This window comes from Chanodichthys erythropterus, chromosome 20, assembly GCF_024489055.1.
Source record: "Chanodichthys erythropterus isolate Z2021 chromosome 20, ASM2448905v1, whole genome shotgun sequence".
NCBI lineage: Eukaryota > Metazoa > Chordata > Actinopteri > Cypriniformes > Xenocyprididae > Chanodichthys > Chanodichthys erythropterus.
The window spans coordinates 31,236,552-31,297,499 of record NC_090240.1 but is presented as its reverse complement, the minus strand read 5'-3'; the positions used below and the strand labels follow the sequence as shown (position 1 = coordinate 31,297,499).

At 36.5% G+C, this 60,948-nt stretch overlaps 3 protein-coding genes across 13 annotated transcripts; 2 read left to right on the top strand and 1 right to left on the bottom strand.

Moving 5' to 3' along the window:
- The first annotated feature begins 762 nt into the window (after positions 1–762).
- On the top strand, positions 763–5,633 carry nfe2 (nuclear factor, erythroid 2). The gene is made up of 4 exons (XM_067372453.1): positions 763–891; positions 2,490–2,568; positions 3,568–3,705; positions 4,240–5,633. The coding sequence occupies exons 2-4, from the start codon at positions 2,521–2,523 to the stop codon at positions 5,479–5,481; spliced, it is 1,428 nt and encodes a 475-aa protein (XP_067228554.1). The 5' UTR covers positions 763–891; positions 2,490–2,520; the 3' UTR covers positions 5,482–5,633.
- Positions 5,634–5,826: 193 nt separating this feature from the next.
- Positions 5,827–10,536, bottom strand: hnrnpa1b (heterogeneous nuclear ribonucleoprotein A1b). 8 transcript variants are annotated; one of them, XR_010892971.1, is made up of 13 exons: positions 10,371–10,531; positions 9,767–9,886; positions 9,450–9,596; positions 9,163–9,373; positions 8,984–9,076; positions 8,760–8,912; positions 8,589–8,666; positions 7,551–7,730; positions 7,314–7,466; positions 7,149–7,220; positions 6,750–6,959; positions 5,980–6,049; positions 5,827–5,905 (listed from the first exon to the last, which is right to left on the bottom strand). XR_010892971.1 is itself a non-coding variant. In XM_067372455.1 (11 exons), the coding sequence occupies exons 1-10, from the start codon at positions 10,380–10,382 to the stop codon at positions 7,159–7,161; spliced, it is 1,209 nt and encodes a 402-aa protein (XP_067228556.1). In that variant the 5' UTR covers positions 10,383–10,536; the 3' UTR covers positions 5,897–6,049; positions 7,149–7,158. The 8 variants fall into 8 exon arrangements, 5 of the variants coding, with proteins under 5 accessions (XP_067228556.1, XP_067228557.1, XP_067228555.1 ...); XR_010892972.1 differs by lacking the exon at positions 6,750–6,959 and having other exon boundaries at positions 10,371–10,536; XR_010892970.1 differs by having other exon boundaries at positions 5,864–6,049.
- A 269-nt stretch (positions 10,537–10,805) lies between these two features.
- On the top strand, positions 10,806–20,613 carry cbx5 (chromobox homolog 5 (HP1 alpha homolog, Drosophila)). 4 transcript variants are annotated; one of them, XM_067372462.1, is made up of 6 exons: positions 10,817–11,112; positions 12,229–12,298; positions 14,133–14,347; positions 15,231–15,462; positions 15,710–15,810; positions 19,821–20,613. In XM_067372462.1, exons 3-6 carry the CDS (start codon positions 14,208–14,210, stop codon positions 19,960–19,962), a joined length of 615 nt encoding a protein of 204 aa, XP_067228563.1. In that variant the 5' UTR covers positions 10,817–11,112; positions 12,229–12,298; positions 14,133–14,207; the 3' UTR covers positions 19,963–20,613. The 4 variants fall into 4 exon arrangements, with proteins under 4 accessions (XP_067228561.1, XP_067228563.1, XP_067228564.1 ...); XM_067372461.1 differs by having other exon boundaries at positions 10,818–11,112; positions 12,229–12,302; XM_067372460.1 differs by lacking the exon at positions 14,133–14,347 and having other exon boundaries at positions 10,806–11,112; positions 12,229–12,302.
- The last annotated feature ends 40,335 nt before the right edge of the window (positions 20,614–60,948 follow it).

Here is a 60,948-nt window from a genome sequence, read left to right as displayed (position 1 = left end):
ATTGTGCCTGAACAATCGTGCTGATTGTCCCATGTGTGTGATTTCGGAGGGACTTCAGCAAGGACTCGAATGGTCACTTGCAATGTAAGACACGCTCTTCCACCCTCCCGTCCCCCCGCTTTCACTGGCTGTTTGTGGTTGTGCAGCAGATACAGGAACAATGTGGCCTTTCTTACCTGTTGAAGGTGTACATTCCATCCCTACTAAAGCAAGTCAGAAAACAGCCACTCCTCTGCACAGCAATCCCAGATTTAACTCCAGGTGCGCCCGCTCGTAGCGTCTGCGTTCAAACCACATCCCTCACACTGGGTTTCCTTTACATGATCTCCTCAGGTCATTATTGCACCCCATGAAACACATGGTTCGTACTGAGGAAGTGATTTTGTGATAGATTTTAGGACATGTACACACCAAAACTGTGGATGAATCACTTATCCATAAACCACAATCTGAAAGGCCTGAGTCTATACTTAGTCTGGGAAGTCCACAGGATCAGGCATGAGCTTTATATATATATACATATATCCGTGGCTTATCCTTGTTTGGTCTTTATTTTTTTTGTGGGCAACATGATTTAAACACATGAAAGTGCAAGTTTTGCATTTAGGAGGACAAAAAGTGTGGGTGCTTTACAGGAAACCTGCTTGCATCGCCCATAGACCCATCCCATTTGTGTGAGTGACAGCCAAAAGTAGACAGGGTGAGTGGGAGAAAGAGTGAATGAGAGAGGACAGGTTGAGCGCATGCACACTTAGTTCAAAACTGAGAGCATGCAGCGAACTCTTTCACTCTGCAGTTTAACACAGGGGTCAGTGGTTTCTGCTCACAGGATAATATGATATTGTGAAGACTTTTTCATCTGAGCTCAGTGCTTGAGGAAATGCTAATAAGGTACAGTTTGTCATTTAATCTTTTTTGAGGGTTTGCTGGGAAGTTTTTTTCAGTAAATGTGGCAGATGGTGACAGATATTGTACAATTCTGATTCATTTTTTAAATCTTCAAGATTCTAAGTGTCATTTTTAGAGTTTTTGAGTCATAATTGTAGTCATAAAAACTCTCTAAAGACATTAAATGTAAAGAGTGTTAACTTTTTGTTGCTTCAAAAACTGAAAATAAGTCATGAACTTGATGATTTTATTGAAATGTAAAAAAAAAAATGTAATTTTGAAAAATTTAAATATTAACTTCTTTATTTTTCATTAGACGTAAACAACCACAGTCACTTTTTGATTGTCAAAAATGTTGCAATGCATAGAGTGTAGTTTAAAAAAATGAGAGAGAAAAATGTATTAAACGAAGGAAAATATTGTTGAACTTTTCATCTTTCTTGCTTACTGTTGGCTCTGTACACTGGCACAGCGGTTAGTACCACAGCTGATGTTGAAACTTGGCAGGCCGGTCCCGCAGCCTTATCCCCTCAAAATTTCAGAAACTAGTCAAAGGAAATAAGCTAGACACCGTGGTAAAGGCAGGATATATGTCTTTTACCCTCAGTATGACAAAAGGAAAGAAGTGTTTTGTTAAATATCTCACCACACACAAAATGACAAACCGTTAGATGTTATACAGCATTATTGTTGCCACGTCCTGTCAACCTTGTACCTGACATCTCAGTCAATATTTTTACAATTAGCTAGACTGAACAGCTTTCAAATTTGATTAAAATGGGTATTGCTTCTTACAAAAATAACCAGCATTTAAAATACATTTTTTCTGTTTTGTAAAATTGTTCATTTGAATCAGAAAGATAAGTTTTTCTTATCGGTAGAGTTAAATCTTGTGCAAATGGTAGCAGAATGACATAAGTTGCATTGTTTTATTGCACCAGAATATATGCCCGATTTAACAGGGTCCCTACATTAAAATTTCAAGCAGTTGTTGTGTATAAAAAGGCTTTAGTATAGCACCAATAAAACAAAACACCAGTTAATGAGGCATACATTTTAATCTGTTTTACACAATCATATAAAAAGGATAAAACACAATGGTAACCGGAATGACTGCTAATGCATATTATGTATCACTAAACATCAGCTCATTTATTATCAACATGAAGGAGTGTACTGAGAAAGTCTTCCTGACATTCTGATGTCTGTGGTTAGGCCCCTGCCTTCGTTTACTGGAGAATAGGCTGGCTCCCGAAAGATTGTCTTATCAAGGGTTGACATTACTGTTCGAAAAGCCAGCTGATAGGACAAATCCAGCCCAACGAAACTGCATTTCCAGTGACACAACATGACATTTGGAGCACATGGGAAGGGAAACAGTTTAAAAAAATATATATTCTTAAGGTTTATATTGTGAAGTTATGAAGTAACTTAAGTAGATGGAAATGTACTCAAGACTTGTTTTTAAAGATTGTTGGCATGTGGTCACAGCTGACCTATATTACCCGTTATGTGAACGCTAGCATTGTTTGTGTGTCTTTTATATCTTGCATGTTCGACAAATACAAAAAGTTGCAAAATGATTTCTTTTAATGTTTTAGACTGATTCACTGCATCAGGGGTCTGTCCTGAATGTGTTCAGCAGTCAACGGTGTACTTCCCCTGAGGATCAGCTGTGAAGTGAGTATCTATATGAGGAAAATGTTATAAATCAGCGAGAAAAATAAAACAAATTTTTTTTTTTTTGAATGAATGCTGTAAAATGTATTTATACACAGGCAAAAATGACTTTAATTTGTCCTTTCAGTAAAGAAAAATAATTCAAAACAAAACTCATGAGAATGTATATTTAATATTTATTTTACAAGCATATTTTGTCTTACTGCACTAGCAGATTTTTACTTTAAACTTAAAAATACAGACAAATAAAATGTAATTTTGAATAATGTAAAAAATATATTTTGATTAAAAATTAAAAGAAAAAACGAATTAAATGAAGTGAAATATTGTTAACCTTTCTCGTCTACTGTATATATATATATATATATATATATATATATATATATATATATATATATATATATATATATATATATATATATATATATATATATATATTAGAGATGCACAGATACTGAATTTCTCTACCAATACGGGGGTTCTGCCTTTTATACATTTTTTTTTTTAATTAATATTTTCATTATAATTAATAATTAATCATTATATTTTTTATTATTATATTTTGAAAGAAATGCAAATAATAATGTATTCTCTCCATTTCATCAACTTGTTTCAGAGTAACTGGTATCAGTTAACAAACACATTACTCAAGTTAATATTAACACACATTAACTAAATTCTGAAGATTACATTTTTATTTCTTAACTTCCTGAATATTATTAATTCATATTATTACTATTAATATTGAACATCAAACTGGTTTTCTTAGCATTTTCCCGCCCTCTTTTGATTGACAGGATATATGCGCCCTGCCGATACAGATAATTGGCTGATATATCGGTGCATCTCTAATATATATATATATACACACACACTGCAGTGTATTTTTAGATATTTTAAGTGGAAAAAACATATTTAAAGTTATTTAAAAGACAAAAATACATTTGCATGTGTAACAATCCCATTTCAAGTTTGTGGATTACTGCATTTCATTTTAAGGGATTGGCAAACTCTGGAAGACTGCATGGGGAGGTGTCGATGTCCACCAATGTCACTGGATTCCGGGCACATCGTTCCCCCCAGCATTTGGAGATGGACTTGGCCTGGCAGGAACTGATGGCCATCACAGAACTTCAGGTCGGTACACTGGAACGCCCTACCAGGTTCCTCTTTTACATGCACAAATGCCCAAACTGAAGAAAACATCTGATTATTTAGTGGTAGGTTAGTCAATCGTTTTAGAGTGCAAGCTGCCTTAATGAAACAGTGGCCTTATAACATTTTTCTAACGCTGAATCCTCTATAAACACACATTGAGCTTAGCTACGATCTGCAACAATGGGCCAATTGAGTGATGTGAGGATAAAGGCAGACAGAGAAAGAGGGTGACTGCTGTATATTGCCGACAGCCCCCTGCATAGCACAATGACCATCTGTTTCGACATGAAACCCGAGCGCTCCTAAGTAAGACCTGCATAAGCTACGGGTGGCACATTCACCCAGGTGGGCTGGTCCTGTAGAGAGCAGCTGACTGAATACAACCCTCCTCTGCAGCACAAATCAACTGAAATCAAACCTTGCTTTACTAGGTTTCCAGAGTGTTTTATTGTAAAAGAGTTTGATTTGAATCAACTGGAAGTTCTTCTTATTAAAACATTATTTTTGTCACAGGAGTTTGAGGTACCCAATGAGAATCCTTTTGAAGCAATCCCATACCTCTCCATGGAGCCCATGGTTTCTCAAGGGGGGTTCGGGATGAGTCAACCCCAGTCAGAATCCATTCCAGCTGCTTGTGATGCCCATCCTGCCAGTGTTTATGAAAATGCATACCCAGAAATGATGCCACCCTATCAGCGTTTAAACCCACACATGGATATGCACTATGGCCTCCATGGCAGCCATGGTTCCCCGAGAATGCTTGCAAATACGCAAGCTCTTCATCCACCTCTCATGAGTCTTTTGGAGCACATGAACATGGCAACGCGCAGTCATGGGATTGCGAAAGATGGCGTTATCAACCTTCATAGTGCAGGACAATTCAAACAAGTTTGCACAGATGATCTGGAGTCAGATTCCGGTTTGTCGCTTGGTTCAAGCCCACCGCTTGCTTCTCCTGAGAATGGGGTGCATGGAGTGCCTACATACGTACCTGCAGATAGTATGATGGGCTACGCTGAAAATGAAATCGAAGGTATTGGGGAACCGTATCGCATGCGGCCTAGTTTGCTCGGGTCTGCCGACTACCAGCAGTCTTACAGCTCGTACCCTGGAGCATCTTTTCCCACAGCTGTAAATATGCAAGCTATCAACCAGCAGACTTACCAACCAATGGCTTCAATGAAGCAACCGGTTTTACCCACAGCGCTGCATGATCTACAACTAAACAGCTCAGGTTTAACAAGACCAGGTTCATATCAGGGTACGTACACAAAGCCAAAATCAAACAGCATTCCTGTACCCCTGAGCAGAGATGAACGGCGAGCCCTCGCTCTAAAAATCCCGTTTTCCCTTGAAAAGATTGTGAACCTACCAGTGGATGACTTCAATGAGCTTTTGACCCAATTCACACTGAGCGACACTCAACTGGCACTCGTGAGGGACATTCGCAGACGAGGGAAGAACAAAGTTGCAGCTCAGAATTGCCGCAAAAGGAAGTTGGAGAATATTGTGCATTTAGAAAATGAGTTGGGACATCTTCGAGCCCAAAGAGAACATTTAACCAGAGAGAGACTGGAGTTTCAGCAAAACCTAACCATTATCAAATGTCGGCTCTCAGATCTTTACACCCAAGTGTTTTCACAGCTACGTGACGAGGAGGGACACCCTTATTCAGTTGATGAGTATTCACTACAACAAACTAATGACGGCAACATTTACTTGGTGCCACGGAATACAGCACTCGAGGGTGAATGAACTTCTAAGGTTTAAGTCACTCAGATGGAGAAAACTCAAATTTATGACCAATGAATTTCAATTACTTCAAATAATTTGTGATCAGTGGATAAACTCTTTGTAGAGATTACACAGTAATTTAGAGCAGAACACAACTACACAGTACATTCATGACTACAGTTTTTACTTTAGGCTTAGAAAACAAGCCGTTTTTGGGTCTAGACCAAACTCCAAGTATTTTGCTGAACACTTTTGTACATTACAGCATTGGTCTAAAACTTTGAAGAATCCGTGTTACATGTCCAAAATACAAATAAAACAAGCTTTCATTAAATGGATTCAACACAAAAGACAACCAGTCACATCTGTAGCATTAAAAGTTTTATTGGTAAAAAAGGTAAAAACCACAGGTATAAAAATAAATCTATTCAGCTGCCTCTTGGTCCTAGAAGAGAAAGGAAAAGTTTGAGACACTGCGAGACTGTAAACATGAAAATATTGCATTACAAAACAAACTACCTTTTTTAGTAGCACCAGTTTAGATGGACAAAAATGTGTTCATGTCAAGAGATGATTCACTCATCAGATCCTGAAAAAGCAAGAGTATCATGGTCAGCAAGTTAAATATAGAACATAGGGGGAAAACATATTGGGCATGCATTAAAAAGGTTTAAAATTTTAATAAAAAAATCTTTTCACCAAACTATGCTGACTGCAGTTACTTCCTCTGTAATATACACAACACTGAATGGGAAGTTCTTTAACTGTACAGCTTCAGCTAATAAAACTCTTACAGTTACCAGCGGTAGTGGAGAAGTCTGTTCTTACCTACAGGAGTTTTTAAAGCGCTGCCTGCTAGTCTTTGAGTGGCGCCCTGTACTCCCTGCTCTCTGCTTCTTCACAGGGCGATGATCTTGCTACTCCTCTCTCAGCTTGCTCCCATGGCTAGACTGATATGTAGCCAAATGTACACTACTCTAGGCATTTGCATTAAACAGCCTATGCCTCTTGAATCGTTTCAATTTACCATTTAACTTGAGAATGGATTAATTTTTTTTTTTTTTTTTTAAGAGCCAGGACAGTCTAAGATTTACTACTAAAAAGGCTCACAGAAACTCCCATTAAGTTCAAAAAGGTACTACACTAAAAAACCCCAGAAACCAAAAACGACTAATACAGCACATCTTTAAAAAAAACAAAAGTGATGTTTTATTTCACCTTGATTGGTTACATAAATCAAAACCATAAAAATCAAAACCATAACGACTGAAAGTAATTCTACATAAAACCTCATTGGAATGCTTTTTCCTCCATAGACAATATAAAATAAGTCTGCATGATGACAAATTCATGATGTCCCACACACGATAGCGCTACTGTACACTTCTTCTGGTGGCAGCTGTAAATCTGCCAGACCTGTTTGGCTGAGCAGATCTAGGGATGTAAACCTGCATCTGCCCTGTCACTTCTCCTGCTCTCCTCTCCTAAAGCACTCAGTCCTGTTGAACAATATGAACAACAAATGTTAAGCTGCACACTACCTGAGGGTTGTTTCTACACCAGATGTACAGCAAATGTTACAGTTTAATGAAGAGCATTCAGTCCAAGACTAACGTATAGGTACTGTTACCCTGTAAATAAAGTAATCTGAAAAAGTCTATTTCAAGTAGACAGAATTTGAAACAAACCTTTCTGAGTTTAAAACCGTCTGCCACTAGAGCCACCACCATATCCACCACTTGATCCACCTCCATAGCCACCTAGAACAGAAATCATGCAATTTAGTATACACTTTATATGACAAGACTTAAACCAAAAGGAACATGTGTAGAAGACCATTATGAAGAGCTCACCACCATATGGGCCACTGTTCCTTCCTCCTCCGCCACCACCACTTCCAAAGTTCCCTTTCATGGGACCATAGTTGGACTGCTGGTTGTTATAGTTGCCAAAGTCACTGTAGTTACCACTTCCACCACCACCGCCGCCGCCACCTCCAAAGTTGCCTACGAACATTTAAGTCACATACACAGTTACTACCAACAATTCAGGCACAAATAAGTTTCAAGTTAAGATTGATGTATACTCACCACCTCCAAAGTTTCCATTGCCATTGTTGTAATTGTCATTATAGCCACCACCGCTGTTTCCACCACCACCATAACCTCCGCCTTGGTTGCCATAACCATGTCCTCCACCACCGCCGCCACCATAGCCGCGATTTCCACCATAGTTTCCAGGACCGCCGCCACCACCTCCACCATAACCACCTGAAGAATGGTCACAGGAATATTTACTTAACATTAGGGTTAGGAATTAAATGGATTCCAATTCTGGAATCAGATACCAATTTAAATTCCTCTTATCGATTCCTTTGTGTGCATTTTAATGCGATTTCTCTCTTCATCTGTGTTGCTCACACATTCAAAGCACGTGCACACAATGTCTCATATAGCGTGCAAATACTGAATGGAGGTTTTTACGTCTTCCTGCACCGGCAAATACACAAAATGTCAAAATACCCTTGTCTAAAGTGAATGTACAAAGTTAACACATACTGGATCAGTGGGAGGACAGCATAATATATATAGCTGCCATCTGTTTAACGTTAAATCACAATAAAGATACAAAGAATTCACTCACTGATTGTGACTGAATAACTTCTGTAGCCATTTGTGATGTACAACATTTATAAAGTAACTTATAAAGTGCAGTATTTTTACATTTGACTACAGTTTCTGTACCTGAATATGAGACCCGCCTGAAAATCTTAACTGTTTATTTCATCTATATCCTTGTTCATTGTATTTGTGTGATTGCCAACTGGTTTGTTCTTGTTTAGTTAAAGTGTTTACTTGTCTTTAATACTGCAAAGTTAATTTGGCTAGTTTTTGCTGTGGCATGTGTCAAAACCAAGAGTATAGGCAAGAGTTCATTGTTCTTTAGCCTGTTGATTTGCATTAATGGTACTCCGTTGCAACAAAAGGTTTTGCAGAGACTAAAAATGTAAAATATCCAAGTTTACCTTATTAGAAACCAGGGATAGATAAAAATGGGTAAAAGTCAAATGATACCCAACTTAACATTTACAATCAGTTAAATCTTTAAACTACTAAAAGAAAACATACCATCTCCACCAAATCCATTGTTGTAGCAGTCACCTCCTCCATAACCACCACCTCCACCACCATTACCTCCTCTACCTCCTGCAACATGATTGTGAAAAAAGGTGTTAAGTCACTATAAAAAGCAAATATACAATTCAAAAAAACTCTTCAAATGTCCACTTTGGCATGTACCTCTTCCAAAGTATCCGTCACGGTTTCCACCGCCACCACCACCACCAAAGTCATTGTTGTAGCCACCGTTATTGCCATATCTGTTGAAGTTTCCACCTCCTCCTCCACCACCACCACCACCACGGCCTACAGATTCATTTAAAATAAAAAAATCTTTATCATTAATACAGCACAGTATATTAAGGGGGGGGGGGGGGTAGAAACAGACCCATGAACAAACTTACCTCTCATGTTCATGCCAGTGTTCTGCATTTCTTGTTTAGATAGAGCTTTCCTGACTTCACAGTTGTGCCCATTCACAGTGTGGTATTTTTGAACTAATGGGGAAACATACACCAGGGTTAATTTAAAACCCTACAACATTAAGATATTAAAAAGTCAACAACTGAATGATAGCACTTACTGACAATACGATCAACAGAATCATGGTCGTCAAACGTAACAAAGGCAAAGCCTCTTTTGTTTCCAGTCTTGTGGTCAACCATTATCTCAATGGCCTCAATCTTTCCAAACACATCGAAGTAGTCGCGAAGATGGTTCTCCTCAGTGTCATCCTTAATGCCACCCACAAAAATCTTCTTCACAGTTGTGTGAGCAAATGGCTTGTTGGAATCCTGAAACATACATGCAATTAGGCATTTGCATTCATGCACATCTTTATTGAAGCTTTTACATTACAAAAGTCCTCACCTCTCGAGACACGGCTCGTTTGGGCTCCACAAGCCTACCGTCGACCTTGTGGGGGCGTGCATCCATAGCGGCGTCGACTTCAGTCACGCTGGAATATGTGACAAACCCAAAGCCCCTGGAGCGTTTGGTGTTTGGATCTTTCATCACCTAAAAGCATCACATAAGCATAAGGGTCAAACACCTAGTGGTCATCACAGCATCCTTAAAAATCACAATACTCAATGTTAAGTTAGATTTATTAAAAAAAAAAAAAAAGAAAAAAAAAAAAAGATATACTTATTACATATAACTATATAGATATGGTGGAAGAAGCTTACCACACAATCCGTTAAGGTTCCCCATTGTTCAAAATGTGCCCGCAAACTATCATCTGTGGTTTCAAAGCTGAGCCCTCCAATGAAGAGCTTCCGCAGCTGCTCTGGCTCACGTGGCTGGCCCTGAAAACAATCCATAGTAGTTTAGTAACATTATAGCTTTGCATCGTGCGTTATCTGCAGCGGATATTAAACTAACACTTTATTCAAGCGCGAAGCTTCATTGGGGTAACAGACTATTAGAGGAAGGTGAACGAACATCTCCGCCATGTTGGTGCCGGACCATGCGGCCTATTTGTAATAGCATCTCTGTTCCAGCCAAACACTGGTAGCAATAAATAGATGCAAACATTTATAGATACGAGGATTGAGCAATTAAAACAAAGAAATTATTATTTTTCGGAACACGACCTTCGATGTAACCAATGCGGCCTAATGTGTGCATTATACAAGAGTTAAAATGGCGGCTCGAACACGCTATTTGCATGAACAAAGAGCCACGAATGAGGTCTGCGTTAAATGGAAAAACACTCAAACGACCAAAACAGCATTGCTTACAATATATTTTTATAACTCCTAAATAGCTGTATTATTGAAGCCAACTTACCTCCTTGGACATCCTACCGACTGTTTCTGTCCGTGCTGCGCCACACGCTTATCGGTGAGACACACACTGAGAAGTGGGGGAGATACCATAAATAGCGTGACTGAAAACAGGCCCCTCCTACTACAGACGATGATTGGTTTACTGTTCCCGCTAATGCTTTTGTTTTGCTCTTTGGCGATGTCTGATTGGCTGAGACTCAAGTCAATCTCGAGAGCAAGAGGTTTCGTCCGTTTGATCGCAAACTTTTCTAAAAATAATAATAATTATTAAAAAGGTACGTTTTTTAAATAATAAAAAACACGTTATTTCATATATATATATATATATATATATATATATATATATATATATATATATATATATATATATATATATATATATATGAGGGTTTAATATTTTACAATTAATAATTACACTCACATAGCTCACTTTATCCCCTTTTTAGACACTCGTGCCTCTCATCAAATATGTTTCCCCCCCTAAAATAATTTTAAAATGATCAGAAATTTTCAGCAAAACCTGTAGGTTTTAGTAGCCCTGCGACGCGTGCGCATCCCATTGTATGCGCGTGAGGCTGTTTTTGGCGCGAGAGCGTCTAGCACAGGCGCATGCTGATTGGCTGGACTCGCCACTGGACGGATGCATGCGCGAGAGGCAGCAAACTCCTGTGTGCAGGGAAAAAGCCGCCGCCGCCTCAGCTTCATTATCCAACACGAATAGGAAAACATCGAAAAATATCTCAGTAAGTATAAAATAATCACCCACATTAACATCAGAATATGTTATTGTATGTTCTCGTTGCACTGGAAAAGATCTGCACCGTCGCTGTTACGTTTAAACATGATAAGATCAGGTGAAATCTGTTCAGCTCGGCCCGCGCTGTTGCTAAGCAAAGGCTCGGTGTGTTAGCGCGCACGACGATAACATTCAAATAAATGCGTGAATGCTTTGCTTGTAGCGTTTAGACGCCAAGAAGAAGTGTGTATGCTAATTGAGCTAAATTATCCTGCTATCATGTGCGACGGAGCATCGTTTGAGCCTTGTTTTTTGTTTTTGCAGGTATTGGCTTCTTGAGCTAGCTTATAGTTCTTTGTAAACAAACATCACACTAGCAAACGCATGGAATTATTTCTCAAGCATGTTGTTTTATATCTTTGTTTTGTTGCTCTTGCAGAATGAGCTTATCGCGAGGCAAACCGTAGTAATCAATCGGAGATTTGTAGCTAAATGTTAGCAGTGCAGCTATCACTGCATTTAAATCCGATATTGTTTATGTTGTGTATTTTGAAACGCATGCATTGGAAGTTAGCATATGATATGAGATGTGAAAGCATGAAAACATGAGAGCTGTGTTGAGCTGCCCAGTGTTTCACATTGTTTAACCTTGCTCGCTGAAATCCTTCATGACATGAAGATAAGAACACATGGCTGGTTTATCGCAATTCTAGTGCAAGGTTGGTTAAATAAGCGTCTTGGTAAATGAATATGGGAACTACATCCCAATCCACCAATATAATTGCAGAATTTAATATAAAGTGTTCTGCATGCACTGTTGTTGCTTTAGCTTTGATAACAGTGTGTGCACCAATATATTTTTCGCCTTTTATTGATTAATAATTGTTTACTAAAATGTATTGTTTACATTGTTATTATGTATTTAATCCTTAAATGATTTTGAAGCTCCTCAAATCAAAGGCATTTGTTTGTATATTTCTATAGAGGTCTGTAAATTTGTTTTTATTAGATCAGTGGGTGTGTTTCACTTTAAAATCAAAGTTTTATAAAAAAAAAAAAAAAAATTGAAACACATTTTGGATATATTTAAATGTAGATGTTTCAATGAACTTTATTTGCTTAGGGGAGCTCTGAATGCTGTGATCAAGAATCATCTCTGCATTTTAAGAGGTCACGCCCTACAACAGAGGACTGTAGGTGAGTGCACAAAAACAAATACTGACTTTTGTCATTGCAGTTAAGGTAACTAAATTCTAACCTTAAATCTTAAAGGGGGGGTATTACACACAGTTTCTGCCAGTTTCTCGTGTTAATCTTGAGTACATATAGAGTAACAATGCATCCTTCATATATCCGAAAAGTCTTTAGTTTTGTCATATTTATAAAAGATACGCTAAACTGAGTCTTTCTGAAAAAAGCAGAGCAGCTTTACTCACCACCCGCGATCTGCAAATCCAGCGCCAAACTGGGACTTGTTTACAAAGTATTCGTCACCGAATTCCCAGGAACAAACAAACATACGTGCACAACTCCATAGCTGCCCTGGAAAAACAAACTTCATCCACTGTTCCCCTAATGCTGGGTTCTTTGGGAAGCTGAAAAAGGTAATCTTCCCCTAACACTCCTTTGGTGACGGGAGCTGCATCTCATTTCGGAGGCTGCGTCCTCCGGAGGTCACATTTGAAGGCTGAATACTTCATCAAGGATGTCATATTTAAGAAAAGTAACCATAATAAAATTGACTGATGTTCATTGGGAGGTGTAAAATACTGTAATTTCTTTTTTACGTTGCAATCTAATGGTTATTTTTCTCAAATGAGACCGCCTCGATGATGTATACAGCCTTCAAAGGGTGCAGCCCCTGAATTGGAACACAGCCATTGTTGAAAAATCTCTCGGCTTCAGAATCCTGAACGAAGAGCGTTGATGGGCGTGCTCGTGCTCTGGGTGATTTGTCTGTGCACGCTTATCAGGTAGAAGTGCCTATATAAGGTCTAAAGTGCCTATATATGCACTCTTTTGACGTCATATAGGGCACACAAGAAAAAAACTCTCCGAACCCTGTACTGAAACCGGAAGAGACATGAAATAGCATTCCTAATACGTCCCAGCCCTAATACAAAGTATGACAATGCTAATCTCAGGTACTGTTTATGTGCCTTATTTAATGTTAAAAGCATCTTATGTGAATTTGAATATCATTTTGTTTGCCGTAGATAGCCATACAGAAAGCAACAATGGATAATTTACCTTAGATCTTGTAAATAAATTAAAGTAAACAATAACTTTCAAACTGTCAACTCAGGGTGAGCAAACAAGTGTATTCTGTGATGAAGATAGTTTTAGTTACTCAGTATGTATTTTTAATAATGTTAAATAGGTGTAAAATATTTATGAATTGATGTACTTGTCGGTTTCATTGTGAGTGCAGTGTGCCTGCAGAAAGTGATCCGCCTAGACGCTACTCTGATTGGCTGTGAGTTTTATTAACTTACCATTGTTCTTTTCGATGCTATTTGTGGGAGTAGGTAGGAGTGTAGGTCCTTTCTTAACTAATTCCGGAATGACGCTTAAGTTTGAAATGCCCCAGGTAACTCCTTTATTGGTCAGATGCCATGGTGTCACGATATGTGATGTAGACTGATATCGTTGAAGAGAAATCCATGTGCTTATAGAGAGGCATGTAAACACCATTGTGAATGTTCGATTAAGTTGGTTCTTCGCCCAATAAAGGGTTAACTGAATTTGTCGTGTCTGGTGTGGATTGCTTGTTGCTGGAATCTTAATGCTTTGCATCTGGTTAGAACATGGTGTTACACTGCAAGACCTAATGCAGATATTTTGACATTGGATGTTTTTTCCCATATATTTACTTAATGGATTTACATTATTTCTTGACATTTTTATCAAAATTTGCAGTGGATATGCACCCAAACAGTCAAATATGAGCACTCTTTGCAGAGTTTTAGTCTTTGTAATCTTTTATGGTTTACTCATAATCTTTTTTTTTTTTTTTTTTTTCTTCAGTTGACCACTTTCCTCCCCAGACCAGGGAGCCACACAGGTCACATTAGCTTATAGGAAAAACATTTAGAATCAGCCATGGGAAAGAAGAACCAGAACCGTGAAGATGATGAGGCTGCTTCCTCAGATGAGGAAGAGTATGTAGTGGAGAAGGTCTTGGACAGGAGAGTTGTGAAAGGCCGTGTGGAATATTTCCTCAAGTGGAAAGGCTTTACAGAGTAAGTTTTCATTGCCCTTTAAAATAATCTAAAGGCCCAGATATACTTATGGCAAAGTACTTTTTCATTCTTCACTTAGGGGTTCGAAATACGTGACTTTTATACTGTCATTCAAGATCCATACAGGTAGTAAAGACATTGTTAAAATAATCAACGTGACTACAGTGGTTCAACCTTAATGTTGTGAAGTGACGAGAATATTTTTTATGTGCAATAAACAAAACAAAAATAACGACTTTATTCAATTTCTTCTCTTCCGTGTCAGTCTCTGTCACTGTTCATGTTGTAAACACAGTGACACAACGTCAGAACGCCAACTCATTATTAGCCAGCTCCTGCATCAGCATCACACATTCGTGGTGCTCATGTGAACAGCGTCAGAAACTGACACAGAAGAAAGAAATGGTTGAATAAAGTCATTATTTTTGTTGTTTTTGCACACAAAAAATATTCTTGAACAACTGGGGGGTCCAGAAAGCTCTTGGATTTCATCAAAAAGATCTTATTTTTTGTTCTGAAGATGAACAAAGGTCTTACAGGTTTGGAACAACATGAAGGAGAGTAATTATAGAATTTTCATTTTTGTGTGAACTAACCCTTTAAGGGTGTCTAATAGGGCAATAGCTGTTTTCACATCTCAAGAAGATGTGGGGTGTGTTACTGCAGGTAAAAGTCTTAAAGCGCATTAAATGAATGAAATGCATCAGCCTTTCTAAATTCTAAAAAAAAAAAAAAAACATTTAAGAAATCGGTTTGGAGAACACTTAATTCTTGGCAATTTTGTAATGGTGTGTGAACTTCCTGTTAGCATATTGACATATATCACATGACATGAGGAAATACAATGTTCTTAATTCATCCTTAATAGTACATTGTCTTGCAGCAAACACAACACATGGGAACCGGAAAAAAACCTGGACTGTCCAGAGCTTATCGCAGAGTTCATGAAGACCTATAAAAAGGGAAGCAGTGGAAGCACACCCAGCAGCAAGCCCTCCAGCACAGGCTCTTCTTCGGCCCGTCCCAAAGACAGTAGTGGCAGCAGCAGCACAAGCAAGAGGAAAAACTCAGAGGAAGAGAACGGGAGTGGCAGCAAACCCAAAAAGAAAAAGGAGGTACGGGCTTAACAAAAGTTTAAGAGCCCATACTCAAGCTTCATTTGCATGTAATTATCATGCAATATCCAACTTGATATTACAAATATATCCCCACAATTAATTCTAAAATATGTTTCTTAAATCATCCCTTGCTTTAAGTGATGTTGTGTTATGTGGTGGCCAGTGTATTTAATGAGGTGGTATAAAAATAAGACGTAGTTTGAGTAATTTTAGGGTTTATGATCATCGCCTTTGTTCTTCCTAGGATGAGATTCTTGTAGCAAGAGGGTTTGAGCGAGGCCTGGAGCCTGAGAAGATTATTGGAGCAACAGACTCTTGTGGAGACCTTATGTTCCTTATGAAGTGGTGAGCAATTTTACCCTATTATAGTTAAATGTTTTTTTTTTTTTTCTCTGTCAAAAATGGTCTTTGGTGATGGCGGACGAACATGGTCATCCACACACAGTTCAAAGTACCCTACTTATGTGAACTCTGAGCCCAGCACTGAATAATAAATTTAAAATAAATGCAAAAAACAGTTTGTATTATTAAGCTAATATTACAAACTGTTATATTAACTTAATAATATTAAAGGGATAATATTAACCTGTTTATTCATGAAATAAAAATAATCGATGTCAGGATATCATCAAACAAGGTGCTTAGAACTATTTTATATTTAAAAATCTGTAAATTTATATGTGAAAAGTCACTGAGTGACTCCTTTTGAAAAGTTTGTAATAAAATGAACAACAAAGTTTACATGGAAAAAGTCAAGCCAAGACATAATGCACAGATAATTTTACATACAGTATCAGATGCACTGTCAATTGCGCATTTAAATAGAGTTGTCAATCTAGAAACTTTGCAATGTGTTGTTAGCAGCATGAAAATATATATTGTATACAGAAAGCGAGCAAAGATCACTGCTATTTTAATCACTGAAGCGGTCAATTCTTTCAGTTCAACAGGAGGTACACAAAGCTGCATTCTTGCGAAAACTCCCGCTATAATCAATGGACTGTTTATGCTGTGCACTGCATCTCTTACTGAAATGTTCATACTTTGTCGGTTAAAATGAAAGGAACTTGCTCTGAATGAAATCTTTGGTGTTTCCAGTGGTGTTGAATAGGTTCTGACTAATCTGATTGGCCTTTGCTTTGACATGCTCAACAGATATGCCAATGATTAGTTACATCTCAACACTGCAAAAACACATTTTAAAGCAGCCGGCTATCAGCAGGTACTGCAGAACGGCAAATATTGTCCCATTAAATTATCAAACAAAACTTTGGCAGGACAAATTTTCATTTTGGCTGCCGCTAAATATTTTCAATGCAGGAAAAACCCTGTTAAAACATGAATTTAGAACTGCTAAGTATTCAGCATTTATATATGATTTAAATCTAATCACAAACCGTCTCAATAGACATGTTAATGACATGGCTGCATCTCACCTGACCAATTGTGATTGGATCACCAGAGATGGATGTTAGGACAATAGTGTCAATGGCCACATTTACACCTGGTATTATGTCTGATTTCATGCAAACTGCCCCGTTATTGTTTCTTTGTCTGAACTTTGCTCACATTTACATCCCTGCCTGGTGCGAGACTGAAGATCCATTATTCTTTTGTCTCAATTTTACACCTATTTACACCTGTAAATTTGCCAAGCCGAACCAAGATCAAATGGAAACACAACCTAGGGATGCACAGATCCAATACTCAGATCAGGTATCGGCTCCGATACCGGCATTTTTGCCGGAACGGGTATCGACTGGATGGGACCGATCCAAATCCAATATTGTGCGTGTACTATTCTGTGTTATTGTTAAGCCCTACAAAAGGCACAAAAGCATTAAAAAGCACCATAAAGCATTAAAAAGCACCATATTCATGCACCATATTCCAAGTGTTCTGAAGCCATTCCATAGTTTAATTTGAGGTACAGATAAATATTTAAGTCGTTAAATTAAAGTTCACACAAATGCCTCCCTCCGCAGCGACTGTCAAATCAGCATTCAAACTGCATGTTGCGTTCGGTTACGACAGTCAACACAATGAAACTCTCTCCAAGATGAATCAATGTTTCTATTATTATACTTCATCAAGATACCGGTAATACAATACGCATCAATATATCTTCACTTTGTGCTTTAAACTTTTAAGTGCAGAGCGCTGCCGCTGCGACTCCATGATGCTTCTAGCGCATCATTCTGCACAGGGGATGTGCATAAGCGCTTTGTCCGCTCTGTATGGGAGCTGTTCATATTATAATACTTTTGCGCAATGATAGATTAATAGCATTTTTTGTTCTGTCCTATATATCATGTGTTGCTGCCTCATTAAAAAAACCTCTGCTATAAATTAATTTTATTTTATTATATTTAATTAAAAATGTTTTTGTATATATTTAAATTTAAATGTGTTTAGTTTGTCATGTATGACTCAGACATTCATGAAAACATGTCATGAGTCATGGATGAAGCTGGACTCCAAGCTAGTGAAGCTATTGGTTTATTTACAGTTGTTGCACTGATGCACAATTATTTAATAAATAATTCACTACATTTGTGTCTGTTTATTTTGTTTTACGGAGTTAGGAAAGTAATGTTTAAGTTAAGTCTGTTGCCTTGCACAAAAGTATGATCCCAGTTTCTTCCACACAGTGAGGCATACAGTATATTAGGTAATTGAGCACTTTTTTTCTTATTATTACTTGAATATCTGATTGGTATCGGCTGATACTGAATCCCAAGTATCGCAATCGGAAGCAAAAAAGGCGGATCGGAGCATCCCTAAACATAACTGGAACTGTTCCTTGCTGATCTTAGAACAGTTCAGCCCGATGGTGGAAAAGTGGCTACTGAATCCAAAAACTTGTTCCTTTTATGATCTCTCTTCATAGATTAAGGCAGAAAATACAGTGTTCATTGCATGTAGCTTTTTGCATCATATATCATGCATTATAAACATGTTATCCTCTTGTCTACTGCCTAAATGTTCCATTGGTCAAATGTTACTAGCTATACACTAGCTTAATACAGTAAATGATAAATTAAAGTGCATAGTTATGTAATAAATGATGAAAATCTGCATTTTCGCATATTTCTGTGTTCACTGTTTTCACCAATTAGTAAATGACGATCTCTAACATTTCTAATATAAAGCTCTGGTCAAATATGATGCATGGCTTCTTAGGGTTGAATATATTTTCAGGGTTTCTGGGGGTCCTTAAAAAGTCTTAATTCAGTTTGATTGAATTTAAGGCCATAAAATGTCTTAAATATCTTAAGTGGTATAACAAAAGTCTTAAATTTGGGGACAGAGTGGAACCGCTATACGGCTTAATGTGATTATTAAACTTCAAAAGGGCTATCATTTAAATAAATGAGAGCTTCACATTTGAAGTAAAAATGTTCCTCAGGGTCAGTTTCAGAGGAGTTCATACCACACATTTATGCCAATCGAACTCTTATGATCCACTGTTGATGATATCTTTACTGTAAGGTGTTTATATTGTAATGTGTTGAAGATGGTTGTTGAAGGGCATATTTTATCTCAATCATTTTGAATGAGCAGCTGGCAGTAGTAAAGCATAGGCATTTCCCAGTGTGTATAATTGTTTATAATTAAAAATTCAGCATTATGCATAATTTTTTTTTAAAGGTTGTTATTGGTATTTTGGTTGCACAATAAACTAAATCTGGCTTTTAATTGAATCTAAACTCTTTAGCTTCTCTCTGGGCTGCCCTGTCACAAGAGGCAAAGACCAAGAACGTAATTTAACACATTCAATTCATAGATTTTACTAGTAACGGCACAATAATCTTTTTATTTCCTTTCTTTGAACACATTATTATTGTATCGGCAAATTCTAGAAATTTGTGTGTATCGATATTTTAAACTTGCAGTTACCCTGTTAAAGTTGAATGTGCCCCAGCCGGTTTAAGTAAAAGAACCTGAGTGACGTCATTTAAGATTGTATTGAGCATGTTTGCTCTATCGACTTATTCGACAGAATTTTATTTGCACAGTTTTAAAAACGCCTTAAATATGTGTTTTTTTGTTTTTTAATTCTGCAGAAACCCTGATTTTTATGTCAGTACAGTATGCAGTGAATGTAAACAAAATCATTGCTCTAGTATCTGGAGTTAAGCCAATCATGAGGTCTTTACTTCCAGACATCTTTATAAACAGGTGTTAAATTCTGGTTAAGCTCTCCTAAATGAATTTGATGCAAGCTTTGACTTACAAGTGTATTTAAAAATTTTATTGTGATTTTCAGTTTGGAGCTGATTCAGTGCAGGATGATGTATAACCTTGTGCAACTGTCCACTTAATGCAAAATTTTCACTGATGTCCCACCACAGGAAGGACTCTGATGAGGCAGACCTTGTGCTTGCAAAGGAAGCCAATCACAAGTGCCCACAGATCGTCATTGCCTTCTACGAGGAGCGTCTGACCTGGCATGAAGATGGCGATAAGAAGGAAAAGAGTGCCACAGCAGTTTAAATGGCATAAGGTGGAGGAAAGACAGAGTCCTCCAAACCTTGTGCCCTTTGTCGCACCGGTGACACTCTCATAGCCAACTTTTAACGGACCATTTAGAAAAAGAAACAGCCAGCGAGTAATGGAGGTTACTGCCCACCTTGACAACCTCTGTCCACCCTTCATGAAACAGCATCACTCACCAGACAAAAACCGAAAGGCCATGGCGAACTGTGGCTGCAGCAGAGAGCGGTGGAATGTGATCTCTTTTCTCTTACTCTCTCTCTGATCTTCCTTCTGTTTTGTCATTATTTGTGTATTTGTGCCCCTACAACTATGTTCTTATGATGTGTTGTGTGCTAGTGTAGATGTGAAACGATGAAAACCCGTACATGCCAACCTTTAAACTTTATTCTCAGTTGATTTTGTAGTATTGCTGACATGACTGAAAAAAAATCGGTTGAGGTTCAGCGTTTATCTGTAACGCTGGATAAAGGGTTTTTGCAATCAGGTAGAAAGAATTTTGCTGTATCAAATTTTTTACTGTAATAATGACCCATGTGGGGCAAAATCCTGTGATTTATTTTATATTCTTTTCTTAATTGTCAGTAAAGCCACATTACAGAACTTTACCTTATGATTACTTGCCCAGATTAAAATTAGGACTATTAGTTATTGGCATCTTTTTTTTTTTTTTTTTTACTTTCTCCATCTAACACCTGTATAAAAATTATATAACTCTTCTAGTGTCAAAATTGGCCCTTTTTAACCATTCTTAATCTTTAAACGTATCACTCTTGCTAGTAGGAGGGCAGACAATCGTCATCACGTGAGTGTGAAATGGGACATTTTTATCAGTTTCCACACACTTTTTTTCCTTTATTAATTTTGCTCTGCAAGTCTAACTGATATACTCCCTCTTGTGGCTGGTTTTGGTGAACACATTCCCTGTTTGACCTCATGAACTCAGCTGTCCTCATTCACGTGGTAGATTAAACATATATTGGGTTCTTATTACTTTTTTAACCTAGAGTTGACTCAATAAAATGGTGTTTATCAAGGTCACGTGACTACACTGGAGTTTTGTGCTCTGTAGTGCTTTTTTTTGTTCTTTTACAGAGCCACTGAACAAAGCTACTTACATTGACAGCCTTTGAGATCATTTACAACAGGAAAAGTGTTTTATTTTAAAAGTATGGACACAGTCCACTGGCAGTAGAATAGTGGGAAAGGTTGTTTGCGATGGAGTTGTTTGTAACGGGGGGAAAAGTTTTAAACATTTAAACAGGGTTGAACATGTAGTTACTTTTTTTGGTATGGTTTTTGTTGGATTGCCATTATCATTTCCACAGATGAATCAGTTTTAGCAGTTGTTTTTAAAATGTGCAACATTAGATGTCTTTTTCTATGTTATGTGCACAGCCTTTTTTTTTAATGTCATGTACCAAATTGTAGTAAATCTAGTTTTCAACACTAACAGTTGAACTTTTTTGGAAACCCTAAGCCCTGGCTTTTTGACTCAAGTCATACTAAATAAATTTCATTGTAGTACTGAGATTATGCAAGTTTCACTATATGCAATGTTTGTGGAAAAACCCAATTTAAACCATTTATTTTAACCAATGATATATGGAACATCCCATTTAGTTCAGTTGTCATTGCAGTGCAGTATTAAGTTTGACCTGAAAAGCAGTGCTGATGTTTACCAGCAGATGTCATAATGGAGCAACTCTTGCCTTTTTGTTTCTACTGATTAAAAAACAGTTTGCGTAGGGATTCTAAAGTAATAATAGCATGTTAAAATCCAGAAGAATAAGGATTATTGGGCATATTTGAATTTTAAATGCTTTTCATCCTAATTCAAAGTTAAATATTTGGCTTATAAATGCATTGTATTCATATATCATTCATTGTACTCAATCATATTCAAGTACAATTCTATATTTTGACCTAGTTTTGATGTGGTTTAATGACACTTTAATATCCTTTCAGTTTCATGCAACTTCCCGATGCAAAACATTACAACCCCCCCCCCCCCCCCCTTCAAATGCTCAATTTCAATTCAAAGATATTTTATCACAGTTATATCTTTCTGATGACGGTATGCTGTTGCACAGGCCTTAGCCCTGCCCTTCAGATTTTAGCCTCATTAAAGACTTCCAGTTCAGCCTCTTCCTTTTGTATCTCCAGACATTTGGACTATTGTGAATGTGACTTGTAGCTCCTTTGTGGCCTCAGCTCCACACAGTCCAGAGTTGAGGAGAGGTGGCGTCTGAGCCGGAACCCCTCCCTTTAATACCATTTTCTCGACTACCTCAGTGGCAGTGGAATTTTCCAAAGGGGAAAAGGGGAAGCGGTTCAGCTCTGAAATGGAATGCAGAGGTCACTAGTAAATTTTAAGCCCCGGGGAGCAGAAGTCTCCGTAGATAGCTGAGAGGCTGCATTTATGCTTTATGGAGCGCCGGAGAGCTGTCACACTCGCTCTGCTCCACCAGGACACAAGGAATGTAAGATCAGGAGAGGCGAAGTAACGAAATATAACAAAAATACACCTAAAAACCCGTTCACAACATATCTATATTTTCCACCACCGTACATTCTGTTTATTCCAAGCGTGTGCTGCAGTTTTGTCTGCTGATTTAAATGTTTGAGTGCTTTTACAGCAAGATGGATTCTGATTGGCTGTCAAAGTTTTTATCATTCATCAGTTGGAAAAAATCGTCCAGAAAGAAAGGGTTTCCAACGATATTGTTCCTCTGTGTCGTTATAGTTCACAGACTGATGACGCGTTTTAACGGTCATCAATAGCCTATCATAAATCCTGCAAAGTTTTTTATTTTTTAAAAAATGTATGTACATTTATAAGACTATATTTAGTATTATATTACATTTGGATTCAATTACAAAAAAATAGTTAACGCTGCTGTGAAGGTGTTTCTAATACAGTGGCTATGGGAGTGACGGTAAAAATGACATCTTTCTCTCTTCTGACTGCTGTTATCAATCTCTCTTTATTTTTCCCTCTTTTTGAAAGTTGTGAAAACACTATTATGGAGGTTTTCTTTTGTTATTTGCGCAAATGGAAACACAAAAAATATATTTAATGTCGTCTCTCATTCATTGCAATAAATATTTACCCAACGATGACGACTTCCCCTTCTGAGAAACACGGAAATGTGAAAAGAGTCTATTATAGTTGTGGTGTGAACTCATTCTATTTATTTATTTATTTATTTTTAATTTACAATGTTTTTAGTTATTTTAAATAAACTTTATCGTTATAGTACTGTGAATGAAAACACAATGCCATTGAAATAAATTAGCCTAGTACATTTTATGAGCGAGTTTAAATGGATAGTTTGCCAAACAAATTTTGAAATGGGAACAAAATACAGTTGAAATTAATTAGTACATTTTGTGAGTTTAAATGGATTGTTCGCCAAAAAAATTTTTTTAATTTAAAGTTTTCACAATGATGCCATTGAAGAACCATTTTGGGTTCCCCAAAGAACCTTTTAGTGATCAGTTCTTAAAAGAACTTAGTGTGAAGAACATAACAACCTTTTTGCACTATAAAGAACCTTTTCTGCAATGGAAAGGTTCCATGGATGTTAAAGGTTCCTTGTGGAACCATAGATGACATAAAGAGCCTATATTTTTAAGAGTGTCATCAAACCTGTATGACATACTTTCTTTTGTGAAACAGATATCTTGAAGAAAGAAAGTCATACAGGACATGAGGGTGAGTGAATGATGACAGAATATTCACTTTTGGAGAATTATCCCATTAAAGTCATAATCCCCATGGTGAAACCCACAATGTTGAACTATGTGCAGGAAGTTGGGGTTTGCCTTTCCTGAGCGACGTTTTTACCAATAAGCAAAGAGTGCATGCTTTGAATGTGGTTGCTGAAGCAAAAAAGCCTGCAAGCAGCGAATAGAGTCTGTACGCAAGATTTCTGGGATGCATGTGGTCCGATGGGTTTTTCTGCACATAAGCTCAAATAGATGGCTGTCAAGGGGACCACTGAACAGCTGTGGTCGAGGGCTGGAGTTTGGGAGGGGAAGACTGCAGCAGTGTGTTCGATCCACACTGCACCACCATCCAAACTGCCTAAGTGCACACACAAAGTGCATTTGAGCGCTGTAGCTTTCATTTGGATCAGAGAGCAGAGTCCTACAGGCCTCAGAAGTACGTTTTCAAATCCCTTTCCGAACTTAAAAAACCTAAACGCACACAAAAGCCCAATTACACCATGAGTCTGCTGAATTTTAGTGCGGTATAATGTGCGGCGTCATTAAGAACGCAAGGTCACGTCATTAGCAATGACCTTTCGAGGCGCTTATCACCCCTCTATTGGGTTGTTGTTCGAGCCGTGCATCGCGATGGCGCAGCAACACTCTTTGGCCCTCGGTTGCGTTTAAAGCACAGCAAAGCTTCGAGAAACAAAGCCCAACCTCTCCCCAGCAGCCCCCACTGTAGAGCAAGCAGTCTGGCGTTACGTCCAGTCCTCCTCCACCCCCATCTCTTCCCCTAGCTGGGGGAGTGAGAGAATTATGGCCGCCATAAAAGGCAGATAATGCATTGTTAACTAATTCTGTCTGCTCAGAGCTGATGTATCCACTGCTCTAAATCTCCATGCCTCCAATAAAATGCAAATGCTAATGCTCGCCCTCCACGAGCTGATATCATTTTTAACAGGCCGGAGGTAAAAGACGAGATAGGGTGGGGCAGGGGACGACATAGACAGTGTGAGGTTTGCTATCCGGCAGGAGGAAGAAGATACAGCGTGGCGAGAAAGCCTATTAGAGCTGCGTTTAATAGCAAAGCTCTCTATGAACGCCCGATTCTGGTGCTGGAGCTTTTGGAGGCAGGGAGCTGAATGAGCACAGAGTAAATGTCAGTGTGTATTGCTCTATGAACTGATTCATGGGCTTTTTTAAATTAGCTTTGAGCAAATCATTACATTACTTTGTATGTATTATTTACAGCGCACTGCACGACGAGTTTCGGTATTGAAATATTACATCCCTTAAGGACATTCTAATTATAAAAATCTGGGCATCTAAATCATAAATATTCATTTTAATACTTTCATTAAGATTTGTGGTACATTTGGCTATGATCTGCTAAATATATTTGCTTTATTTTATAATTCCATTACACACACAAATATATATATATAATAAATTTATATTTCTATATATATATATATATATATATATATATATATATATATATATATATATTTTTTTTTTTTTTTTAAATTAAATCATGTTTACAGTCGAGATTTTGTTCTATTATTAACAAAGATAGAAGATACTCGTTCCTGTGTTGCTCTGTAACCTACTGGGACATCTAAATATCGATTCAGATCTATACTTCAATTACAAAATGGCAGTTTTCTGTCATTTGTTAATGACGGCTGATTTGTGTCTCTTCCACACATGCCGTGTTCTGTAATTAGACTGTAAATTCATTTTCACTGGGGACGTTAAAGATGAGAGAGAAAGAATAAAAGAGATAATGTCAAGCCGTTATTAGCTTAAAATGTTTATTTCAAGCTTTTAAACTGCATGGAATTATTCTTACACCAGAATTAAACCAGCCCTGCAATTACACATTCACATTTATATATTTATTTATATGATTTATGTAATGTCCATCTGCAAATGTGTTTCGGCTGACCTCCTCTAGCATAAAAATTGACCACTCTGCTGATATAGCCTCATCATAGTAGGCCAAATTCACTTCGAAATGTAGGTTTCAATTGCTTTACGCTTAGTAGTATTGCCCCGGTTTTCTCTGATGACTGTTATTTAATGCTTATATAAGCCTAAACCGATCACAGTGCAGTTGGAACTAACGGCACAGTTAATCTCAGTAACAGTCTCCGTTCTGGTCTGAAATTACACACTTGTGTGTATTCATCGTGTTGGAGGGAAGCAATTAAACACCTTTGAGATGGCACACTGCTATCTGAATCGATTCTGAGCATGTAGATCAGTATAACTATACAAGTTATATCAAAATTCATTAACGTTTTGATTTAAAAAAGCTGAATTTTCAGCACCAGAAATCATTCTAATATGTTGATTTGCTGCTCAAGAGACATTTATTATTATTATCATCAGTGTTGGGGGTAACGCATTAAAAGTAACTTGAGTTACGTAATCGGATTACTTTTTCAAGTAACTAGTAAAGTAACACATTACTTTTTCAATTTAGATCAAAATATCTAAATAACTTTTTCACATTTTTTGACTGACAGCTCTCCTGTCCTCATGTTGAGAGAAATAAAGTGCAGAGGTGCTGTGTACCGGTTATTGTAGTTCTAGACTAAATGTGAACATGCATTTACTCATCTCGCTTGCACAAAAACATTCAATATTCCTAAAAATGAATAAAAACAGTGAAATATAATCTCAGAATTATAACGCAAACCTGTAATTATTAACTATAAATTATAAAGATATACTTTTAATCTCACTTTATTAACTAATGTCTTTGCTGCTGACCTTCAATGATCTAATTCAACCATACTAACAAGCAAAAATTACTTTAGATTATATTTAGAAATAAGAGTGTTGAACATCATTCTCCTGTATCCTACTCTTCTTTAATCCAGAACGGCAGTACGCTAAAAGATTTCTTTGAGCTGCGCCCTCTACTGTTCAGGCTTAATATGCATTTCCTTCAGCCTGACACCGTGTTGTCACAGTGTCTACACCGGACACGAGCGCCGCGACATGTCAAAAGACAACAGAACCCATTATAATCAGTGATACTGTCTACACTGGATATGGCACGGCACGACAACAAATTCCCGACAGTAAACAGATTCCCTGTTCTATTCCTGACATAGTCCAAGTGCTTTGCAACGGTCGGCGTTGCGGCGTGGCATGATGCAACAACGGTCGCGTTGGGTGTAGACACGGTGTGAGGCTTATTTATTTCACTTTTAGTGTGAAAGGGTCTTAACATTTGCCAAATATATATATATTTTTTGTTGTTATTAAAAAAATAAACAAGCAAGCCCAGCCCAGGTGAAAAAAAGTAATGTAAAAGTAATATGACGCATTACTTTTCATAAAAAGTAACTTACGCAATTAGTTACTTTTTAGGGAGTAACGCAATTGATTATCTATGTTGAACACAGTTGTGCTGCTACAGTAAAGACATTTATAATGTTAGAAAAGATTTATATTTCTAATAAAATCTGTAAATTGAACTTTCTATTCATTAAAGAATCCTCAAAGAGGTGTCACAGTTTTCACAAAAATATTAAGCAGCAAGACAAACTGTTTTCAACACTAATAATAATAAGAACCATTATTAATAATTGCACAGAAAAAAATAGCGTATTAGAATGATTTCCGAAGGATCATGTGACACTGAAGACTGGAGTAATGATGCTGAAAATTCAGCTTTGCCATCAGAGGAATAAATTCTAAGAATATTTCACAATAGTACCCTTCTTTCAAAAGCAAAAAAACTTGAATATATAGTGTATATTAATTTTTAGTGAGAGCCACATTCGTCAGTGCTTACTTCATTTGAGAGACAACTTTACTGAACAAAAGGTCAGCCAAAAGTGCCCACCTGCTGGCCTCTCCTACATCCCATCATGCCCCTGGGCTAGGAAGACCACGTTGTATTACTTGAGTTGTTTTTGGTCAGCATGTGTCCTGAAATTTATGATGGCGACATATCGGCGCCTATTTTGCTTTAAAAGTCTTCTTGAGTTTCCTGGCTTAGCTGGATGTGTGGAGAGTGCTAATCCACTCACATTCAGGACAGACACGTTCAGACGCTGGCCCACGGCCACTCATTTTAACTGACAGTGCGCTGTTCTGCACCGGCTGGAGTACAGGCGGCGTGACATGGTACAATGGAGCCTCTAGAGTTACTGCATCCCCGGAGGACCCTGTGTTATCTGGCGGCGTTTGAAAACAGAGGGCTCTGTGATCTAACAGCGAGCACGGCCCAGCCATGTGCAGGACAACCCAGCTGGGGCTGCGGGCACATCTGTCTGGTGGAAAAGCCGGCTCATCACATGCATCTCAATCGTAAAGTGTCAGAGAATGACTGATAGGAATTTCAAGAGAGAGCTGACCTTTGAGACAGGAGTTCCTCTATTGAATCTCTGTGAAATCCCCTGGCTTTCATGCAGGACAGGCATTCATGCACTGAAACTCAAAATAATTTCATAAACAACATTATCTGGTTTAACACATAAATCTGATGGAGGAATTTAGAGTTCAAAAAACGTAAAAATTATCCAATTTGGCCTTAGATTAGTCCAATTGAAATGGTATTCAATGAATATCACATGATATAATCTGGGAAGTGTACAGTATACACATCTACAGTATACACACTGTCGTTAAAAATTGAGGTCAGTAGCTTTTTTTATTCAGCAAAGGTGCACTAGATTGATCAAAAGTGATGGTAAAGATATTTATAGTGTTTAAACAAAAGATTTCTGTTTCAAATAAATGCTGTTCTTTTGAACTTTTTATTCATCAAAGACTCCTGAAAAAATGGGTCACGGTTTCCACAAAACTATTAAGCTGTTTTCAACTTTAAAAAGAAGTAATGTTTCTTGAGCAGCAAATCAGTATAATAGAATGATTTCTGAAGGATCATGTGACACTGAAGACTGGAGTAATGATGCTGAAAATTCAGGTTTGCATCACAGGAATAAATTATATATTAAGATATATTCAATTAGAAAACACTTATTTTAAATTGTAATATTATTTTACAATTTTACTGTATTTTTGATCAAATAAATGCAGTCTTGGTGAGCATAAGAGACTGCTTTTAAAAAAATTAATTGATGCTCATAACTATATTAAGAAATAAGGTGATGTAAACAATTGCTGATGATTGATGTAAATATATATATACTTAACATTATCATGTTTTATAACAATTTAAAAAAATATTTTAAATATTTTAAATCTTATATTTGTAAAAATAAATTAGGTAGATAAAAGGGCCATGCAAGTGTATGTACTCAACTGTATATAGTAGGCTATATATAAACACAATCTGAATTGTTTTAAAAATAGAAAAACCGTCATCAGACCTGCCTTTCCCATTTGTTCTGCAATACAACCAGAACGGCCTTGCAGAAATCCAGGAATTATGAGAGGATTGAGCAAATGGTCTCTCCACCAGACGACATCTCTGTCTGGCTCTTCCTCTCTCTCTCTCCTCAAATCACACTCTTACTCCCATGCTGTCTGTCTTGACAGCAAGAGCTTTTCCACAAAGGATTTATCTTCCACAAAGGTTTCTATTTGTTTGTTGGGAGCATTTCTGGTTCTTCGAAGTGTTATGAACCACTTCAACATGCTGTGTTTGATTAGCAATCCTTAGAAGACTGTGAGTAAAAACAGTGCATAAAAATTTGTGTTGCATGTTTCCACTCCTGACCTCTCAAACAGCTTGTCCGCACCTGGTTTCCTTTAGCCTTCTAGAGAGACTCACATCATATGGAGAGGGAACAGGGTCCAAATGTTTAACAAACACATGGAGAAAGAAGCATAGGCAGAATGGAATCTGTTCCTCTGATGATAATACTGTCTGTAACATTGACGTATAGCTTCTCACGGAAAGGAAAATGTCTTTGTTATAGAGCCATGTGTGTGAGAAAGAGCCATACTCAATAACAAAATGCATTTATATGTTCAGTGGGTTTGATTAAATTAGGTATTTTTGTATTTATTTTGTATGGACAATAAAAATGTTGGCTGCACAAACATTGAGTCTCATCATAAACAATTCAAAATGATCCCAAGAACCCCAAAAGATGCTTTTTAATGAGATGCCAAACTACGTGAAAATGCATGGCAGATGTGTTACCTTGGCAACATCAAGGTCACCAGAAGCTTGTCTTTCCTGTGCTGCCCAGTGGAGAGCAATGAAGGAGGCTGGAGGGGTGGCAGGAAACAACAGTGGCACTGCTGGGTTCACTTACTGCCCTGCTGGAGCCCCCGACGGCCGCGAGACTACTGCTTCTGAAACCTCCTGCTGTTGTGGGTTACTTCCTCATCATAAATCCAGGTAAGGAGGGACCCTTTGAGCGACATGGCATAGACCTATATATGATTTTGTTTTTGAGGGGGGAAAAATGCGTCAATAAAGCTATTGTCACAAGTTGTCACACGCGTTTTAAATATTATACATTTACAATACATAATAGGCCTACTTATCATAAGACATTAAAGGGTTAGTTCACCCAAAAATTAAAATAATGTAATTTATTACTCACCCTCATGTCGTTCCACACCTGTAAGACATTCATTCATCTTCGAAACACAAATTAAGATATTGTTTATTAAATCTGATGACTCAGTGAGGCCTGCATTCAAAACACTGACATTTCCTCTCTCAAAATCCATAAAGGGACTAAAAACATATTTAAAACAGTTAATGCGAGTTCAGTAGTTCTACTTTAATATTATAAAGCGACCAGAATATTTTTGTGTGCCAAAAAATAAATAAATAAATAAATAAATAACGACTTTTCAACAATATCTCGTTATGGCCGATTTCCAAACACTGCTTCGGAGCTTTACGAATCGAATCAATGACTCGGAGCGCCAAAGTCACGTGATTTCAGCAGTTTAGCCGTTTTGGGGATCCGAATCTCTGATTCGATTCATAAAGCTCCGAAGCAGTGTTTTGAAATCGGCCCATCACTATATTGTTGAAAAGTCGTTTTGTTTTTTTGGCGCACAAAAAGTATTCTCATCGCTTTATAATGTTAAGGTAGAATTACTGTACTCACATGAACTGTTTCAAATATGTTTTTAGTAACTACCTTTATGGATCTTGAGAGAGGAAGTGTCATTGCTTGAATGCAGGCCTCACTGAGCCATCGGATTTAATCAAAAATATCTTAATTTGTGTTCTGAAGTTGAATGAAGGTCTTATGGGTGTAGAACGACATGAGGGTGAGTATTAAATGACATTATTTTCATTTTTGGGTGAACTAACCCTTTAATGTTTTCATAAAATAAACTCACCTTGAAAAAAATATTGTATGCGCGCACATTTGACTCGTTCGATCGATTCTGTCTCATATATGAATCGTTTGAGTAAATTATTAAATGACTCGCTTGTCGCCATCTAATGGCGAAGTAACATAAAGACAGGAGCCACTGAACAATCCAGTAAACGAAAAAAGATTCTTTTAACGGTCAGATTCAAAGATTCAAACCACTGAAACGAATCTAAAACCCCACCGCTAGTTATATGTGACTCACTCAGCATGACGCTTTCATGAAGAATAATCCCGCTCATAATCTCCATGCTTGGCTTTATGTGAGTGTGTATCATTTTACATATTTCTTAAACGTGCTGTGTGGTGGGAAACGTTACTCAGAGCGCTATTATTAATTATATAAACATTAGATGACAAAATATCACACCAAGTGGAATATATTATGCTAAATTGTTGTTAATCATTCCCAAGGTGGGCTAATTTCTTGTCTAGTGGATATATGAAGTCAGATTAGCACAGGTGTCCAACAAGTTTTCAAACTTTTTGTTGACAAATGCCCTCTGGCTTACGATGATCCTTTTTCTCAAATATGAAGGCAGCTATATTTTTATAGGCTATATTTTACATGTAAGCATATAAAGACCCATGAACAACAGTAAGTACGAGTTAAAAAAAAAAAATCATGATTCGACACAAAAGATTCATAAGCTTCATGAAGCAGTGTTTTGAAATCGGCCATCACTATATAAGTCGTTATTTTGTTTTTTTGGCGCACCAAATATATTCTCGTCGCTTTATAATATTAATATTGAACCACTGTACTCACATGAACTGATTTAAATATGTTCTTAGTACATTAATGGATATTGAGAGAGGAAATGTCATTGCTGGCTATGCAGGCCTCACTGAGCCATCGGATTTCAACTAAAATATCTGAATTTGTGTTCCGAAGATGAACGAAGGTCTTACAGGTGTGTAACGACATGAGGGTGAGGAATAAATGACATCATTTTCATTTTTGGGTGAACTAACCCTCAAATGAAAGGAAAACACCTTTTGTCTGATTTCTTTTTTATTTCTGTAACATGTTGTCTATAGGCCTGCTTAAAGGGTTAGTTCACCCACATTTTCTGAAGAGACTCAATAGCTTTATATGATGAACAGATTTAATTTAAGCTTTTATTTTCATATAAACATTCATCAGTTACACATCTTTAATGGCAAATGGAAGCTCAACCATGTTTGCTTGACATACAAGAACCAATGAGGTTTGTCCTTGCACGTCAAAGCATGTAAAGTTGAGCTTCTGTTTATGTTCGTGATCAATGTCTATATGTGAATAAAAGCCTAAATTCAATCTGTTCATCATATAAAGCAATCGTGTCTCTTCAGAAAATTTGGATTAAACCGCTTAATTCGGATTAGTTTTGAAGCGCCGAAGTGGTAGTTGCGTAGCTGTCAATGGAGGGACAGAAAGCTCTCATATTTCATCAAAAATATCTTCATTTGTGTTCCAAAACGAAAGTCGTAGTAAGTAAATGATGACAGAATTTTTATTTTTGCGTGAATCATGATTAGTCATGATTCTTGTTATTTATGACCAGAACGAACATTAATAATGCTTTTCTTTCTTTCTTTCTTTCTTTCTTTCTTTCTTTCTTTCTTTCTTTCTTTCTTTCTTTCTTTCTTTCTTTCTTTCTTTCTTTCTTTCTGCTACAGAAACTTTCTTTAAAATAAATTCTATATTTTATATATGTGAAATTTAGTTTTGCCATGACTTTCATAAATGTTTGTGTGTATTAAGTGTCTAAAACTATATGGTCACTGTATGATTTTTCAGCCCCACCTGAAATGTCAGCCGTTGCTTCTCTGGTTCTTGGTGTGTCTACTGCCCTCTGGCCTTCTGAGCAGGACTTGCATTCAAGGTAATGTAGTCTTGACGATCAGATTAAAATTGTAGAAGAGTGGTTTCAACAAACTGTTAAAATGTTACGTGAAATACTAGTAAGATTTTTTTTCTCTGGCGGTGTGATTGGAGGGCTGACAAACGTCTGTTACTATATCAGAGTTGGCACCGGTGGGACAGAGGCCAAACGGCTCTCTATACAGAGTTATGAGCTTGTGAATGAAGACAGATTGGGTACTTAAGGGCATGTTCACTCCTGTAAATAGCCACAGTGGATGTAATGTGCCCCTATTTTCATTTGATGTTAGTAATTCTGGCATCTATTCAACGTTTATTCACAATAACTCAAGTATTTATTTGAATCTATAATGTAAGTAAAAAAATCATAGACTTATGCAATACAATTGCATAAAGTCCATTTATTACATTTATGAAAATGAATATTTATAAAAATGGAATTTCTAAAATTTAGAAATTAAATTAATCATGAGGTTATAACCTAATTTACTAATTAATAAAATAATAGTAATAAAAATTAAGGTAATTATTTGTCATTAAATAGGTTATTGAAACTTATGATCTTTTTTTAAATTTATTTTTTGTTCCATTTGTATAGTGCATCTTAGGTTTTGTTTCAGTTGAAAAAAATAATAATTTTTGAGCACAAAATGAGTAATTTTATATTCGTTACTGCTTATTGGGAAGATTGAGGATCGAATGTGATGAATGTAGATCTGATGATCCACCATCAAAAGTCAACCCAGTGGTTCACTGGCACCAGAGGGCGCTGTCAAGCTTATTTTTATAAACTCGTATCTTGTGTGTTTGCCTCAGTTTGAGGAATGAAAACATGACTGGGACCAGCTATATGTATGTGAGTATAATATAGATTGATTGTTTGTAATAGTGTCAACAGCCTTTGGTGTATTAAAATTATTTAACAGACATTCATTAAGTCTCCCTTACAAATACGACAATGGTAACCATAGTTTCCAACAAAATAGCCTACTGTTGTGGCTACAACTATTGATTGATTGATTAATTAATTAATTAGTTTTTACCCTTTAAAATGAAATAAAAAATTACGTTTTATGTGTTATTTTTGAAAAATGTCTCTCCAGCAGTTAACTAAGGAACTAAGGTTATGGATGGGTCGTTGACGAATAAGGTTTTAAAAGTGTAAAAAAAACATATGGGAGATATAATTAATTTTGAAGTTTTACTAAGTGTTAACAATGAGATTATGTGGCTTTTATAATCAATTAACACTGTTTTTGTCATTTTTTACCAGATGGACAAAATTTGTTGCCAAAAAAGTCATTCGGTTTAACTAAAAATTTCAGTTTTACCGAATGACACTTTTGGTTATACCGAATGACAATATTTTCAAACAATGCTAACAGGCTGATATCTAGCTAGCTGGCAAAAGGACAATCAAACATTTTATATTTAGTACAAGTTTTTAAAATATTACAACATTTTCCATGTTTTATAGCGGTTGTACCGAATGACCTGATGTTTCGGGACATGCGTATGAGCGAGTGAAAACATGAATTTTTCAAATAGTTAAAAGAGAGTTAGTTACTTTGCTTCACGACCATGTGGTCTTTTGCAGGTGTCTGAATGATGTTACATCCTGTCACATGATACTGACCGCATGACTTGATCCAGAATGGCCCATTTACATTAGCTACTCTGAATGACATCAATGAAATTCATTGTTCTGGACATTCTTTCTCATAACAAAGCAATGACTTCTACACATAATTTTGATAACCATTTTGCACTATGTTGATATATGATGTTATAAAATCATACCAGAATAAAAAATATATACATTTACTACATTTTAAGATATTTTAATCACAAATGAAATGTCTGTATTGGCCCTTGGATGGTTAAACCGAATGACCGAATTAACCAAATTATTATTAAGGCTTTTGGACAAAAAAATGACCCGTCACATCATTGACCCGGATTCATTTTTCAAATAGTAAATAATTAAGGTTTGTTAGGTGAATGTTATGTCATTGGACTACTTCCATTCCATGCTTCTATAATAGAGAAAAGTGTAACTGCTTCAGAAAACACAGGACATATATCTTGCTTCTCTTTAATGGCAATTTACTGCAAAACATTTCTGCAGCATTTTCAAGGAAAAAACTAAATATATAGTTAGGCTTTAGTACATTGTCAGAGCAAACCTGGTTTATAATTACTGGCGATAGTCTGTTCTTTTGTTGTAGAGTTGTAGTACAAATGGCCAGCAGAGGGCACTTTTAGATCAGTGTGAAGCGCATCTGAAGCTGATTAAAAGGTGCAAATAATAATAATCATTATTCCCATTAACCTTGTGAATTAAGGTTAAAAAAAAAGTTAAAATACATAAATGCAAATAAATGAACTTAGACCTCTTGATAAATCATTTGAACATTTGAATGAAAGAGAATACATTAAATCTATATTTTCTCACCTAAGGATAAACACTATAAGCATTTTAATAAATGTGATACACATGGGACAGTGTGGATCACGTTTATGATTTAGTTATATAAAACTAAAATCATTAAAAAAAAAAACAAGTCAAATTAAATGTATAAAACTCCTTAAACTTGTTTTATTTCAACTAGGCTAGTTGTCAAGCCAACTTGATGTACTAACTGAAATAAAACTAATAAAAATGACAAAAACACAAGAAAACTACTAAAACTTAAAAATATAAAAATAAAAACTCTTAAAATATTAATAAAAGCTATAATAGTATCTCAATGATGCTGAAATAACACTATGCTGGATTTAAGTTTGCAAACAGCAGTGATTTGCCATTGAGTAAGTTAGTTTCAAAAGTAGACATTCAAAGATTTCCATTCATACTAAAACTATAGTTGTTGAAAAAATGTTAGACATATTTTCCTCATTCCAGATAAAAGGTGGAGAACATCAAAATTAATTTCAGGCATTATTAATGTAAGCCCACTGAGTGAAAAAAATGAGAGCCTTTTATTTTCTTGAACAAATAGTTATTTGACCTTTGTCTGGCCGAAACAATATTCAGTGACATAACCAGTCATTTTAATCTCTTACTTCCATATCTTTTTCCTACTGGAGTGTATGGGATCAAAATGCCATTCCTCTTAAAATTTGCAGAGGCTTAGGTGAGTCTAATAAATCATGGATTTTGAAGCTGAACAGCAAAGCCATCATTTTCTTTGGCTGTGCGTCAGTGTTTTCAGCACTTGTGTGTTTTTGAATGTCCCATAGTTTAAAAAACGTCTCTTTCTGTTCCAACCAAGTAGCATAGCTCACCTACTCTCAAAATGTTTCAAGCCACAGGTTTGTTTGCCTTTGTGAGGAAGATGCTGAACATTTCCACCAGAGGTGGAGGGGTTGCTTTGTTTGTTGATGCTGGATTGAAGGTCCGCAGTCAGCCAGATGCTCTCTCTGGGAATTACGTGCGTTGTCTTGGCATCGTGAGATGATGTGTTTAATCAATCTATGTGATAACACTGGCAAAGTAGGACCCAATTTGTGATTTTTGAATCTCGTTCAAACCCGAATTTCAGGCCCTGTTTTTGATGGACCCTTTCCAAATGTTCTCACTCTTAACCGGCTGACATCCAGCTGTTACAGATGGTGGACATTCTGGATCGAACTGGACAATATCAGGTCCAAGTGTCTGATTCTCAGAACTGAGACCCCAGTGATCAGGCCTGTTGTTTTCCTTTGTGCTGCAGAGAGTTTTACTGTAGACATTCAAGATGGTCTTGTGGTTTGAGCTTGCTGGAGTTTATCCAGTCATGGCGTTTCTCATCTTCTCTGTGTTTTTTTTGTTTGTTTTGTGAATAGGGAGGATAGAGGAAGTGGTATGTGTAATAATGAGAAATTGGAACTTAAAGTGTTTTATTTACAGGAGAGTAAGGTATTATTTGGTGCATTTAGTTATTAAACATGCAGGTTGTTTCTCAACAGTCATAAAAAAATTAATAATTGATTATTACATTATTAAATTGACAGAAAGCTTCATACATTTGGAAGGAGATCCCATATTATATTTTTTCTTCAGTAATTACTATCACTATAATGGTATTTTGACAGAAATTTTTCTCATTTTTTTCAATGATTAGCATAATTATCATAACTATAACTAATTTATTATACGCACAAGATGTCCCACAATAGTAATTAAGTAAATAAATAAATAAAAAATTGACAAAGCTTCTTACACTTTGAAGGACATTCCATATTATTATTATTATTATTGTTATTTATTTTCTTAATTTATTACCATTACTATCAAATATGTAATATTTTGCAGGAAATCTTGATATTGTAAGTTATTTTTTGGTGTATTTAGTTTGTATACACAGACTGTCCCACAACAGTCATCATATGTTAAAACTATAATATTTTGTTAGAGACTCTTGTGTTATTTGGTGAAAGTATATTAACTCTATATATATATATATATATATATATATATATATATATATATATATATATATATATATATATATATATATTTTTTTTTTTTCTTATGCTTTGAAGGAGATATTTTTAAAAATAATTATGTAAAATGTTTTAAACTGACAGAAAAAAATCAGAAAGCTTCTCATACTTTAAAGGAGATCCCATTTTTTACAGGTAACATTTTGGAAAACTGTTACTATAAGGTTTTTTATTTTGGGTGTATTTAGTTAGTATATGCACAGGTTACCCCTGAAATGACCTGTCTACTATAGAGTTTCACAAAAGCATTTTTCCAAACCACAAGGCAGGTCGAACCAGTGACAGATAACATGCTGAACGTTTAGAGACAGGTCTCGATTACATTGCTTCATACATGAACAGCTGCATCAAACCGCACCAGATATACACAGACTGTAACAGAAAATTTATAGCTAAACATTAATTACCAGGTAATCTCTCGCTTCGTATTGAATGAATAATTTACTGTTCAGAATGTGTGCTTGGTTACCTGGCAACCACCTCCATTAATTTACATTTCCAGCACTGGCATTTGTGCTTATTTTTCATGGTGCTAAAATTCCAATTGGCAATAAAACACTGCGAATTAACAACCTTCGTGCAAATCAAAGGTGTGTTGCACCGTCGTGCTTCTTCAGGGTCTAGTGAGCTTGGAGGTGATCGTCAGAGCATGTTATGAGGAACTGGTGGAAGCATCTTAGAAGTGTAAATTGAAAACACAGCTTACACTTAAAAATAAATAATAATGCAAGATGTTCATTGACAGTGTAACAGTCCCACAGCTGAGGGAAATATAAGCTTGTATAGCCTATAAAAATGTTTAAAAGTCTCTCAGGTCCCTTTCTCGTGTAGACCTTAAGTAGCCCCGCCCCTTTCATCGTTGTGTTCTGTCTGTATTTGCATGAAGATCTTACTGTTTTATGAATGATGCACACGTTTCAAAAATTTTCAAAAAATGTTTTGACATCCGCTTCAAACATTACAATGTTGATGATAACTTTTGTTAAGTCTACTAAACCAGCTAATTACTCTTTGACAGTGATGCCATAGAAATGTACAGAGCCACAGCAAAAACGGAAGTTCAAAGACAAAATGGCTGCGCTCTTGTTTCTCTGGCGCATAGGTACAGAAACAATTTTGACTTAGAAATAGCCATTAAATTTCACAATGCATTACAAACAGACAAGCAACATACTGAATTAAACATGAAATTTTGAAGTAGAAAGAATAAAAATAGAGTTTTCTTGTAAAGCCTACTCCAGTAATCTAAAAATATATATATATTTTTTTACAGTGTACTGCAGTTTAAAATTCCGCCTGTAGGTGGCACAAGTCACTCTGTGTCAATTTGAGCATGTTCACTTCCTTTTTATTACAGTCAACTTCCTTTTTATTACAGCCAGTGGTAGTTTGTCACACGCTGTGCAGTTTTTTTGAAATTCAGATGTTTTTATTCTGAGAGATGGATCATATGAATTCTCCACATAACTAGGTTTCCTCGTAGAAATTGCACGCAGGCTTTGCCGTGTCAAGGCGAGATTTGGGGGTCTGGTTTTCTCCCTTCCTCTTGTAGGCAGAGCCCCGTGCTGTGAAGCGACTGGTGCACCTTATAGATTTCTCCTAAATAAATCATCCTTATGGGACAAAGATGCATTTCACTGCATGAGAGAAGAAGAATGAGGGCAGGAGGATTTATGATGGGAGATGTGAGGCCTTGATGTTGCTGTCAGCCGTTATTGCGGCTGCGCCTCAGGCCTGGAGCGCTTTCACAGGAACGTAAGCTAAGGCCTGCACGCAGCCAGCATGGCCTCCACACCCAAAACAGATCCGCTGAAGGCTTTTGAAGTTCACTCGTCCCAACCCCTCACAACTGCACATTTGTGTTCCCTCTCTCTCTCTCTCTTAATGCCCATCCAACTCATTCATCTTTCCCAGGCGGGTTCTCAGCCTGTGGTGCTGAAATATGGCAGATGAACCTGTTACATGTTAGTTTAAGAGATAGTGTAGGTGTAAATTACACAGGAGGCTCTGGCTAACCTTATTTATGAGAGGGCTGTCAGGTGTTTAGGTGTTAGAGCGAGACGTGCAGCTTAAATCGTTTACTCCGCTGTAAATCAGAGCGTGCGTGCCACATTTGTGCACGGCGGTTTGCACACGTGTTTACATGTGAGCGCCTCTTTGTTTTTGTGTACCGAAGGTTCTGGTAAACTCAGGGATACGGCTAGTGGAGCCTCAGACGGAGGCCACCAGCATGGACGGAGCTTGCTGTTATTTCTTTTATGAGTTTAATATCATTTTATTGAAATATGCAGCTCATAAACTCTCTTGGAGTAACAGTTACCCCTGTTTTATTGCAGGCGAGCTGAAACGGATTGTATCTGTCATCAATTTTTGTTCTTCAAGCAGTTAGGTTTATATTCTCAGCACTATTGTACAACATTGATGGATGTACCTTGGGTATTTTCAGTTTCATTCACTACTGTTCAAAATTTTTGTGGTCAGTAAAAATGGAATAATTTAAGTTAATACTTTTATTCAACATGATGCATTACTGTAATTGACCAAAAGTGGCAGTAAATGCATTTATAATGTTAGACAATTTAATAATTAAAAAAAAAAAAAAAATTTTTTTTTTTTTTTAACTTTCTACCCATCAAAGAATCCTGAAAAAAAGTATCATGGTTTCCACAAAAATATTAAGTTACACATAAATGTTTCTTGAGCAGCAAATCAGCATATTAGAGTAATTTCTGAAAGATCATGTGACACTGAAGACTATAGGAATGATTCTGAAAATTCTGCTAATCATTACAGCAATAAATTACATTTTAAAATACATTAAAATTGAAAACAGTTATTTGAAAATTGTAATAATGTTTCATAATTTTACTCTATATTTTTGATTAAATAAATGCAGCCTTGGTGAGTGAGAGACTTTCAGAAACATAAAAAAAATTCTTGCCAACCTTAATAATTTTAATGGTAGCAAGTGAAAATTGCTGCACTGATTCTTACTGGAACGAAACAGGCCATAGAACAATTAAAAATGTGTGTGTCAAGAAATTATTTTGATTGATTTAAATGTTATCAGCCAATATTAGGGATTTTTCAAAAATTAATTTTGGGTGCTAATTTCCCTTATTTTTACGTTCAGATGATCTTTGCCATCTACTGATGCACACTTAAGTGAATCTTTAAAAACACAAATTATTTAATATCCCTAAATGCAATCTTTATCCATTTTTCATACTTTATATATAGTGTTGGAATGGCTAACTTCACTTGTCGCATTTAAAATGCCAAATTTGAGGGTTTTTTTGTTTTGTTTTTTTAATATTTAGCCAAAATAGTATAAAATATTAATATGGTTATCGGCCATATCATGAAAATAATTATCAGCCACAATTTTAATATTAGTGCATCCTTGCTTTTAAACATGCTTTAAAGGCACAATATGTAAGATTTTTTGATTAAAAATATCCAAAAACCACTAGAACAATGTTATATATTTTGTTGACTTGTGTACTTTATCCCAAATGTTTCCAAGAATGTTTAAATCCAGAGAAATAAGCAATTTTAACCAGGACATGGACCGTACGATCATACCCACGTTACCCTCGATTTTATTTTGTAGAAACCATGGAAACACTAAAAGATGCTTTAATATATTATATGTGTGTTTTATTAGACAGGTGAGCAACTGTTTGGATACATTCATTGACAGAAAACTAATCATGTTAAATAGCTCAACACAGTAAGTCTTATTGTTTTAATCTCGTTTTCTTGATTTACTGCGACTACCATGTTTTACTATACCTAATATCGATCTAGCTTACTGCAGTGTGCAACAAGAGTCTCATAGCAGCCACCAAGTGAACACAGAGTACCCTTATAACAGCCTTCAACACACAAATGTATCTAATATGATAAAACAGCGCTCTGTTATCCCATATACGCTTGACCAGAAGAAGTGGAAGCACTCGTCTGCGGCATAATAAAAGCTGTACTGCTCTCGAGCCGTGTGTCGCGCTTGTCTCTCATTATCAATCGCTTCAGCGGCCTCGTTCCGCTCCAGCGGCTTTCAGCCACACCCTGCTTCATACTAAAGTTATGTTAATAAATCTTCAATACATTAGCTCATCCATGAATATGATTTGTGCCCGAGTCTTTTCGGATACTTTTCCACCGGCTGTAGACGTGAAGACAACACCTCACAAGATTCTGTGAAATCAAGGCCTCATCAAGCTACGCCTTTGTTTTGAATAAGCGACCTCTAGTGGCGAAAATTACATATTGTGCCTTTGAGTTGTATTTATATTCCTGTTATTTATATAAAGTGTTGTGTTTGACATTTGTGCTAAGAACATTGTAACAAGCTTCACTCATCAATTAAAAGTAGAAATATTGCTATTTTTGAAACTAATGGCAGGTAGATTTGTGGCCATGTTTTATCTGATGTCTCAAGAGTGAATACTTTCCACATTCTCAATAGAAGTGCACCTGCATTTGACCCACTGAATGGAGCTGAACTGATGAATCGGTCTGTGATACCGAAGAGGACGTACGAACACATTGAGAATGAGTCATTGAAACACTAAACCCACTCAGAGCACTTAAGAGAGTCTGGATATGAGCGCTTCTGGGAGACGTGTTGATTTTATACCTGTGGGCGTTTACGATCCACCCTCCATTCATTCTTTGAGTAGCCCAGAAGTGGGACAAGCATGTTTAGTGAGAAGTAGTCTTTCACCATGTGCTAACATGAGATGTTCTAGCAATGTTCTTCTCATACGAGAGAACGTAGTATTCGGGGTAACAGTATTTGTTACCATTGTTATATTGTTAGTGTGAGCCTAACGTGTTGCAGTGGGAGTCATTGTGGGTTGCTTGTCATTGTCACTGTCCTGCCTGGAGGTACGGCTTGTCTTGTGTGTCAGGGAGAGCTCAGAGGTATTGTTCTGTAAGTGGTTAAGTGTCTGGCTCTTTGGAGCGCGAGGGAGGAGACAGGCGGGGCGAGGCAGTGCTGGACCTCTTCAGCTGCAGGCGGGTACGTCTGGACCCAGTCTAAACATGGCACAGGTCTGTCTCATGTGTCTCTGCCCATCTCACATCCTCAGGTTTATGATTCCCAATGTGTGTTTTCATTTCACAAAATCACATATACACATACGCTTGCAGGCAGTTTTTGTCTGAAATGAGAGACACCAGCACAGGGCTCAAGAGTTAGGATTTTTAACTGCTTGCCCATTTATTTGTCCTGCCGATGTTTTCACTGGACCCAACACAAAAAGATTAAAGATGTAAATGTATAATTTTATATTTACTGTTATAATTTTAATAATGTACACTACCATTCAAAAGTTTGGGGTCGGTAAAATTGTTTAATGTTTTTGGAAGTCTCACCAAGGCTGTCTTTATTTGATAAAAAAAAAAACAGTAATATTGTAATAATTATAAACAATTTATAATAACTGTTTTTTATTTTAATATTTAGCCATTACTCCAGTCTTCAGTGTACTCACATGATCCTTCAGAAATCATTCTGATTGGGTTCTCAAGAAATTTTACGGATTATTATCAATGTTTAAAACAGTTGTGCTGCTTAATTCAAGAATGAAAAATAAGTAATCATGGTTTCCTCAAAGAAAATTGTTTTTGAAGATTCTTTGATGAATAGATAATTCACTTTTGATTTATTTAATGAATCTTTCCTGAATTTCTTTAAAAAATACTTAAATAGTAGTGAATGTATATTTTATTTGCATTTATTTTTTTACATGTATCATTTAAAATTTGTCTTATTTTACATGTTATTTAAAATGTATTTTAATTATTTAAAAAATATTTGTATTTATTTATTTAATGATTTAATAATAATGAGTTAATTTAAGTAAAAAAATGAGTTAATAACTCACCTACTCACCACTTTCAATTCTGGATAAATTCAATGTTTACCAAGTTTTTATTGATTAATGTTCTGAAAAGGATTAATGATTAATAATAATATCCTAACAACAGTTTGTAGCAACAAATAGAATCTACATTTAATATTTGACCTTATTTTTGCAGTTATTATTTTCAAAGCAATGTAAAAAAAAAAAAAAAAAAAAAAACCTGATTTGACAAATTAATATGACATAGTTTTGATTAATAGTAGACTATGTTACGTCCCAGGTCATATATTTATTTGTTGTTAATTTTAATTGTGAGTTAATGTGTGTTTTGTATTGTATTTTTATATTTATATTTTAGTATTTTAATATTAGTGCTGTCAAATCAATTAATCGCAATTAATCACATCTAACTTAAGTTTGTTTACATATGTGAGTGTGTATATATATAATTACATATATATATATATATATATATATATATAGTATGTACACACATTTATATATACACACATGTATATGTAATATATAATGTATATATGTATGTGTGTGTATATATATTTACTTAGCATGCTTATAAATATAATATATATACACACATATATTATGTAAACACAAACTTTTATGTTAGATGTGATTAATTGATTTGACAGCACTAGTTAATATATTCTCACACTTGCTTTTTCTTTCTCTGTTTCAGTAGCTCATCTTCATGCTCCCCTTTCCCCTTTGCTCTTATTTGACTTGGGCTATAAAGCACTCTTTTTAGGGTAGAAGACATAAATAACAGCTCACTCTCCTTTTGGAAGGGATTTCCTGAGGCCCAGACCACTATAGGCCCGATGGAGAGAGACCTGAGGCTGTGAGAGACCGTATTGACTACAAAATGTTTGTGCAATGTGAGCAAGCGTGAGTGTGGAAAACGCAGGTCTGTGCCCTTCTTAGCTACTCCTGTGAAAACAAACAGCAAACCTCCAAAGGCTGCGGTGTGAGACTTTTGCTCTGAGGTTTGTGTGAATGTGTGTGGCATTCTCTCCTTACTGTTTGGGTTAAAAAAAAAAAAAAAAAAAAAAAAAAAAACGAGGGCAGTGACCCGCTCCCCATTCTTTCCCCCTAAATGGTCGTCCAGACGGACTAGCTCTCTTTTGTTTCCTCATTCTGTTCCTCTCCCCCTCCTCTAGCAGTCTGCTTTATTGCACTTGATTCCAAGCGCGGTCATTCCTGAGATGGTGCAGATAGCAGCTGCAGCTGAATTGCCCACCATAAAGCATCCGCAAACCCGCCGGAGCGCTGGCAGTGGGGGCTGGGCGACACCGTGCATTCATTTCTCTGCAAATTTCTACACTTAAAATTTAATGGTAGTAATCTCCAGGAGTTGTGACTTGCTTTTGAATTAGATTGGATTTGAGGAAGATGGTTGTGGTGGTGTGGAAGGCTTTAAGATTAATGTTCTGATACATATATTGGATCAGATGTAGTTGTGGCATTGAAAGGCAAAGAATTACAAATGCAGCAGCTAATATTGGTACTGGCCAGAGATATGTGAGAGCTGTCAGTCACTGTTCACCTGCAGGGGGCGATATATAGTCAGAAGAGTAATTGCAAATGTGAGTGTAGCTGTGTTCAGAATGGAATACTAGCTTGCTCAATACTGTACAGAATGCATTGTATACTACACTGTGTACTATTTAAAAAATGAAGGGAATCAGTTGGCAAATATATAAAAGTGATAAATGTTTCAAACAGTGACATTATCACACGATCTATCTATCATCTATCTGTCTGTCTGTCTGTCTGTCCGTCCATTGCATGTCTAATTCATTTTGGTTATTTAGTTTAATTTATTTTGGAAATCCTTTATTTAGGCTACTTAATTAGGCTACTTCCAGTTCATCACTCACACTGGAGATGGAAGATCAAGTCAAGTGCACTTCATTGTGAAATACAGAATTCCATGCAGTATATTGTTTTATACTTTTCTTTGTTGCAAATGTAGTATATTTTTGGCTATTCTATGCATAGATAAAAATTAGGATACTTTGCACTGTATACACACTGTAGCAATAGTAAAAGTAGTATATTAGTATGCTATTCCGAACATGCACTGATAAATGAATTGCAAGTAGGCCTACTTAAATTTTATCTTTTGACTCATTTGATCGTATTGCCAAGAGTTGTTACATTTTTGGGTCACTGAAGAATAAGGCTTTTAATAGTGTAAAAAAACATAATGGATATATAATTAATTTTGAAGTTTTAGTAAGTGTTAACAATGAGATTATGTGCTTTTTATAATCAATTAACTGCTTTTGTCATTTTTTTTTTTTTTTTACAAGATGGACAAAATTTGCCACCAAAAATGTCATTCAGTTTAACCAAACTTTTGGTTTTACCAAATGACGATATTTTCAAACAATGCTAACAGGCTGATATCTAGCTAGTAAAAGGACAATCACACATTTTATATTTAGTACAAGTTTTTAAAGTTTACAACATTTTCTATGTTTTATAGCGTTTGCACCGAATGACCTGATGTTTTGGGACATGCGTATGAGCGAGTGAAAACATGAATTTTTCAAATAGTTAAGAGAAAGTTAGTTACTTTGCTTCACAACCATGCGGTGCTTTGCAGGTGTCTGAATGATGTCACATCCTGTAACATGATATTGACCAATTAACCAAAATGGTCCCTTTATATTGGTTACTCCCAATGACGTCAATGAAATTAATTTTTCTGGACATTCTCTGACACTTAAAAATCTTTAAAATACCTTTATATGTAGCAAAATATGATTAAAAACCTTTGGATTCAATAAAAGAGATCTAGTTGTACTACATACTTTGGATGTCTTATCTTTGTTTTTTAATTATTATTAAGGCCTTTGGAAAAAAAAAAAATGACCCGTCACGTCTTTTACACAAAATTTGATTAAAAATGTAAGTAATAATATTTTATTTTATCAAAAACTTCATGCTCCTCCATGTATTAAACATGCATGTAATGAGTTCATGTGGCAGCAATGTAGCACACTAGTTTGAAATGTACTGCACAGTATACAGTTAACACTATGTATGTATTCTCAATGCCTTTCAAGGCCAACACTAAAGTTTCTGCAGACATTGCCAATTTCACTTTTGTTGCAACTCGCATGTTGACCTCACACATAGCTGACAAATACCTCCTCTAGTTTCTGCGGCTTCTCCCCGCTTCATCATGTCCCATGTGACTATAATGACTCAAAATCACAGAGACGTGGGGAGCAGGTGAGCAAGACCAGGCGGCTTCATCTGGCAGCCGTTCCTGTGTGATCCCTCAGCAGGAGGAGGAGCACAGTGCCTCGCAGGTACGGCCACCTCCCAGACAGATGAGCCTGGTGACAGGGGGGGACGCAACAACCTGCAATTCTGCTGTCTGACGTGATTTGTCAATGTCCCCTGTCACCCCGCGACTCACGCAAACATAACTCCCCTCCCTGTACAAGCACGCATAGATTGTTTTTTAAAAGTAGGCCTACAGGAATTGGCGATAATGAGCACGTTCATTCACACCTGTGATGGCACGCACAAATGAAAACAAACAGTTTCCTTCATTTGCACTCGCTGATGACTCAGAGCATGTACTGAGAATAGATTCAAGAAATGGGAGGAATGCAACAAAGGGCCTCATTTTTAGATTCCTCTCCAGGGCGCTTATCTGCGATTTTGTCTCTTGATAAAACGCATCTGTTGGTTTAATCTATTTCTTGAGGGGCTCTTTGAGCTGCAGACAATGACAGGCTGTCTTGTGATCGCTGAGTTCCTGATGCCGACTGGCCACAAGGTGGCACTCACCCTCAACAAGCAACTACCAAGTTCACAAGACACTTCTTTTTTTTCCCTCCACATTGCTATGATCATGCTGATGTATCATGGTGCAATGAAAAGGAGGAAATGAGAGGGGGGACATAAATGTGTTTGGTGCATGCAGGGACTAATGGAGTCTACCTTTGCCAGTACATTAGGAACAAAACAAGAGAGGTGAGAGGGAGAATGCCACCGGTCCGAGACATCGGCCGTGCCCTAATGGAGAAGGGAAATAGACGTTGGTGTCAGTGAAATGCCAGGCCTCTGGCTGTGTTGTTGATACATTTGTTTCCTGTTAGTCCACTTATTTATGGTCAAGGGTTTCTTCATTGCCACATAGTGATTCATTACGTGCAAGAATGAGGTCAGAAGAAAGGTTGTGGCAATTAGTTACATTTAAGAGGCATTTTATGCCCTAGACCTGATGTGATCACGTTCTGGTTTGGCTTTGAAAATGTGACACTTTTTTTTAGGGCTCAAAAATAAGAATAACCTGTAGCAGGTTCAGGGCCAGTCTGAGGTTTTTCGGGACAGTGCTGTGTTCTCAATATCTTCATTAATATTGTATGTTTTAATGTTTTTTGTTCTTAAACGAAATGTTTCAAATATGGTGTTCTCACATAAGCTCACCACCAGTTATTATCTTGGAAATAAAAACAGGTAATTATAATTTTTATTCCAATTTTTTGTCTTAACATTTCTAATCAAATGAGTCAAGAAAAATGTTAAAAATCACTGCTGATATTAGTCTGTCTATTGTTCTTTCTATCTTTTATGCTATCTATCTATCTAGCCAAAACTCGTATTTGGCTACTTCCTGCACTAGACGTCCATTGCATTATGGGATATAGTATTCCACTCATTAAATGGTTAGTGCACCCAAAAATGAAATTTCTGTCATTAAAGGGTTAGTTCACCCAAAAATTTAAATATTGTCATTAATGACTCACCCTCATGTCGTTCCAAACCCGTAAGACCTCCGTTCATCTTCAGAACACAGTTTAAGAGATTTTAGATTTAGTCCGAGAGCTTTCTGTCCCTCCATTGAAAATATATGTACGGTATACTGTCCATGTCCAGAAAGGTAATAAAATCATCATCAAAGTAGTCCATGTGACATCAGTGGGTTAGTTAGAAGTTTTTGAAGCATCGAAAATACATTTTTGTCCAAAAATAACAAAAACTACAACTTTATTCAGAATTGTCTTCTCTTCCGGAATCCTTTCCATTGAATTGATTCCATTGAATCCTTTCATCTGTCGGCGTTGGTAATGCACTTTTACGTCGCCGTGGTTGTTTTTGCCGATTAGGATAACCGCAACATTTTGAAGCATCGAAAATACATTTTGGTCCAAAAATAACAAAAACTGCGATTTTCCGGGTCTGTTGTCAATTCGCGTTCACGACTCCGCTTCTTCTTTCCTGTTTTACGGCGGTTGGCATACAGCTTATTGGTGCATTACCGCCCCCTTCTGCTCCGGAGTGTGGTTCACGACTCCGCAGTGACGCTGCTGATGTAAGACACTGCTGACGTGTTATCTGGTGCGCCAGAGCTTCGTTTACAGTCTGAGGGAGACGCACGCTGTATTCAAGCTATTCTACATTGTTTGTATTTTGGTATTGCTATATTTTTTAAAATGGTGCGTAAGTGTGCATGTCGCGGATGTCCTAATCACCAAAAACAACCACGGCAACGTAAAAGTGCATTACCGACGCCGACAGATGAAAGGATTCAATGGAATCAATTCAATGGAAAGGATTCCGGAAGAGAAGACAATGCTGAATAAAGTCGTAGTTTTTGTTATTTTTGGACCAAAATGTATTTTCGATGCTTCAAAAACTTCTAACTAACCCACTGATGTCACATGGACTACTTTGATGATGTTTTTATTACCTTTCTGGACATGGACAGTATACAGTACATACATTTTCAACGGAGGGACAGAAAGCTCTCGGACTAAATCTAAAATCTCTTAAACTGTGTTCCGAAGATGAACGGAGGTCTTACGGGTTTGGAACGACATGAAGGTGAGTCATTAATGACATAATTTTCATTTTTGGGTGAACTAACCCTTTAATTACTCACACTCATGTTTTCCACACCCATAAGACCTTCGTTCAAGATATTTTGATGAAATCCAAAAGGTTTTTTATCCTCCACTGAAAGCAATGAAATGACCACATTCAATGTCCAGAAAAGTAGTAAAAACATCATTAAAATAGTCAACGTGACTAGAGTGGTTCAACCTTAATGTTATGAAGCGACGAGAATACTTAATGTGTGCAAAAATAACGACTTTATTCAACAAATTTGTCTCTCCCCTGTCATTCTGCTACGCTATTTTTGTTGCAGCTTCCAGGTTCTACATCCGAACGGCGGCTCAGTATTGGCTAGCACCTGTTCACATGAACAAAACGAGGCATTTGTGTGATGCTGACGCAGGAGCCCGCCAATTCTGAGCCGGCATTCGGCATAAACACGGAAATGCAGCACTGTACCAACAGCTTAACAGACTGACAGGGAAGAGGAAAAATTGTTATATAAAGTTGTTATTTTTGTTTTGTTTTTGCACACAAAAAGTATTCTCGTTGCTTCATAACATTAAGGTTGAACCACTGTAGTCACATTCACATTTCGTTGCATTCAGTGGAGGATAAAAAAAAAACAAAAACTCTCAGATTTCATCAAAATGTTCCGAAGATGAACAAGGGTCTTACACTTACAGGTTTGGACATGAGGGTGAGTAATTAATGACAGAAATTTAATTTTTGGGTGAATTAACCCTTTAAGCTCTGTTCATTTTGGTAAATGTAGTAGGTTTCTTGAGTATTAGGTGTGTACAGACAGTGTGCATACTATGTATAGTATACATACTATATTGTAGCAATGGTAAGAGTATTATGTTAGCGTACTATTTGAACCATGCAGACTACACTTAAAGTGCATCCCAATTAATTATGCACTATTATATGACGTTATGTAGTCTAAATAGCTTAAGTAGTGTGTTCACACCAGTGTTGGGGGTAACGCGTTACAAGTAATGCGAGTTACGTAATCAGATTACTTTTAAACTAGTAAAGTAATGCATTACTTTTAAAATTACTACAAAATATCTGAGTTACTTTTTAAGTAATGCAAGTTACTTTGATTTCCGATTTATTGACTGACACCTCTCCTGTCACCATGTTGAGAAAAATCATAAGTAAGTGCAGAGGCATTGTGTGCGCTGTGTGAATATGATAAGCCCCTTTTCCACCGTCGGGCCGAATGGTTCTTAGAATGGTAAGAAACCGTTCCAGTTATGTTTCCACTTGAGCCTAATACGGCACGGCATGATTACAAACCGTTCTCGGCCTGGAATTCTCGGCACGGTTGTCTAACCATGCTGAATCATGCTGGTGGAATCTGTGAAGTGACGTCGCCACTCTGGATTGGTCATTTGTCTGTTGCCTGGCTATCAGTTTCTCTGTAGCTGGCTAAGCAATCTCTCTTGAGGGACATAAATTAATAATAAAATTAAAAGAAATATCAGATCATCCTCCATAACGTGGTCATAACCTTAATCGTACCAGCTGGCACAGAATAAAGTGGTTACGCAATAAGAACTCTTTGGCCCAACAGTGGAAAAGCGGCTGTAGTTATTCTAGACTAATTCTAGACTAAATGTGAGCATACAGTTACTCATTTACTTCTCTTGCGTCCTATTCTTATGTATTCCAGAATGGCAGCACAGCTGAAAGGCTTGTTTGTTTGAACTGCACCCTCTACTGTACAGGTATGAATTCAGCCTGAGGCTTATTCATTTCACTTTTGGTGTGAAAAGGCCTTTATATTTGCCAAAAATGGAACACAAACAGTCCAGTCCAGATGAGAAAAAGTAACATAACACATTACTTTCCATAAAAAGTAACTAAGTAACTCAATTAGTTATTTTTTTAAGGAGTATTGCAATATTGTAGTGCATTACTTTTAAAAGTAACTTTCCCCAACACTGGTTCACATTGAAAATCCCAAACAGAAAAAGTACACTTTAAATAACCGAATGTTGCACTTATTTAACCGAAAGAAATGAAGTGTGGAATGTAGGACACTTAATGAACTCAACGGTCACAGTTTTAATTATGTAGTGGAAGGGCTACCAGGCTCTGATGTTGAATGACAAAATAACCTTATAAAATTCATACACTACCCGGTTGAGTACATAGTGTATAAGTGCATGCATAATGCTTCATTTAGGACGCAACTTTACTCTTCCTAGAGTATGCAGTGTATTCTGTGCACAATATGTGAATTTCCTCTATGCATAGAATACCAGATGACCTACTACATTTGGCTTGACTTGACCTTCTATTTCCAGTGTGATGAATGGACTGCAATTAACATCAATTTTTAACATCTTTTTCTTGACTCATTTATTCATAATGTCAGAAGTTTTGCACAAAACTGGATTAAAAGGGCAAATTATATTTTATTTCCAAGGTGATAACTGGACACTCCTCACTGCATTAAAACATGCAATGTAATGAAGTTTTGTTGCAAATGATCTGCTGATTTAAATGATGCCAAGATAACGTTATTTACATAACTGCCAGATTGACTGATAGTCTTGGAAACATCTTTAAGAATGGGTTGAAAGTTACTAACCAATCAGTGATGTTTTGCACCATATGCCATCTTTTTCCAACAAAAGTGTTTATGAAAATAGCTGTCAGAACAGTATAATTTCCAGCTGCTATTTCCAAAGAAAAACTAAATCTAGTTAAACATGTAAATCTAAATAAATACTAATATTATTATAAATTTATCCCCCTTATAATAAATCCTTACTGTTGACCACTTGCTTTCAAAACTCAAAGACTGGCCTTTTATGCCTTTACAAAAGGTTTTTCTCACCTCTGCCTGCATTACAGATTGATCATTTCAATGCAAATTAAAATGATGATCATGTGTTTTGCAAGTGCCAGCAATTCAGCCATGTGCTTTTTTCCCTGTTCTACATTTTATAGGCCAAAAGTATGTGAACTGATTTATGATTCCCTTATGTGCTGAATGCACATATTCTGCACATGTGGACACAAACGTGCACCTTTTCTTCCTTATACCGGTGCACGGATTGGAATGGACTAGTCATGTAATGACGCACCCATTTGCATAAAACATGCAAATTACATACCGGGCCCAAAGAAATTTGCGACCTTTCGTATTCCCCTGCGCCTGGTAAAAACACACACTCATGAGTGTAGTAACACGCAAGTGCGTGCGCTTGTGCACAGCCGGGAGCGCGGTTTGTTGTTTCCATGTCTCTCTGCTGTGGCTTGCGGGGCTGATCGATGCTACTTTACTGCTTCCCTCGGATTCAGTCGAGTTCAACGGGAGGGGAAGGTGATTCATCAGCAGGGAAAGAGAAGGTGGAAGAGAGAGGAAGAGATAGAGCGAGGGAATTAGAAATGGAGATGGAGAGCGTGTTGGAGAGAGAAAGAGAGAGCCACAAACACATTAAGAATGAAGGGGGAGGCGAGAGCTGCGATACACAGATGCAGCGCAGGGGTGCCAGAGATACGCAGGGGGAAGTGAAGCGTTATATCACAGTGATAAAGAGATGAAGAGGCGCTGAAAACTGAGGTAGTGGCAGGGCAACCCAAGTATGACCTAAACTATTCTCACATGCCATGCATACCGAAAATTGCAGTATGTTTCCCATCTCTCTGCCTTGCTGCATAAATCACGGGCAAGAGTCGAGGGGAGTGGAGAGAACGCCGCACTGTGAAGATCTCCCATGGCACACCTGTTTTAACTTGGTTCTATCCATCAAATAACCACTACCTGCTGCCTGCCAGATGAGACAGCTGTCCTTCAGGTCCTCTCCTTGCCTGCGCGTCTGCCCTGCAACAGGTGTTTACGCAAACATGACCTGTGAGCGAAACCACCAGCCTAGATGGCAGAGCTGAGTACAATTCAGAATTGCTCACTTTTAGCTCATGAGTGTGAATTAGAATTGAATTGGCCACACCCCACAGGAAGCTGAATTTTAAATATCTGTATTTCAATCGTTCTTTCTATCATTCATGCTATCTACCTGTCTGTCTGTCATTCTATCTGTCTGTCATTCTGTCTAATCTATCTATCTATCTATCTATCTATCTATCTATCTATCTATCTATCTATCTATCTATCTATCTATCTATCATTCTGTCTGTCTGTCTGTCTATCTATCTATCTATCTATCTATCTATCTATCTATCTATCTATCTATCTATCTATCTATCTATCTATCTATCTATCTATCTATCTATCTATCTATCTATCTATCTATCTATCTATCTATCTATCTTTCATTCTGTCTGTCTATCTATCTATCTATCTATCTATCTATCTATCTATCTATCTATCTATCTATCTATCTATCTATCTATCTATCTATCTATCTATCTATCTGTCTGTCTGTCATTCTATCTGTCTTTCATTCTGTCTATCTATCTGTCTGTCTTGTCAGTCATTCTATCTGTCTTTCATTCTGTCTATCTGTCTATATATCTATCTCTATATTTCTGTCTGTCTGTCTGTTGGTCATTCGGTCTATCTGTCTGTCATTCTATCTATCTATCTATCTATCTATCTATCTATCTATCTATCTATCTATCTATCTATCTATCTATCTATCTATCTATCTATCTGTCTGTCTGTCTGTCTGTCTGTCTGTCTGTCTGTCTGTCTGTCTGTCTATCTATCTGTCTATCTATCTGTCTGTCTGTCTGTCTGTCTGTGTCTGTCTATCTATCTGTCTGTCTATCTTTCTATCTATCTGTCATTCTGTCTATCTATCTATCTATCTATCTATCTATCTATCTATCTATCTATCTATCTGTCTGTCTGTCTGTCATTCTATCTGTCTTTCATTCTGTCTATCTATCTGTCTGTCTTGTCAGTCATTCTATCTGTCTTTCATTCTGTCTATCTGTCTATATATCTATCTCTATATTTCTGTCTGTCTGTCTGTTGGTCATTCGGTCTATCTGTCTGTCATTCTATCTATCTATCTATCTATCTATCTATCTATCTATCTATCTATCTGTCTGTCTGTCTGTCTGTCTGTCTGTCTGTCTGTCTGTCTGTCTGTCTGTCTGTCTGTCTGTCTGTCTGTCTGTCTGTCTGTCTGTCTGTCTGTCTGTCTGTCTGTCTATCTATCTATCTGTCTATCTATCTGTCTGTCTGTCTGTGTCTGTCTATCTATCTGTCTGTCTATCTTTCTATCTATCTGTCATTCTGTCTATCTATCTATCTATCTATCTATCTATCTATCTATCTATCTATCTATCTATCTATCTATCTGTCTGTCTGTCATTCTATCTGTCTTTCATTCTGTCTATCTATCTGTCTATATCTGTCTATCTATCATTTTTTCTATCTATGTATCTATGCATCTATCTGTCATTCTGTCATTCTATCTCTGTTGTTCTCTCGTTCTGTCTGTCTGATAAACCTTTAAACTTAAACTTTGTCTTGTCAACCTTTTGTAGGTTTTAATATTTTGAATTGCAATTTTGCAGCCTGTTTGTTACCTCAATTCAAATGCAATTCAAATCCATGAGCTGAATTGGATTTTAAAAGACATTTTCAGTTCATTTCTGAATGGTGCACAGCCCTGATAGATGGCTAATGTCTTAATATGTCAGCATGTCTTGACATAGCAAAAACAATAGAGTTATCTGCACATACTATCTTGGTTGTGATTGTTGGCCCAGAGCTCCTTGCTTTGAATGTGTTCATTGTCTATTGTACTTTAGAGTTTAGAATGGTTTAGTTAAGTCAGACCGCTGATGATGTCACCACATCGCACAGATGTTGCCATAACAACAGTCTTACAGCAGCTCTGCATTGCTGGTTAACCCTGGTTTATTGGCTAAGTAAGGAATAATGCAAAGAGACGAGGTCTAGACATGTTAGACGTGTTGTGCTAATAATCTCTGTTTTAGCTGAATTCCCTTTGATTATCTTTCTCTTTCACTTCCTCTCTCGCATACCCCCTCCTTTCCTTCCTTCCCAGCTCTCTCTCTCTTTTGATGGATGGATCGCTCTTGTACTTCCAATCTGCTATCTCGCCTGATGCGGTTAGGGTCTGTGACGCTGCTGCAGGCAGGAGAGGGAGGGAGGGGTAGTCGAGCAGGACGAGGACGGGGTGATGTGGAGGACACGACATCTGGAAAACAAGCAAATGAAAAAGAATGCTCGGGCACCACGCTACAGCAGACAGCACGTGCCGCAGAAACAAACAATCTCGGCTCGGTTAGCATCAGCTACTGCGTTAAAGACACCAGGCTATGTCACTGCGAGCCTTTTGTGTTGAAAAAAAAAAAATTTTGTTTTGATGAGTATAAATCTGATTGCATTGAATTCAAGTGTAGATCACACTCAGGTTGTCAGTGTTCAAGGTGAAGTGCAAGTAAATGACCAGCAGAGGGAGCTGTTTGCCTCAGCCAGGCATTCAAGGGCTGTCCTGTACCTGAATGCTAATGAGCTCCATGATAATTGAATAATCTGCAGATACAAGTTTATAATTCAAATGAATAGATGCAATAAATGACCCTATCCAGACAAGTGTGTCATTAATGCACACAATGTGGTGATCTGTGAATGTCACGGTTTAAAAAAATGATCAGTCCAGTTGTACTCCACCTGTACACTGAGGTATTGAGCTTGCATTGTTGTAGTTTCTTGAAAAGCTAGAAAACAAACTGAAAATATTGTAAAGGACCTTTAATGGCAGTTTGTCAAAAAAATGAAATTCCAGAGGACAAAAATCCTGTAAAACATTAGTTATGAAACTTAGATGTGATTTAGGATATTGACCCCTGGTTTCACAGACAATGCTTAAGCTAGTCCTAGACTAAAATGCATGTTTGAGCTGTTGTAAAAGAAAGCAATTTGCATTGATATATCTATTGTGTCAGTGCCATTGTTTTGTCTCAAGATGCACACCAGTAATGTTTTTTTCTAGGGAACGTTTATAAAAGCTACTTAAATGTCCTAATTGATCTAACTAAGGCCTAATCCATGGCTTAATCTAAGCTCTGTCTGTGAAACCAGGGGCCAGTTGCATAAACTTGTTACTATGTTAAGACTGTGTCTTATGAACTAGTTTGACCAACTTGCAGTTAACCAAGGGGTAATCAATGTTATTTTTCCAATTCAAATTACACCAATCTACCTTTTTATGTAACAGACTTTAAAAAATTAGGACCACTCTTCAAGGAAAACATTAGTGTCTTAACTTTTAAGGCTAGTGTAGTGGTTTATGCAACCGGCCCCTGGCCTAAGACCCTTTTCACATTTGTGACTCTGGACCACAAAACCAGTCATAAGTCACACAGGTGTAGCAATAACCAACAATACATTGTATGGGTCAAAATTATCGATTTTTCTTTTATGCCAAAAATCAGTAAAGATCATGTTCAATGAAGATATTTTGTAAATTTCCTACCGTAAATATATCAAATTTATTTTTGCGAGTGGATATGCATTGCTAAGTACTTCATTTGGAGTATTTGAAATGCAATTTTCTCTATATTTTGATTTTTTTGCACCCTCAGATTCCAGATTTTTAAATAGTTGTATCTCGGCCAAATATTGTCCTATCCTATCCTATTAAAATCCTATTAAAATAATTGGACATGTCAACATTAAATGGTAGAGTATTAAAAGTGGATATTAATTTGCTTAAGATTATATTTAACAGTGTAAATTATTTATATTTTTAAAGAATAATTTTATTTTATAATTTTCAATTAAATATCCAATATTGGTCAATAATACATATCCAATATAGACTGATTAATTATACATTTAAATTTCAATTATCGCACAGCTAACATTGTCATTATCATAAAGCTGCTTTTATTATTATAATCAAAATGGATTGGTTAACCATACATCAATGGAAAGCTTATTTATTCAGCTTTCAGGTGATGTATAAATCTCAATTCTAAAAAAGTTGACCCTCATGACTGGTTTTGTGGTCCAGGGTCACATTTATTTAGAACAAAATAATTAAACAATAGTAGGGTAAACTGAAGCAAAATGAGAGATGACAGCAATATTGTATTATTGTGGTGTTCCCTTTTGCTCCAACAAACTATTCAAGTTACCACAACTTTCCAAAAGAGAAAAGACTAAGAGGGAGGTGACAAATTTACTGTGACTCTCTTTTAGTAAAATTTGATTTCTCACACAATATAAAAATAACAGTATTAATTAATTCATTAAGCAATCTAGCTACATAGTTGACATATTAAACAAGTGCAAATTAGCAGTGACAATATCAGTCGTCTTCTTAATTTAACATAGATCCCTCTTAAATATTGTTCCTTTTCAACTTTAGATTTTGATTAATCGTGGGGATGTCACTGAAGCCAGTTTGGGGAAAGTGTAGTGATGCTGTAATTTCCTTCTCGGCAGTGGTGACACGTTTTCTAAAATATTAATATTATTATTTCAGTTGTTAAGGTCAAGACTACACAAAGTAGAGTGATTAATATATAATATATAATAAAATTGAATAAGTAATGGACATTCATAGATAAAGATGTTTTTTATCCTTATTATTTATCCTTCTAAATTATTATGCGTCATTAAACATTGTGAATTGGGCTAATTGAACAGAACTGTACTTTTGTACATCCTTGTGCCAAATTTTACATTTGTGTCCAATTAAATATGATGTCTATACCCTGACAAGGTCCACTAAGACCAAATTAAAATTTTTAATTAGCAATAAACAAAACAATCATTGTCTATCTATTTTGGTTTAGCAGTTTTAATAGTTCTGCTTCAATCTTATATAGTTCTGCTTTAGTCTTATATAGCATGTATTTAATTTCACCCTACACCATCACGTTTTATGTTTCTCATTACTTTTGTTGCAAATCATTCAGTCAGATTCCTAGAAAGTGCAAATGTGAATAATTAACAAGGCAAAACCAATTTAAAACTATTTCTGAGATATTTCTGGACAGGTTTGGCCTGTGTATGTTGGCACATTAATAAGTAACTTAATCCGTCAATGCCAATGTTCTCGGATGTTTCTTTGATTTTCCAGGTGAGAAGAACATGTAATGCTATATGTAGGACACTGACCTAAACTGCTTGACCTCTGGCAAGGCTGGTCAAAGGTCAACTCACTTGACATCTCTGGCCATATCTTACTGATGAACACGTTCGGACCGAGTCAGACGAGCATTATGACGCACATCTGTGCTTGTGAGACAAACAATATCAAGTGCGGGCGTAAAATGACACATGGAAGTAATCTGTTCATCTCTGCTCTGGGCAAGAGGCATTTTTAATTTCACTGGAGGATAAAAAGCCAGCGGCAGAGCTCCATCCATTTTATATGGTGCCTTAATTTCACACAGCCCACAGAAAAATTGGCAGTCGATTTGTTTTTTGAAGATCCCTCCATTGATAGTAATTAAATTTGCTCTTGTCTCTCGTTTTTTTCTCTTTTCTCCATATCTCCTCCTCTCTTCCCCATCTGTATGCCTCTACTCCCTCTTCTCATTCTCATTCGTTGTCATCCCTCACTGTCATACGGCCGCTCCGAGCCATCGACCTCTGCTCTCAGCCCCGGTTCAGCAGCGGGTCACCAGAGGGAGGGGGGCTCGTGTTATTGGGGGGTGCCAGCTTCCTTCCCTCGCCACGGATACAGCTGCTGCTGCCATGGCAACTGGATTGCAGAGCGGAGCAGACTGCGCAAGGACCCGCGTGCAGATACTTGCAGAGACTTCCAGAGAAAGACGCTCTAATGGTGTGATACTGGGCCCTGATGTGCTTTAAAGCAGGTTTAACTGCATAAGTGAGAATGACTTGGGACAACCTTGAATTTTGACTTTCATGTTTTATTTGGTGCTCAATACTGTCTATTCAACAGGGTTTTTTAGGGGTTTAGGGAACTTTCCTTCACATTTAAGGAGTAGTAACAGGGTTTGGTTGGTAATTGATGTTGACCAGGATCACGACTAACTAGACTTAATTATGTCATGTGGTTTGAATTTACGGATGCAGGGATATTTACATTTTTGCTTATACTGAAGCTGATCATTATTTTTATGTTATGGTGATAACTGGTAAATGACCAAGAGTAAAATATAAATTAAAATGTAATATTAAAATATTTTTAAAATAGTACAATTATTAAAATAACATTGAAAAAAAATAAATAAATAGTAAAATTATAAAAGTAAAGTAAAATTATCAAAACATTAAATATTACAAATATTGAATATGTTCAAATGATAAAAATACTAAAATGTAAAATATACAATATTTAAAGATATTAAAATATTAAATTTTTAAAAATCAAACATTATTTTCAACATAATATTTTTTAAATATCATTAAAAGAATAAAATATGAAGAATGTAAATATTAAAATTATAAGTGACTATCAAAACATTGAATATTAAACATATTGAATATATTCAAATGATAAAAATACTGAAATGTAAAATATAAAATATTTAAAAATATTAAAATACATTTTAAAAAGTCAAACATTTTCAACATAATATTTAAATAACATGAAAATATGAAAAATGTAAATATTAAAATTATAAAAATTGACTATCAAAACATTAAATATTGAAAATATTGAATATAAAAATGATAAAAATACTAAAATGTAAAAAAGGTAACGTTAAAAATGTGAAAATATCAAGTATTAAGAATAAAACAAAATATAATATTAAATAAAATATTAAATAATAAAATGATAAAAAATAGTAACATAAAAACATTAAATATTACAAATATTGAATATTAAAATGATAAAAATACTAAAATGTAAAAATATAAAAAATAAAACACAATATACTGCGAATAAAGTAATTGGACATGACAACATTAAATTGTACAGTATCAAAAATGAATATAAATTTGCGTCAGATTATATTTAACAGTGTCAATCGTTTATGTTTTTAAAGAATAACTTTAAGTGTGTTTTAGAGGTAATCTAAATGTAGAAATAAGGGAAATAAAGATTTAAACAATTAAACATCCAATATTGGTCAATAATACATATCCAATATAGACTGATACATTACCTATATGTTGTAAATCCCCATTTAAATCAATTATCGCATGACTAACATTGTCATTATCATATAGCTATTTTTATAATCAAAATGGATTGGTTAGAAACTGGCTTCCTCTGCTGAGATTTGGCTCCACAGATGTTGTTTTTCTCCTTCTATAATCATATCAGGGAGTTTTTTGTCACCCTTGTCTTGTACAATGTGGCTAGTGATCTCTGTAAAGCTACTCTGGAACGACATAAGATGTGAGAAGTGCTACAGAAATAGAATTTGACTGAATTGATTCAAGCATCATGCTTGTCACATGTTGCCAAACTTTATAATCAAGAGCAGCGCTGCATGTGCGTAACAGACAGCGCTATATGCTATAGCCAATGCAGTTGCGGCTCATCATGCCTGCAGTCAACTCGACTTGAAAATGTACAGTACACGCCAGAGGAATGTTTAATAAATCAAAAACTGATTAATGACATGATGTTGGCATCTTGATGCAGATGATAAAGAGTCACCTGCGAATTGTGAGGTCAAATGAAGGAGAGAAAGTGAGTGGGAAGGAGGATGAGAATAGAAGAAATAGCCACAAGCGGAGATCCAGATCTCTCCAGGTGTTTCAGCACTGAACGGACTTGCTTCACTCAGAGCCTCCGGGCCACGAGGTTCAGACCAGGTGGAGCTACTACAAAAGAGACTATTAATTATGACTTCACCCCTCCTTCTTTTCCTCTCTTTCCCTCTTTCGTTCTCTCTTGCCAAACAAATATGATAGATGGGGTTATCAGTG

Bases quoted from the DNA above. Each gene is read 5' to 3' on its own strand.
- nfe2 (XM_067372453.1), top strand. From the start codon at position 2,521: ATGTGTTCAGCAGTCAACGGTGTACTTCCCCTGAGGATCAGCTGTGAA. The intron at 2,569-3,567 runs GTGAGTATCTAT...TTTCATTTTAAG, and splicing joins CCCTGAGGATCAGCTGTGAA to GGATTGGCAAACTCTGGAAG. The intron at 3,706-4,239 runs GTCGGTACACTG...TTTTTGTCACAG, and splicing joins TGGCCATCACAGAACTTCAG to GAGTTTGAGGTACCCAATGA.
- hnrnpa1b (XM_067372455.1), bottom strand. The intron at 9,597-9,766 runs GTAAGCTTCTTC...TGATGCTTTTAG, and splicing joins GAACCTTAACGGATTGTGTG to GTGATGAAAGATCCAAACAC. The intron at 7,731-8,588 runs GTATGTTTTCTT...ACCATTCTTCAG, and splicing joins CAATGGATTTGGTGGAGATG to GTGGTTATGGTGGAGGTGGT.
- cbx5 (XM_067372460.1), top strand. From the start codon at position 10,933: ATGCGCGTGAGGCTGTTTTTGGCGCGAGAGCGTCTAGCACAGGCGCAT. The intron at 11,113-12,228 runs GTAAGTATAAAA...TTATTTGCTTAG, and splicing joins AAACATCGAAAAATATCTCA to GGGAGCTCTGAATGCTGTGA. The intron at 15,811-19,820 runs GTGAGCAATTTT...GTCCCACCACAG, and splicing joins CTTATGTTCCTTATGAAGTG to GAAGGACTCTGATGAGGCAG.